This window comes from Hetaerina americana, unplaced genomic scaffold, assembly GCF_022747635.1.
Source record: "Hetaerina americana unplaced genomic scaffold, ioHetAmer1.1.p SCAF_12, whole genome shotgun sequence".
In the NCBI taxonomy this organism is placed as follows: Eukaryota; Metazoa; Arthropoda; class Insecta; order Odonata; family Calopterygidae; genus Hetaerina; species Hetaerina americana.
The window spans coordinates 8,671,809-8,743,897 of record NW_027286292.1 but is presented as its reverse complement, the minus strand read 5'-3'; the positions used below and the strand labels follow the sequence as shown (position 1 = coordinate 8,743,897).

At 38.2% G+C, this 72,089-nt stretch overlaps 1 protein-coding gene across 1 annotated transcript; it reads right to left on the bottom strand.

Annotated features, from left to right (window-relative positions):
• Positions 1–12,649: 12,649 nt before the first annotated feature.
• On the bottom strand, positions 12,650–71,533 carry LOC139685798 (uncharacterized). Its single transcript, XM_071582916.1, has 32 exons — positions 71,525–71,533; positions 67,432–67,485; positions 67,226–67,369; positions 64,517–64,664; positions 61,075–61,233; positions 56,607–56,717; positions 55,641–55,797; positions 55,433–55,560; positions 54,646–54,752; positions 49,989–50,133; positions 47,814–48,083; positions 46,244–46,519; positions 45,708–45,893; positions 44,857–45,072; positions 43,060–43,335; positions 42,280–42,418; positions 39,953–40,074; positions 39,658–39,809; positions 37,250–37,854; positions 31,946–32,157; positions 28,966–29,107; positions 26,690–26,814; positions 25,489–25,746; positions 24,191–24,363; positions 22,952–23,118; positions 21,819–22,049; positions 19,807–19,957; positions 19,504–19,690; positions 16,267–16,400; positions 15,518–15,641; positions 12,785–13,056; positions 12,650–12,685 (listed from the first exon to the last, which is right to left on the bottom strand). Exons 1-32 carry the CDS (start codon positions 71,531–71,533, stop codon positions 12,650–12,652), a joined length of 5,616 nt encoding a protein of 1,871 aa, XP_071439017.1.
• Between the last annotated feature and the right edge of the window lie 556 nt (positions 71,534–72,089).

Below are 72,089 nucleotides of genomic sequence, written 5' to 3'. Positions count from 1 at the left end.
GGACACCTTGGTGTCGAGAAAACGCTGGAATTCGTACAGCGACACTTCAACTGGAAGGGCTGCTACTCCGACACTGTTCAGTACGTTCAAAGCTGTTTAGATTGCAAAAAGCGGAAATTTGGCGGCATTAAAATTCCCCTTCAGCCTGTCGTCGAAGCAACTTACCCAATTGAAAAGTTAGCTTTAGATATTGTCGGCCCGTTACCCTTATCTTCCCGAGGGAACAGGTATATCCTCACCTGCCAAGATTATTTCACAAGGTATCCTGAAGCCTTCGCAATACCTGATCAGTCGGCCAAAACAATAGCAGAAATATTCGTAGAAAATATTATTTGTCGCCACGGCGTTCCTAAATTTTTACTTACGGATAGAGGTGCGAATTTCACATCAGAGTTGATGAAAAGGGTCTGTCAGAAACTAAAAATACAAAGCATTTTTACTTCTCCGTATAATCCTGCGTCAAACGGTCGCTTGGAGCGGGCACATCACTCCTTTGCGTCTGTGATTTCCCACTATGTGTCCCAAGATCACTCCGATTGGGATCAACAGCTAGGATTCGCATTGTTCGTGTATAGGAATAGTCGGCATCGAATGACTGGGTTCACTCCGGCATACCTGATGCATGGGCGAGAGTTGAACATGCCATGGGATACTGTTTTGTCTCCGGTCCCGAATTCCTACGCGGAGGAGCCCCCGTATGAGTATGAAATACAACGTAGATTACAGTTTGCTCACGAACATGCTATTGAGTCCAATAAGCAGAATACAGAGGCAGAGCACCGAAAATATAATTCAGGACTAACGCTTCCTACCTTGTCCGAAGTACAACTTGTCCTCTTGCGCAATAACGCCCTGTCCCGAGGACAAGCGAGGAAATTAGCCTCCCGTTGGATTGGTCCCTATAAAGTCATTAAAGTAAGAAGTCCCGTTACAGTCGATATACAAAATCTGCGTGACGGAAGGCGCATCCTGGCTCACCTGCGTAACCTCTTGCCCTTACCACCAGACCCCGAACCTAATGCTTTCCCCTCATTTGTTGGCAACGAAATCTTCCCGCCGGTCGCCCCACTACCCTCGTCAAGCCCCAAATCCCAACCCCTTGTAGAAGCCGAACCCATTGAAAATCCTTCGGCACAACAAGACCCCCCTCCTCCCCTCCTCCCAAACCACTATAACCTAAGACCTCGCCCTGTAAGGTCATCTTCACCTTGACTCCACCTCTCTCTCGAGCCAGTCCCGGAAGTCGAGCAGCCGGCAGCGATGGCGCAAAGGCGTAAATTAATGGCCCTCTTCGGAAGTGACCTCTCGGATCTGGAAGATGATGACATTATTATGAGGCCACATGCCGAGTTGGATTGGAGCCCTCCAGCGACTCCCGAGCGTCCACCCACCCCCGGGCGCGATCTTATCATAATAAAATGTCGCAGCCATCTCAGGATGACAGCGGCGGCCGCTGAATCGGAAGACAACGCCCGATACGGGACGAGCGAAATAGAGTGTGAAGAAACTCCATCAGCAGGGATGGACTCCTCAACCCCAGGGAAGGTCATCGATCCGAAACTCGTGAATCACCTTGCCCGGGAAACACAAATGGGGGTTATAACCTATCACCCCTCCCAGGCTCTTCTACCCCTTACTACTCTTCCGGCTCCCTCAAAACGTACCCTTGGAGCAGTAAACCCACGGCGATGTGGCCGTCGGGAGCACAATCGGAGGCGAAGAACTGCGAACGCCGTCCGCAAGGCAAATCTCCAGCTGCAGCTTTCCCTAACCCCGTTACCGCGACGTACCCTTTTCCCCCTAACTACTCCGGCCATGGTTTGTTCAACAACCGCCTTGTACTAACCAAATATGTTATTTCAGTCACCATGCCCCTCTCCGGACGTAGCAGCCTGGCCTGCATCCTCTTTGTAGTCACCCTGACTCCGCCGGCCGACGGGATCCTGTTTGTGCCCAGACACCGCCTGGTTTTCACCCAAGGGGAATGGCTGGTGAACATTGACTTACACGCCGAGAGTTTGGGAGAAGCACTGAAGGATGTGAGAAGCCAAGTACTACAGTTCCATGCACTAAGTTCCAAATTACTAGATTCCTCGCCGAAAGTTTACTTGTCCACTACACATATTTTACAGCAATACCTTACCAATTTAAATTCTAGTTTGTCACAGGCACTGCTGAAGCGCGAAAATCTTATTTTTCAACATATAGGGCGGTCGAATAGAGGACTTTTTGACGCCCTGGGATACGGTTTGCATTATCTGGCAGGGACGGCTACTAATGATTAAATTAAAAAACTCCATGCAGAAATAACCAATGTCGCGCAAGATTCAATAAACCGTTCGAACACTAAAGTCACTCTCCTAAATCAGATGTCTGGCACCTTACAAAGGCACGATAAGATGCTCTCCGAAACCGTCAAATCCTTAGAATTGTTGCAGAATAGGATAAATCAAAGTAATTTTATCACAACTAATTTACTTAATGAAAATCGCCATAATATGGACCTTTTTAATTCCATTTATCTTGTTTACCTTGCTGTGTTTCGTCACCTCACAGAACTATTGAACGAAATGTCAAGGGTTCACGAAATCGTGACGTTGGCCGAGCTAAATCGCCTATCTCCTTCCATCCTCTCCCCCAACCTATTATACCAAATTGTGGCCAAGGCCCGTTCAAATCTACCCCGTGGCCTGGACTTCGTCCAGTACAAAGGAAGCGACATCCGCTCTCTCTACTCGTTCGCTGATGTGAGCGTGATTCGGCGGGGAGAAAGTATCACTCTCCTGGTGATCCTACCGCTGTACCGCCCAGGATCGATTTATCGCCTTTACGAAGCGCACCCCTTTCCTTCAATGAGTAAAGATGGAAAGCACGCAGTGATTCTGCGGCCTGATTCGCCCTACTTGGCGGTGGCCGACGAGGAGAAAAAATTTGTTCCCCTCAAACGCGAGTACTGGCGTGCGTGTAAAAAGGCGGATATTGAGGCCTGTTCCCCCACCTTTCCCATCCACAATAACCTCTCTAGCTCGTGCAACGTCGCAGCATATCTCAATGATAGTGCCTTGGTGAAATCAAACTGTGACATTCACCTGACCAACGCTAATTACGAAGTCTTTATCAAAGGCGAAAAACCCGGCCAGTGGTATTACGCCTTAAGCCATAATACCATTCTCACCATTTGGTGTTCGCACGCACACTCTCGTCTTACACTACGGGGCCGTGGGAGCCTTAACGTGCCGGTAGGATGTTCGGCGGAGAGCGACTACATTTCCCTCAAAGCGTCTCTAGATGACTTCATGAGTCCTTTCTCGATCGACATAAAAGTGTCTATGGCACCTCTGCCAGAGCTCGATTTTCCCTCCCTTATTAACGACACTCAAACAATTCATTTTTCTGATGAACTAGTGCAGACCATCTTGTCAATCAAGAAGGTAAACACGCATGAAGTCCCGGCCGTTTCCCTGTCAGAAATAGCAAAAAGTATCAAAACGTTTTCTCCAATAAATGAGAAAATTCGCGTCATACAGTATTCAGCAGTGCCTCTCCTAGTTGTTCTTGCAAGTGTTTCTGCTTTAGCTGGTTGCCTACTGTGTAAAAAGTGCAGAAGAAACTGTGCGTCTGTGGCAGAAGATTCGGCACCTGAGATTCCCCCTCCCAGCATGGTGTACCCTATTCAAATAGTCAACGCCCCCCAGGCAGTGAATACCAGCAGTGAAGAGATCGAAATCATCATGGTGAACAACAGTGACACCCCCTTGTTCCCCACCCTGGTGTGATGCAAACTTCCAAAAGTGCATTGGTCCCTTATGTTACTAAAGCGCACCGACTGTAGTGACTCCGAAGTGTTTTTTAGTTAAAAAAGAGAAAAAAAAACTTGTTCTATTGACAATCGTACGGCAGACGTTGTGTACAATTGATGGGCTACGCTCAGAACTATATTTTCGAGTGCCTTATTTTCCTTGCCTTGCATAGTTTTTATAGTGCTTTCAATTTCTTCACCAATTCAATCTCCATGTTATTTTTAAAGTGTGTTGTATTCATTGTTATAGGTTAAGTGTAATTTTTATTGGGGAAGGCACCGCAACCCACCGGTTTTTTAATTTGTGTAACTGCAGTGGGCGACCACTCGAGAGAATAGCTCGCATACAACCACCCCCGGGTCTAATTTGCCGCGAGGGTGATGTAGTGGGGTTTCTCGGAAACCCACTACCGGGATCTGCATGGACACAGTCATCCTTGAGGGTGACTGCATCCCTGCAGATAAGATGAGGCCCACCGCCAAATCCTCCCCTTTGGTCACTAGTCATCCCTTAGAAGGAGCAATGACCGCGCTGTCGCCTGCGCGCGTCAGCAGCGACCTTCGACCCTCCACGACCCCTTATAAGGCAAGGTGATCGCGGAACAGTGGCATTCCCCCCCTGACCGCCTCTGAGCTGCGGGTCGTCATCCGACCTCCTCCGAGCGACCTCCTGTCCTTCCCAGCTCTCAGCGCGGGTCGCCATCCGAACTCCTCCGAGCGTCCTCCTGTCCTTCCCAGCTCTCAGCGCGGGTCGTCATCCGACCTCCTCCGAGCGTCCTCCTGTCCTTCCCAGCTCTCTGCGCGGGTCGTCTTCCGACCTCCTCCGAGCGTTTCCTCTGAACAGCGGGTCGCATTCCCGACCATCCTTACACTCCCTTGCCTACCCTGGAGACGCCTCCCGGATACTCCCTCGCATACCCCGCCTTATCCTGCTCTCCTTCCGCCATCCCCTTGCCTGTCCCCGGAGCCTGCCGTCGGCCCGAGCGCCCTCGAGTATCCGCCGCCGCACGCAGACTCCTACGACACATCGCCATTCCCGTTGACGGGGTTTCGAACCAAGGATCAAAGGCTGTCCCGACCCTCTTGGAGCCGCCGTAAGTGACTTTTCGCCCCTACTCCCCGGTGCCTGACCTCCCTTGCGTAAGTTAAGAAGGGCTCAATAAAGATGTATACCAAACCATCTCTCTATTATTTAACTCGGTCCTAGATACGCTCCCACCAATGATGCCGCGTCTAGCAACCACGCGACATGAGTGTTTGCATGTGTATGGGGTGTAAGTGTTCATGCATGAATTTATGCCAAGTTTTTTTTTTGGATATATGATTTTATGGTTATTGCATGCGGGTTTTTTTCTCTTTCTTTTCTAAATTACGGGTGGTGTCCTAACACCCCCCGCCACACGCCCTTGCGGCGGCTTGCGGGGTATTAAGTAGATGTAGATATACCAAACGAGATCCTCAAACGTCTTCCCAGCGCTGCAGGCAGCTATATAGCTGAGATAGCCAACTCATCAGTAAGGCTAAGGCATTTCCCGAGACCATGGAAAAAATCAGTGATAGTATGCATACCAAAGCCAGGTAAAGGTCCATTATCCGCAGAAAAATATAGACCTATCTCACTCCTTTGTGGTTTCGGGAAAATATTGGAAAGGCTAATTCTGCCAATATTTCTAAAAACCACAAAAAACAAGGGAATCCTCCCGCCAGAACAGTTCGGCTTCAGGGAGGGAAGAGGAACGGAACAAAAACTGCATCGGGTAGTGGAATTCATTGCTGCCAGTTTTAATAGGAAAGCACACACTGCCGCAGTGTTCCTCGATATCTCCAAGGCGTTCGACAGGGTATGGCATAACGGACTCCTTAGATAAATGACCAAAATGGGTTTCTCCTGTTGGCAGATAAAACTAATTAAATCATACCTTAACAACTGCCCCTTTCGTGTCAGGTGGGACAATGTACTTAGTAGGGAAGGTATGATTTCTGCGGGAGTCCCACAGGGATCAGTCCTCGGTCCGCTCTTTTTCAACCTGTTTACGGCAGATATCCCTAAAATAGGTAACAATGGAAATGCAATACTCGCCCTTTACGCTGATGATGCGGCTATCATTTGCCGTAGCGTCAAGGTAAAATTTGCGCTAAAATATCTACAGTACGCATTAAAAATACTAGCGGAATGGTACAGGCAATGGAGGATCGATTTAAATCCCATAAAGACACAGGCAATACTTTTCTTCCGAAGAAACAAACATTGACAATCCGAATCCTTTACAAGTAGAAGGAGAATGATTGGAGAGACACGGCGCTCTACCTGGGTATTACATTGGACGCGACATTACACTTCGCCCCACACATTAGAAAAACTTCTAAAAGCAGCTGGTAGAAGAGCAGGCCTCTCGTACCGGCTCAGGTCAGCCGAAATTGACAAAAAACTTAAATTAAAAATTTATACGTAATGCATCTGACCAATAGTGACACACGCCAGCACATCATGGGCTGGAATGGCAAATGGGACAGATAGATCAAAAATCTTCATTTGAAAAGAAGATCCTTAGGATGATCTTGCGTCTTCCAGATAGTTGTCCCGTGGAAGAATTAAATCTGATAGCTGGAATAGCACCAAATAATGAATACATCAAAAACCATGCCATCAAGTTCTATAAAAAACACGAAGGACTTGGAGAAGAAATGCTACAAAATATTGGGAAAAATAGTTAACAGGAAATGAGATGTACACAAAAGACCCAGAGCTGTTACCGAAGAAGAAAATGACAAACCCGTAACAAAAAAGGACGAATGGAAAATTAAAAAATAGCTGAAAGGTAAATAAGAAAAATAAGTAGATTCGCTCCAATCCACCACTTTATTTCAGGTACGACTAGTTTCGACGCTACGGCGTCATCCTCAGGTACAAAGTTTAAAGTCACAATCATTGTATATATACCCTCTTCTGGAAAGGGTGGGGGAGTTGTGTGAAGAGGGGGCGGGGAGGGGAGTACGGGGGTAGGTACGAAGGAATGTGGGAGAGGGTAGGAAAAACCAGGAAAAGCGTTAGTGAGCGGGGGGGATTGGAAGGTGGGTTAAGAAAGGGGAAAATTTCGTTGGTCGGTATAATTTGAGTCAATGGGGATAAAGGTACGGGTTAGGAGTCAATGGGAGTTAGGGGAAAGGGATTAGAGGTTCTGTTTTTCTGTTATTGCTAGGGAGGCTTCCAGGAGAGGTGATACGTTCTCAAACAGAATGTCATTGAGTAAAGGATGTTTCTTCATTGTTCTCCGGATCTCCAACTCTTCCTTCTTGTCCATCCTCCTCCCTTTTTCTTCACGATGTAGAATTCAGGGGATGAAATCACTGGTGTGATTTTCCTCCCACAGGTGTTTGGCAAAGTGGGATTGGGCGAGGTTACACTCTTGTAGCACCTCTTGTGTTCCTCCGCTCTTGTCCGCACCGCTCGACCACTCTGCCCGATGTACCTCGCACTGCAATCCCCGCAAACCATTTCATATATCCCACTATTTTCCAGTGGCTCAACTTTATCTTTAGTTTTATTTATGAACATTTTTAAATTTTGTTTGTTGTAGAAAGCAATTCTGAATTTGTCTTTCGGGAACAATTTGCTAATTTTTTCGGACGGGACACCATAATAGGGCAATTTTACCCACTTAAGTTTTTCCTTAATAGTTTTCCCTGAATTGTAAAGTAGCCGTTGGGCTCTTATGGAGCGTTTCTTGCCGAGCGTTTTGTCCACCATTTTTTCACTGTAGCCATTTTTAGTTGCTATAGATTTGATTGTCACCAATTCCTCGTTAAATTTTCCTATCGAGAGGGGAATATTAAGTAGTCTATTCAGTAGGAAGTGGAATGTGGATAATTTTTGGGATACATGATGGCGGGAGTCAGCAGGAATTACATGGTCTGTAGTGGTGGTTTTGCAATATAATTGAAACTCGAATCCTTTTTCCCTTTTAGTCACAGTAACGTCCAGAAAACTTAGTTTTCCTTCATTTTCTTTTTCACACGTAAACTTGATATTATTGCACTGAGAATTTAAAACCGACAAAAAACTGTGCAGTTGTCTTTCAGTGCCAGTCCATATTGCAAAGATGTCATCCACGTAGCGGATCCAGAAGTAAATGTTTTTTGTGTTAACTGAACTCTTCATAAACAATTTTTGTTCGAACTCGTCCATGAGGTACATCGGGCAGAGTGGTCGAAGGGTGCGGACAAGAGCGGAGGAACACAAGAGGTGCTACAAGAGTGTAACCTCGCCCAATCCCACTTTGCCAAACACCTGTGGGAGGAAAATCACACCAGTGATTCCATCCCCTAAATTCTACATCGTGAAGAAAAAGGGAGGAGGATGGACAAGAAGGAAGAGTTGGAGATCCGGAGAACAATGAAGAAACATCCTTTACTCAATGACATTCTGTTTGAGAACGTATCACCTCTCCTGGAAGCCTCCCTAGCGAAAACAGAAAAACAGAACCTCTAATCCCTTTCCCCTAACTCCCATTGACTCCTAACCCGTACCTTAATCCCCATTGACTCAAATTATACCGACCAACGAAATTTTCCCCTTTCTTAACCCACCTTCCAATCCCCCCCGCTCACTAACGCTTTTCCTGGTTTTTCCTACCCTCTCCCACATTCCTTCGTACCTACCCCCGTACTCCCCTCCCCGCCCCCTCTTCACACAACTCCCCCACCCTTTCCAGAAGAGGGTATATATACAATGATTGTGACTTTAAACTTTGTACCTGAGGATGACGCCGTAGCGTCGAAACTAGTCGTACCTGAAATAAAGAGGTGGATTGGAACAAAGTTTTTCTTTTTCATTTATTAAAATGAACTTCCACAAAGTTGAGGCTGAAACTATTGAGATAAAGTAGATTCGCTTTGACGAAAACGCCTGCATTGGAATAAGCCACTAGGGAGGCAATCCTAAGAAATATAAAGCCTCTCAGGGAGAGAGATCTTTTCCGCAAACGCTACCCTCTTTCGAAGACTTTCTACTGTTATTTTCCACCCCGAAGAGGAGTCAATCCTAATTCGGGGTTTTTGTATTGTTTTATTAAGTTTACTAATAGATTTTATGTATCTCTTGTATATCTTTAAGGAAATAAAAACCTTCTAAACTGAAACGACGCAGATCACTTTGAATTGAAGATGCCTCCAGGACTGGGGTCGATACACTTGTCCTTCAACACAACTACGCGACGGTAATTCCCGGAAGCAACATGGATCCTTCATCAGATAGACGTCGCGGGAGCCTAAGAATTAAAGTGTAACCAGGCCTGTGTCATCCTCCTAGTTGCTCTAACGCAATTTTACTTGGGCTTGGGGCAAACTAAGGGAAGCTCAATGATTAACCAATGTCACGCTGATGCAACTTGTAGTAGTAGTATATTGTAGCTTGCTTTTACAGCATTTGTCATTTTTATTAATCATTGCAGTTTTGTGCCAATGTTCACTGATTTTCAAATCATTCGATTTTTTAATGATGCTAATGAAAACATTGTTTTTCTTTGCATCATTAAAATGATGAACATGCATTTACCATATATTTTTTTATGTACTTACCTCCTTAATACTACCAATACATATCCATGGTGCATCTTATTCCTGGAATATTTTATCAGATGAACCTTCAAAATGGAATTTGCGGATGCAGTAGTAGGTTTGCAAGCATTATTGAATCGATCCTAAAAGAATGGATGCTAGAGAGATTCAATTGAGCATTTACTTGCATTTTTAGCCAGCTTAATTAAGGCTGTTTTACCTTTCTGTACTTTTCGCATCCGCGTTTGGCATTAATTGAGCTTTACCGAAAACTGCAGGGTTATAGATAGAAAAAATTCCACTTGCCACCCTCAGCGTCTAAAAAATAATTAGTTGTATTTAAATGCATGCTCTTCCACTAACCTTATGTGTTTTGCTATAATAACCCATTCTTTCCGAATGACCACATTCATGTTCTGTTCATCTGTTTTTAAGTTTCCCTTTCAATCCCTCGTCCCTCTCCGCGGGGGCAAATTCCTGCTACCTGCAACGTTGGGTCGCATTCCCTGCCATTTAGAGACTCTTTGGGGGTAGAGTGTTTCGTGGTGCATTTTCATGTGGTAGTGATGTTTCACATTCTTGCTTGTTGTGTCCTGGCTTCCGTGTTGTAGGATGTCTTTCGTGCTGCATCATGGGGTGCAGTTTTTTAGTTGTTTTGCGGTATATGTGTTTGCATGATTATTGGATGAAGGGATTTTTGCATGAGTGTGTGCGCTGCTGTGGGTGTAATTTTCCGTGTTGTTTTTTTGCATGTGGTATTTTTCTTTTTTACGGTTGGTGACCTAACACCCCCCGCCACACGCCCTTGCGGCGGCTCGCGGGGTATTATGTAGATGTAGATGAAAAGAACTAACATATTTATATGAATAACCAATGATATTCTGCAAAGGAACAAGATTAATTTGCTCCATTATTATATATTTAATAAGACAGGCTCCACTTAGCAACTGAAAACTTTTTGAATATTTCATACTACAAATGATGGCCACGTGTTGTAATAGTGAAATGCAAGCACTCAAGTCTACAGGGTACGTTCCGAAAGTAATGCCATCACTTTTTTTAAGTAATTTATGGAACAGATTTGCACAAACACTTAGAATTCTTCAAATTACTGTCCTTGGGCCTCTCCACATTATTTTTAGCGACTCTGCCATGACCGGTACACATCCTGGAAGGCGTCTTTGGTGACCTCTCACAAGGTCTTCATCACGGCTGATAGGATCTCTTTTATGAACGAAAAACGGGTTCCTTTCAGGGCTGCCTTCATCCGAGGGAACAAAAAGAAGTCTGCTGGGGTGACTTCAAGACCATAGGAGGGTGGGGCAACGTTTGCACCTGGTGTTTGGTAAGGAACTCGCGCACTCTTGGTGCGTTGTGGCAAGGCGCATCGTCGTGATGGAGTTTCCAGGTAGCGGATTTGTATTTTCTCGTCCTGATAACCCTTTTCCGAAGGATTTTTAGCACATCCACGTAGTAGACAGCGTTAACTCTCTGTCCTTGAGGAACGAACTCCTTATGGACCACACCTTTACTGTCAAAAAAGACTATGAGCATTACTTTCACTTTTGATTTGCTCATTTTTGCTTTTTGGGCTTGGGGGACTGGTTGGTGTGCCACTCAGAGCTTTGGAGTTTCGTTTCTGGGTTGTATTAAAAAAAACCCAGATTTCATCACCAGTGATCATGTCCAAATAATTAGGTTCATTTTCAATACGTTGCAAAATTTCACTTGAATTTTCAACTCGGTTGGTGTTCTTGATCGTCTGACACGAGCTTGGCGTACACTTTCCTCGTCGCTAAATCTTCAGTAACAATGCGAAACACAACAGTAGACAACAAGTTCAGTTCATTGGCAAACGTCTCCATACTCAATCGACGATCAGAGTCCAAAAATTGTCGAACACAAGCCACATTGTTGTCGGTTTTGCTGGTTGACGGCCGCCCAGAGCGATGTTCGTCGTGAGCCTCATGTAGGCCCTCCTTAAAGGCTTTTCACCACTTAGAAACTTGTGAGTACGACAGAGCAAAGTCCCCGTAAGCCTTACGAATCATTTTGTAAGTCTCCTCATGAGATTTTTCAGTTTAGCACAAAACTTAGTAATCGCGTAACGTTGCTCGATCGTCGATTCCTTTTTTGTGACACGATCAGCGCGCAGAGGTTTACAATAACTGACGTCCTGCTGCCTCCGTTGCTTTGTGAGCACTAAATTTGGTTTCGCGGCAAAGTTTAGCACTTACTCCAAGTGGTTCAATATCACTCCGACCAATAGGAATGTCGCGGGAAATTCAATTGCATTACTTTCGGAACGTATCCTGTGCATGATACATGGCCAATCGAAATAAATATAAATATTAAGACAAAATTAAGTATGTTATAAGTTCTCTATGAATTCCTAAATCCTCAAATACATTTTACTTTACAGTATAATCCCTTATAATGCTCAAATTAGCAAATGATTTTGTTATTCTTTTCACCAACTTGAGTGGGAAACTTTGTCTCTTTCATCATAGCTAATCCAGTAAACATAGGTACGTGAATTTTTTTAAATCTTTTATTAATAATGATGATGAACCACTAGAAATTGTTGCTGAGTTTTTATTCATTCCCATGAAATAAATAGCAAATAACATTTGAGAAAGTCAATCTTTCAGCTTTTATATACAATATAAATTTAGGTAGTTGTTTTGCATGGACGTATAGCTATTACCTTAGATAATCTTTTAAGAGAATTTAAATAAAGGAGGTCAAATTTTTAACTAAATTATCAAACAATAAATTCCAAAGACTGCCAATTCTTTTTCATAGCACTACATTTTAAAGTAAAGCATAAATAAAAGTCTAAGAAATTGCTGCCTATATTAAGACATGAGTTCACAGAAAAGTGCAGCTTGATTTTTAACCTTTTATAGAATTCTTCTATAATATTTCAAATCACAATGGATTAGATTAATTAATATTTTGTGGAGTTATGGCAATTCGTGGAAAATGTAGAATTTTGGCCATGGCTAAATACACTTCTCTAGCACACTCCTGGTGACAAGTCTTGGATACCTATCTGATAAATATTCATACAGTCCACACTCATCCTCAGGAGGTGAAAATGGTATCAGGGAAAGCTGTGTACACTTAGCCATCAAATAATTTCCACCAAGTAAAAATTTTTAGACACCTATGCTACCACAATTGATCAAATCACTGGCCATTGGCTTTACCACAATGTCAAAAAGAACAAATCCACTCCTAGGAATTCCCACCACCAAGTTTAGGTCCAAGCTGCATTCCCTTGCAATGAACTCACACACTCCAAGAACACTCAAGCCTCAATATGGGCTGCCACAAGAGAGGGCAGAGTTAAATCCATTCTGAGTCTCATTTCCTCCTGGTGTGGAGGGTTTGATGGAGGGAGGTTGGGGGGGGTGAGTGACTTACTGGGCTAGTGCTCATTGAGGCTCCAACATTTGTGGAGAATGTGCTAGGCATAGGCCTGAGGCGGTCATAAACACTTCGAAAGAGGACTTCAGGGGTGAAGTACTGAGAGGATGGGTGGTGAATTGGGGTCTCTTTGGTCCACTGTCTTCGTTTGGCTCGGTAGAACATGACGAAGGCCAGGATGAATGCAGCATTTAAAGCTATGGTGATGAGCAGGGCAACAATCAGGTTGGATCGTGTGGAGCATGAATCATCCATTTCATCAACATCTTCTGAAAAATAAAGAGTGAAATCCAGGACTTATTTTAGGAGTACATATATTACTTTAGGGAGAAATAAGTAAAAACTTAAGTTCTTCCCTCTGAGATATCATAGGGTGGAACCTTAAGTGTCCTCCCACAACCCTAAATTTTAGTAAGGCCCAAGACTATGAATCTGGACAAAGTAATATTAACATGGCAGGTCTAACTGCTCATCTATCTGCCATGGTAATCTAAGGTTCTTATTATTCACTTTTTTACCATTTTAATCTAGCGAAAGTGATTTACTAATTACTATTCCCTAACATCATTAATATTCTAGGTTGCTATTATAACTTGCTGTGATCTCTTTTAACTACATTTTCAATAGCTTGGTCAGCACTCATGAATCTGCCCTTACTCAGGTCTGCCCTTCTTCCTCCATTTTGTTCATTATATAGGTTTTCAGCCTCATAAGGCTGAAAAACTATGCTCTATTATTGATGTTGTCACTGCAAGAGTAGCAAAACATTGTATAAAATACTTCACATTGGCTTATAAGTCGTCATCAGACTGCTTTATGGCATTAGGCAGTTTCAGGAAGGTATTGTTCATATTTCCATTTCCATCACTAAAGACTCAATTCGGCAAAATTAGTATCAAATTTTAGTATTGCCATTGATAGTTGCCATCAAAAAATTTCTGAAATATTCAGGAATCAGTCCCTCAAATTGCAACACTAGATTTAGGCCACTATCAAACCTTGCATCAAGGTCTGCAGTTCTGTTGGAAGGAAGCAGCTAAAAAACAGTTTTTCAGAAATATATCTTAAGGTGAATAGCCTCAATCTTATTCATTTGAGTTAGCAGATGAAATACTTTGGGTAACTTCATCAATATTCCTAGGATAATAGCCACCTGTCAATATCTTTCAAAAAAATTGCCTAATTCAGACTGCGATGTCCCCAAAAATATCTTTCATGCTGGATAGGGTGGTGGATAACTTGCTTGGTGCCTTGCAAAAACCAACTTAGCTTCACTGTAAGGTATATTCTTAATAAACTTCTCATTTCAAGGACTGTAAGAAAATCATTACATATTATTGAGGCTTGACAAGGAGAGTTAGTATCTCTATTGCCCTTCAAATTTTCAAAGCTGCTGTGATTGAGCCAATTATTTCCAGGGATATAATAACATTTCATCTAGTTCAACCTAATGGGTTTGACTGAAATTTGTCACCTTTGTCTTCTTCATGATGATAATTGATAGATTCTCCTCAGTGATAACTTTTTCAAGATCACTCTCTAACTTAGGGAGCACAGGAAATGATGTAGAAGGCAACTACTTTTATTGTTTTTAATGGCAAGTATTTCACAACTTTGAAAAATCCATAAATTCAATGAATGACTGAATGATATAGAGCATTTAAGTTTCTTAAGCCAATGTAAGAGCCTAAATAGCTCTCTAATTTTCCAAATCATCGGTGCTTCTAACATGGAATATCTGCGGTATGATCCAGATGATTCGTTTCCTTTTTAGTGACATCTTGATGGATAACCCAGGAGTAGAGAATAGCGCTACCAACTCCAGAGAGTAGCACTTTTACCGAAAATATTTTCAAATCAATTTCAAACATTGGTCAGTGAATACTTCTCTTCCAAAAGTACTGCTGTGCTTTTATGGAAGACTTCCATAGAATGGTGTTGATTAATAAATCTCTATTAAGGACCCATTAGTATATAATACCTTTAAACACAACAATTTTACAGCATTTAGTCAGTTTCTTCAGGTACACTATGTTTCATTAATAATGATGAGGGTTTTAGAACTCAGTATATTCCCTCTGTTTTATCCAAAACACTCAACATTTAAAAGAAATTCTCCTTAGTCATGATACATGGGTTACTTCAGGTTAGTGACTGAATCTGAAGCACTATGTTTCTGGATGTATATACTATGACTGCACATTGAAATGCTCAATGTGATGACATGAAGAAATGTAAGATAAAAACATGCAGTGATTAAGTTTTCAATCAGTTTTACCTGAAGAAGCCAAATGTAATATTTGTGCAAACATTACTGACAAATTTAATCATAAATAGAATTGAATGTATCTCCTTCTCCATATTCTGTACAAGCTATGACAACGTAGATATTATTAATTTGGTTTACTAGTAAAAAATGTGATAAAATACATATAATATCACTTAACCAATTCATATAAATTAATCTGGTATTTTTGAATTTCTCTTTGTCATAAAACTTTTGGGTAGATATTTTTCCTTACCTGGAGACCTTGAAGGTAGCAAACTTTGAAATATGGACCTTGGTATATTGCAGAATGATTGAAAATATTCGCACATTTCTACAGCTACCTTTAGCAAGAGTAAAGTGATGGGGCCTTCCATGCAATAAACCCATAAAATCCAAAACTTTGCATTATGTTGTATTTTGCTTACAGTATTACCATTATGCTTATAATGTAATTTTCTTACTTGTATTCCATGAGGGGTGTACTGTTGAGTCCTTAATTATTGGCCCTCTGGTCTTGATCCAATTCACTCCATCTCCTCTTCCCCCTTTGATGATTTTGGGCAAGGAATCCTCCCCAACAACCAGCTACGGTAATAATGGTTAGTTAAAGAGGTCTAGAAACCATTTATAAAATGGCAGGTTTGTTGATATGCATTGTGCCTTCTGTGCAACACATTGCAAATGCAACTATGAGAGCAATATAATAGTAAGCAATATCAAATATATATGAAGACTCATACATTCATGTATTTATTTCATATAATCATACATTCACACATGTATTTCAATTTCACAAGTATTCTCTAGATATTGTTGCTGTTTTCTACTTTTTGGTTTTTCAGAGTTCACATTTATGTTATTTTCCATTCTAAGATCTATCCTGATTTACATTTGTACAATTTTCCACGTTCATATAGTGTAGATAATGAAGTTTAACGTTTCCCATTTATAAAAAAGCTGGTGGTGATGGCTGGGTGAACAAAAATATCTGCTGTGAAATATTGTATTGAATTTTGTGATAACCTGTACAGCCATGGCCAATAATGCACTTAAATATCTCTGATCTGTTTTTTGCACACTTTGCTTTTTATTTGCTTAATTCTGATACAGTTTTTGAGCAGGAAACAGAACAATTGTAGCAATGTATTAAATATTAGTAGGTAGTTTTCAAATTAAAGCATATACATAATTAAACTATAAATTTGCTCACCTGCAGTTGTAGTGGGAGCTCATTTGGTAAATCCATCTCTGGCGTTTTTTTAGTCGTAGAACTAAGAATTCCGCTCTCTGTAGTAGACATCTCTTGCTCTTCATTATCAGGTTTTGAGCTTGCCAGAATCACACCTATTACATAATCAAATATCATATTAATACTATTAATTGATAAGATAGCTTGAGCACTAAATGCAGGACTGAGTCGCGCTTTAGTATCTCTCTTTCATTGTACAAATTTAATAGGACAGGATCAATGATAACTAGAACTCTTAATCAGACTATTCTAGAAACTAAAATGTAGTGATGCTTTAATGGGGAGCACAAAATAATTGTCATTATTTATAATTTTCTAACCCACCGCCCCTGCCTTATCTTTTTGAAATGGACGCTACATTTCATAACAACTAAATTGTGGTCAGAGTCCGCATCCGCTCCAGGGAAGCTGTGCGAATTAATCACACTGTTCCTAAACCTGTGTCTAAACAGAATATAATCTAGCTGATACCTTTCTGAGTCACCTGGCATTTTCCATGTATACCTGCATCTTTTGTGGTGTCTAAACCAAGTGTTGGTGATGACTAACCCCTGTCTCCTGCAGAACTCAACTGCTTTCTCCCTGCGGTCATTCCTTGTACCTAAACCGTAGTCCCCCACCTCATCACCATCTCTTCCTTCGCCTACCATCGCATTCCAATCCCCCATCACTATCAAATGTTTCCCTGCGGGAACACACGCGATTATGTCCTCTAATTGATCGTATATCATATCAACCTCTTCCTCCATATGGTTGCTCAGTGGCATGTGTACCTGAATAATAACCAAGTTCGTCGATTCTGCTTTTATCTCTACTAGTAATATTCTATCCCTTACCTCTTCTATTTTGACTGCGCTTCTTCCTACCTCTTCATTTAATACTATGGCAACCCCTCGTTGGCTCTCGTCCCCGCCAATGTATATTATTCTATAATTATCACTCCAGTAATCCCCGCTATCCTTCCATCTCACCTTGCATAGACCTAAAATATCTATTTTTCCCCTTTCTATCTCTCGCTTAATGTTCTCCAATTTCCCTGTCCTCATCATTGTCCCAAAATTCCACGTTCCTATTCTAACTAACTCGGTCTTCTTCTCCTGCATCTTCTGTCCTGCTGCCGCCGGTTTTCCCTTGCAAGGGTTTCGTGGGATGACGACCACGGAAGCCTTGCCTCCCCCGCTGCCGGGCATGACACACGGCCGATTGGGCCAAGCCTCATAGTTGCCAGGACCCAAAATCTCTGCAGTGACCATCATATTTATCTTGGGAATGATAATTGAGGTGGTTTCCCGTTGCCTTCCTCAATAGTGTTTTTAACGTAACACCATCACTTACTGGCCGCTTCACTGGGGTCAGACGCCATTGCAGCCGCCTCACTGAGGAACAGACGCTGCGTGGACTACCTTCCGTCTGGCTCCTAACCTTCGACCTATCTGGTATGGGTGACCCTACCAGGAGCAATTATTATTAATCCCACCAGCACAGCTCTAGGGGTAATTGGAACGCACAAGCCCTTCCACCACAGGTAATCTACCAGTTAAGGTAGGTTTTTGGATGGATACAACTGCCAAATAAATATTTTGTGACTCCTAACAAAACATAATCCAGCAACTTAATCTACATAATGTCCCTCTTCATCTCTTTGTACTTCCTTCTTCCCTTCATCCCGTCCAACATCCCTATCCTCTTCCTGCCCTTTCCTCGTTTGCCTAACATTTACCCATCTCATACAGTCTTCAACATCCCACTACTGATCAACACCCCCTTCATCCACTTTTCCTGCCTCCATTGGATTCCTCCCTACAAACCCCTCTCTTTGCCCACCATTCCAAATACTTCCTCATTTCTTGCCTTCTCGGTCCATTTCACCTTCTCCATTCTTCTCCACACCCACATTTCAAAAGCCTCTAATCAACGTCTATCCTCTTGCTTCAATGATCACGTTTCCTCGCCGTACATAGCTACGCTCCATATCAAAGTTTTTACCAGTCTTTTCTTAATATCCTTGCTCAACATCCCTTTCATCAACTCCCTCCTCCTTGTGAAAGCCTCTTTGCCTAGCACAATTCTTCTCCTTACGTCCCTACTACTTTTACCGTGTTGGTCCAAAACACTTCTGAGATATGTTAACTATATTCCCGATTCATACATCAGGGAAGAAGAGGGGTCACTTTCTTTCCATGCTACCAGCCGTTTCCTAGGAAGATCTAGTACCCAAAATATCACACTGCTTTGGAAAAGTTAGGGGTGCCAAGAGGTATCAATGAGTATTTAATCTGGATCCTCAAGTTAGTATCCCAGGACTCTACCCAATGAACTACCACACCAACTTTTGACTTTAATGCACATTTTCCAAGCAAATCATATGATTCTCTAGGATCCACCTCTGCTCACTATAATGCAATTGCAAGAGTTTTTTATGTGAGTGCATCAGAAAATATTAACTATATAGTCAGAAGTTCAATGTACCTAGGGGCCAACACTGGTGTAGGTGGCAGTAGGAGAAGGAACAGGGGTGAATTGTTAGGGAAGAAATGTCACTGCTGATATGATACAGATTCTCTGACCATTGCATAGTGGGCACTCAATACAAAACCTAATTAATTAATAGATTATATGGTTAAAATGGTGTTTTATAAAGGACAATGGAATATGATGCCAATAATGGGTTTTATCGTGGAAAATATATGATTTGATGAACTGTAGGTGCCTTTACCTGCAAACATGTCACTGAACCAACTGATAAGAACTAATACCATTTGAAATATCAAACAAAATTAGGCTATGGGAAATATCAACAGTTATTTTTATCCAATTTTACTTTTAAAAAATTAGCATATAGCCTTCCAGAAGAATCATTATCAAAAAATTAAAGATTTTCATAGAGTGAAAAAAATCTACATCCCTAAGTGTTTAAATCATATCAGATCCCTTTCCATAAGTTCCCCATGCACAGAGATAAAGCATTTAAAATACTATCCATAACTAAAAAAATTTAATGAATGGATGAATTCAAGGAACCTAGTGGCTAACATTCTTTTTCTCTTTTGATTTATTTTTTTCATGCCAAAATGCACTAGTGATATAAAAATGTTGCCATAATTTCATATTTATAACCACACCCCCATTAAACTTTACATTTAAGTGTATCAGTTATAGTGACATGGTCTCAACACTGTCAGTCACACAGCCACAAACCTTTGATAATGCTGTCATTGACCCTCATGAGAATTGGAGTTGTCAAGTTCTCTGTCTCCATGGAATCCATAGCAGCAGTGTCATTCTGCACAGAGTTTGATTCATTTTTCCACTCTTGTTGATTTGTATCTATTTTGACAGATCTACGTCGCCTACCAAATGACTGGACACCTCCATAGCAATTTATCTAATTCAGGTAAATATAAAAGTAAAATGTAATTGTTTATTTCAAATATATATAGGAATAATCAATTGTCAAATTTTCAAGGAGTGGAAGCATAAGAAAGAAAAGAATCCACATACCGGTTCACAAACATCTTGGCAGAACTGAACAGTTGCAACAAAATTCACTGTTGCAGTAGAAGGAAAACGGAAAGCTTTAAAGTCAGTAAACAGGTCTCGTGTCCCCCTCTCAATTTGTAGCGCTGGGAAGATATTGGGATCCCGTGGGCATCTGGAGTGAAAATTTTTATTTAATTGTAGCAATTTGTAATGCAATCTTACATGTAACAAAAATGGGTGCATAAAAATGTATCAGGTTAAATGGAAGTAAAAAATTATTAAAAGATAAATCACAAAAAATTGCAAATTGAATGCTTTATCACAGGAAACAATTTATTCCCTTTAGCTGGATTGTAAGAACTCATCAAAAATGGCACAATTACACTCATAAAACAATAAATGATCCTCTGTACTAACAAAAATTAAGAGCTCTGAGTATGTCTAAAGTAAAATTAAATTTGCAATGATTCTACGTTATGATTTCGTTCTCACTTACTGTGAGTTATTTCAAATTTAGAGATGAATTATACCAAAGCTAAGGAAATAATCATTATATTTTCCTCTCTTGACTGTTCTAGGAAGAGTCAAACATATTTATTTATGTTGAATCCTGCATAAGTTACCAATTATATCAGGAGTAGGATGCAACCATGCGTTATTGAATGCAGGGCACCATCCTCTGGTGGGGCTTAGGCAATAGTCGTTTACCGAGAACATTGACGTGGAGTAAACTAATTTGCCCTGCGGCTGCGTTTGGGTGAAACTACTTCAGGTCTCTCACCAGGTTAGTCAGGTTACAGGAGCTAATACCATTGCTTTCTTATTTCCAAAATTCAGGAATGTCACAACAAAGAGACTTTCAAGGTCCCTATTTTTTTTGTTAAGAAAACTAATCATGCTAACTCCTACCAGTTACTTTAGAACCTTGTACTTCTCTCTATTTCACTTTCATATTACCTATGGATTAGAACTCTAGGGCAATGCCCCAAATGTGTGGAAAACCTTCATTCTCCACAAAAAGACAATTAGAGCTATCACACTCTTCCCAACATTACAACTGTGTTAGCCTCATTTTAAAAGGCTAGATATACTAAGAGTATATAGTATCTTCATGTATAAAATTCTGATGTCTATTATGAAAGACCTCTGCAAATATCCATCAAGATCTGATGCACATTTGTCCAATACCAGGGAGAGCAACCATATTGATGGTGCTTATTGTAGACTAAGCAAATCTATACCCTATCAAGAGAGTGTAGGAGTAAAAATGTTCAACACACTAACATTTATTGCAAGGGTAGTCTCCATTGAGAAATTCAGGAGGGTTTTATAACCGTGGCTTAGAGGTGAGACCTTTCTCTATAGCAGAATTTCAGGAATACATTGTAAATGAAATGCATTTTTATTTAAGTTCTCTGCTCCACACTAAATGAACAGGCTACATCAGGATAAGTTTGTTTTTACAGCTATGCTTGTTATGCTGCTGTAATTTGATAACATCTGTAAATGTCAACACATTATTTGATGAATAAACATATAGTTATAATTATTTTTCAATTTTTCAATATTTAATTATTTTTCAAAAATCCTACCCAAAACTCTTTACTCATAGCCCTGACAATATTCAGCTGTTTGCTTTGCATATTCTTAATTGGAGTTGCAGTGCTATAAACATGCAAAGGAATAAGTATTATTTCTCTGTCTAATATCCTCTATCACTGAATGAATGACTTCCTTCTTCAGAAACTACTCTACTAAATTTGAATACTTTTTATATATCTTAGGCATTTCACATTCTTTTTTCAAAAAGGAAAACTAACAAATTACTCACAGCAAGAGAGTTGACAATGAAGGATTCAAAATTCCATCATTCACTTATTAAGAGAGTCAACAAAAAAAATTTCAGTAAGCAAGGTCATCTAGTTCACTCTTATACCTCATTCAGCCTTTGAAATTCAGTATTAATTTGGAATGATTTAGAGTGAACTTCTATGTAACAATATTGTTGATTTAAAACTTTCTTCGTCTCTTACCCAACATTGTCAATGAGAGTGAGAAGCTCTCCATTATCAGTGCGAGCTTCCAAGTTGCGAGCAAAGATGCCAAATGCACTTCCTGGGTCAATCTCAATACGAAGCTGCAAGTCTTCTCCAAGACCAACAACAGTGGCCTCAGTACCCCCCCTCATTACTATCCTCATGCGGACACTAGGTGTAGGTGCAGTGTTGCTCACAAGGTTGGTCCCAGATGGACGAAATGGAACTCTGAAAAACAATCAGGACAAAATTATTTTATTCTGATAAGTTAGGATAAGTTCATGAAAATATGAGAAGCATGCATGTATGAATGAAAACATGAGAAAAAATGAAAAGCATGCAAGTTGTTAATTATGACTTCATTAAATATCATGATGGATTAATGTAGAATCTTTGTTGAGCCAAGTTTTATGCTTAACATTGGCTTAGTGAATGCAATAAGGGATGCAACTTGGGATCTAAAGAGATATAGTGAGAGTACATGAACTTAATTCAAAATGAAGTATCATTTTAATTATCTAGATGCATGTAGATTTACTAAAAGCTATTGAAAAATCATGTGAAGCAGGGCTTGCTGTAGACTAGAGATAGATTTTTGTTGAGTTCTGCTAGATTGAGCAAATAGGCAGGCATGAATCGTGAAAATTTAAAACAAATGGAAAATGGCCATGATGGTATTTCCTTCTATACTAGTGGCTTTTTGAAACATTATTTTCAAATTATAAAAAATGGATTCTACTAGTGATAGTCAACACTTTTAGTGGGATACTCAGTATTTGCGCATATGAACTAATTTTGCAGGTCTGTAAAGCCATGGAGTTGTTTGCCGGAAATGTTTTCCATTGCTTTAACCAATTGAGCAGAATTAATGTTTTTATTTTCAAAGAGCAAGAACTTTTAAAAAAATCATACTGAAGTTTATTTTTGACATATTTCTCTCTTCCCATGATCTCAATATAACTTTGGGTGGAAGGAGAAAGGTTGAAACTATTTCAACTGGGAAAATTGTATGAAGGGTCTCCTGTGAAATGGACTAATTTTATGTATTCAGTGGTGCATTAAGGAAGGTGCAAGAAAAGCATTACTTGCATTGAAAATAAGACTTGATGAAATGAACTTGGTCAACTCACGTGACACTGATTCCTCCACCCTCTGTTTCACGGTTTCCTTTTGGAGCATATGAAACAGTTTGGTCACTGGCATCAAAGCGACACTCAACTCTTACTGTTTTGTCTGTATTTTGCATGATAACAGGATTCTGTTGAATTACCACATGGTTAACATAACGCCCTCTTCCCTAGAAAGTCATAGATTTTGAAGTATTAACATCTTTAATATGATAACGATGCAAACTTATGTAGTAATACCAAAATGACACAAAATAATGTAATAAAGAATTAATTAATGTTACTCAAAATTTGTCTCATAATAGCCAGGCAACACCCTTATTTTGAATAAATATGATGCATGTATTCATTAAAGTTATTTATTTTTGTGATAATTAACAATTAATTATAGATTTATATCTGAAATCCACCATCTGAAAGGCTCTGCTTGCAAATCATATTGAACAGCAATCCTATCAAGCTATAATTATGAAAGTCAACATGGCATGAGGAAGTTTACTTTTGGGATAATTTCATGACTGATAACCTGAAAAATGCAATTTACACTCAATTATAGCCATATTACCAATGATACAAACAATCATATTTTCCCAAAGGATGACTTTGCTCTTTCTAGTTGGCCAGTACAAATAAATGATCCCATCTTGAAATATTTCATAAAGGAAGGGATAATATCTCAACTGAAGGTGGCTGCTTATTGGTTGACCATAGAGTTTTTGTCCCACCTATGCTAAGAATTGCCAACCTATCATTACTGAATGTTCAGTAAACTCAAGTGTTTTAGATGAACAATCTAGTATGGTCATATAAGTTTGCATATGCTCTTACATAAGGTACTCCAATGAGTGATTAGTTCCCAGTGTGAAATTCATATCAGTGAATCAAGTTTTGTAAAGAGGACTTTGAGAGGATCAATCATGTTCCCTTACAATATTTTGAACCATACTGCCAATTTTAACACCCAATTCAAATTAAAATCCAATCTGGATTAATTGTGGACAAATTTACAATGAGATTTAATTATGATTAATTGATGATTCTGGAAATATTGGTGGTTGCTTTCAGCCCCAAAATCATGTCCCAGTGTGAAGTACTTCAAGGTCCTGTGTGTCTCAACATCCCCTAATATAAGCTTCAAGGGTGCTTTGGCCATAAATGTATAGATGATGATGAAGGTGCAGCAGTATGGGTGGCACACATATTAAACCTCTAAATTAAATAATATTGATCATAGGGACTTACCTGTTGCACGGTGCCACACTGGGTTCCCATTGGAATTCTCAATACCAGTTGTGACTGGCTGTTACCCATCTCAAAACAAGCTTGAGGATTTCCAGTTGCATATACTCGTCCATCAAATGGTGACCCAAAGGAAAATGTTATCAGCATATCTGCCTGAGTACAATCCACCCGAACTGCGAAAAAGATGAAATACCAAAATAGGTGAAACAATAATTTTGTTCTACATATTTTAAATATTTTAATAGCCTTTTACACCTGTTGAAAAGGGCAATATACGTAGTTAGTTTTCCAGTTTTTTCTCCTATTCAACCCCTATCAGTTTTTTGAGAATGAAAAATTCACTGCTCCATTCAACTTCATTAGCCACTCCATAATGTAAAATTAGAGTAGCATCCCAAACCAAAAAAATACAAAGAGTTGAGGTATGAGTACTTTGTCTTGATATTACCAAAGGAATCAAAATCAGTCTAAATGGAAAAAATCCATTCTTGAATAATTGTAATCAATCTATTCATATCTTCTGTGTCCACCTTTTGGCCTTTGAATTTGCCCAAAGATCTTTGACCATGTCTAAAAATTTTCAACACTATGAATAATTACTCCACATCTGTCTTGATTATCCTGTTCTTTTTATAGTACCTTACAATCATAGCCTTCACGTCACTTCTCATTCAATGGAGACATTATATCATGCACTATCATGGCTTCCACAATATGCTAGGGATATTTTTAGAAATCAGTAATCAATCGTTCACTGTATGACTATGGAATGTGGTGGATCATGCAATCTGAACAGGGAAATAATATAAGATTATAAAATATTTTTACCCCTAAATATTTATTTCCATGGATACAGAAATTTTTTCAGCATGATAAGACTTTAAAATGAAGAATGTCTAGAAACAAAAATGATTTCTATTATAAGTGTTGGTTGATTCAAAGGAAAAACACTCACATATGATATTAAATGTTAATTTTAATATCAATTCAAAAATGTTAAACATAATTTTTGGCTAATTCTATTACCTTTGCTAGAGCTTTAAGGTAGAGGAGCAAAAGAATTGACTCTCCGATGGCCAAAAGGGAGAAGAGCTTAAATTTATTAAAATCAGCAGAAATATTTTTCATAAAAAGCATTGTTTTAGGATATCTCATTTGGGGTGCACAACAGGGGTCGATGGAAATGTTTGTTTGATTGAGTTGAAATAAATTACATTCTGTAGGATCAATTAATCATATCTCCTTTTTTTTTACTTGAATATGTAAATGACAGAGAACTTAATTATATTTCAACACACCATTACTGCAGCTTCCTCTTTCACTGTAGAAAAAATCTCTGTCTTTCACCAAAGCTGCCTTATCTGCTGTGAAAGAGTCATCTGAACTTAGCATACATTCTCTTCGACCAGCATGGAAGTTGAAGGAACGGCATGGGAATTCTCTTTCTTGGTCACATAAGCGACGACATTCTGCCACATCAAGGATTCGAGGAACAAACCGATCAGTATATGGTAAAAAGTGGCCAGGTGAATCCGTGTACTCACAATTTGGAGGTTCTGAAAAATGTATGGACGAAATATTATTTAAAGCATGACTATAACACTTGAGTACTAATAATCACTCAATATTAAGCAATCGGTAGACTAAAAATAAGAAGATTTTCTGGACTTGTGGGTAATGTCGCTGCTGCATTCCACAGTAATTAATAAGAAGCCCTCATTCAGATATCCAGGAGCTTTCTTCTCCATTCGTAGCTTTAGAAAACACAAATCATGCTTGAATTTTAAACCAGTTAAAATAGATGAAAATGAACTTGAATTATTAATTTGGGTGGTAGAAAATTTTATGATCTGTTCATTCATTCAGGATTCATGATCCTTACATTAGTGAACTTACAATTTCCTTGAGTCTCTTTTGGTGGTTTATGGGACTTGAAATGGGGTAGTAACCTCTAGGAATCTATGTGAATGTAGTGAGTACATGGGGTGATCAAAGAAATAAACTGTCACAGTATGGTGTCTGTTAGCTGACTCATAAAAGTGTATCTCTTATTTCTTAGTGTTGCATTAATATTGTGGTTTGTCAGGAAGTTGGTAACGTTTTTCATTCAGCATTATGAGTATTTTTGTAATGATGTTGATAAATTCAAGGCACTAACAGAGTTGTTCTTACAGTTACATACATGCAGACTATTAATCCTGAAAATGCTTTATCATGGTATTTTTTGGCTGTCTAACCATTTCAATAGCAGAGTAACATTTAAACCATTGCTATCATTTGCACTCCAATCTAGCCAGAAAAATTATGACAGGAGTGAAATTGTTTTGTGAAAAAAGGCAGTGTCTTTGGCATGTGATCTATAATCACTAATTTATGAACTACTTATATTTATGGCATGCATTGTTGGGTATGCAAATTCTAAATTTCATTTTATCTGATTCAAATTAAATAAAGAACACCTTATTTAATTTTGAATTAAACTGGTTAACCAAATCTTACGTGATGCACATTCATTCTCCATATAATCCACATCATTTCCAGCACGCCGAAACATCTCTGGTACAGTTCTCCTGGTATCTGGGCTGATTTTGCAGATTCTTTCATGGCCATAGTAAGTTGCTGACCTGAAATAAATATTATCACCAAAATTCAGAGTGGTTATCTGATAGATTTGACTAAGCAAATGAAGTAGTATCTGTAAAAACATTTGTTGATACTTTTACTAGAAAAAGTTTGGTGCTTTCAATTTCACTTTCTAGCAATCATGTCAGAGAAAATTTCAAATTGAAACTCTATTACACATTCCTTCCCCCTCATTGTCCCGAGCAAAGTTCTATTCCAATAAACCTATCCTGGTGTAAGTTTATAATACTGACTAATTCCACTTAAAAAGCAGTGGTGTTATATAATGAAAAAAATATTGTTTTTATATGCATCTTACCACAATCTTACTTGTCTCTAATTAACCTTTTATAAAGATTCATAATTGGTTGTGGTAGAAAACTATTATTTAAGTAGATAGAAGACCTAGAATACCTTTCCTTCCCCTGTAATCCATGGAATGGGCACTCAAAAGCACATCTTGATGACTCAAAATTATTTTTAATTTTTTTAGATTTGTTGACAAAATTTAGATATTAATATTCTTGCGAAAATCTAATTACTTGGAAGGGTTTTCAACATCCAATGATAGAGAAAACCCTTGCAAATCTATTTATTTTTTACCTCATAATGTTTACTTACAAAAAGCAGCAAACAGTCTGAAATGAACGGCCATATAGCAAAATGGTGGAATACAAGCCCTAATAATTACAGGAAGAACTACTTGGAGGGAGGTGGGACTTCACCCTTTCTTGGAAAGAAATAGTTCTGGCCATAAAGATAAGACGGGGTTCTTGGGACCTAGGTACTATGGAAAACCAAACATGAAATACGTTTCTTCCACAGTTGCCCATGCACAAAAGCAAATACCTTTCCCCCAGAATAAAGATTAACCCTATCCTATGATGCCAAATAGGTAGGTAGTGGTAACTTGAACACAAATGAAGAGTGTGAATGCTCACCTTTGTGCATGACTTGCACTAATACCTTTTGCTATTTCTAATAAATACATTAATAACCATTATGCACCTCTACACGGGAAACCCATTCTTCTTCATCATTTTCCCTGGGCCTCAATTTGGGTCTGTGTCACTAGACATAAAAATGAGCACTTGATTCCCACCCATGGTGCTTTGCCCCCATCATGCAAACTGAACACATTTTTTGTGCTGCAGAAATTTATCCAAGAAACAATAAAAAGAAACTACTTTGCAATTTGGGGTCCCCTTCCCCTCCTCCCCCCCCCCCAGCTGTCACATAAGGCACTTGCCACACCCCTGTCTCCTTCCCATTTCCCTCACCAGAGTTCACCATTTGCTGCTAGCTCAAGACTAGCTGTAAATCTGCCATCAAAATCCCCTTTGAATGCTCTATTACTCATTTCTTTACCACTCCTTAGGACCAAAATAACTCTAAGGAAAATTCTTGCTCCAATGATTGAATAAAAATATCAAAAAACCCAAAAACTAATGACTTCAATGCAAGTATCAAGGTAGATACACATCTTGGAAGGTCAAATCAAGACAGCATTAATTGTGTGCAATCTCATTAAATAGCAAAGTGAATTCTAATTGCAGTCAGGTTTTTGAATGTGTTCATCCCTCATCATGTTATTAATACCTTATATGGGTTTTCTTCTCATTCTTTATCATTTTATATTTCTCATAGAATGTGAGCACCTAAATGACTGCTATGCTGATAAATGATTGCTAAGGGAACATTTGAAAATGGGAGAACAATGATGTGGCATCTGGTTTGTAATCTTAACTGATTAAAATATCACCACTACCTCATGAAGAAAGAGTTTCAGATATTAGTCACTTGTTTTGACACATTAAATTACAACTAAAATAATATAATTGATGCAACCCCCATCATTTCATTCGGAACTCATTTTTTGCATTTTTGGATGTCAGAATTACAAAATAATCTTTTATTGGATTAACTTTTTTAAAAGTTTCAAGGGCTAATCAAATGCTAATTACTAGATAATTAGCAATAATGATTACCTTATATACTATCAGAATCCATAAGGCAAAGGCATAAATTAAAGGCTAAAGGTGAAGTTAAGACACTTTAGATTAGATTATTGTTATTTTATTAGACATTTGCCCAAATCTTACCAAGGCCATATTTTTATGAAAGAATTAAACAGACCTGAGAAATATTTTTACCTGCATGTTATCCTTGCACTTCTCAGGCATTCATCTTGACATCGACGTCTGTTTGGCACATTTGGTACTTCTACTGCAGATGGAACTACAAGTTCAAAGCTGGGAACACGGGTAAATACCCATGCCTTAGTACAAGGCCGCTCTGGAAGAATTTAAAAAATGAAGTATTCCTCATAAAATATATATATATATATATATATATATATATATATATATATATATATATATATATATATATATATATACACACACACACACACACACACACACACACACACACACACACACACACACACACACACACACACACACACAAGGTCTGTTAAAAAAGATCGGACTGATTTTATTATGCACAAGCCATTCAACGGATGAGACACAGTGCACTAAATCTTACGACACATCTGATGACTAAAACAAGAGGTGTTGCGTTTGTTTACATCTAGTCGTCACGCTGTAGCAGCGGTGCCTGTCTTAACCTGTTCGTTGCCGCGTGCAACGGCAGCAATGAAGGAGCTAGAGGAACAGGGTGTGTGCGTGATATTTTGTTTCAAACTTGGCAAAAGTGCTGCGGAGACATTTGGCATGATTTAGCAAGCCTTTGTTAATGAAGCTATGAGTCAAAGCCAGTGTTTTGAGTGGTACAATCGTTTTGAATCGAGCAAAACCACTACAGATGAAGATTCGCGAACCTCGTGGCCTTCCACTTCGACAGACGGCAACCATGTCGAATTGGTGAACGATTTGTTGTGGGAAAATCCCCGTTCAACTGTTAAGGAGATAGCGGAGGAAGTGAACATCAGTTTTGGATCCTGTCAGACAATTTTGACAGACATTTTGGGCATGACGGGCGTTGCGCTAACGCACCAGCTCACAAGGGGCTGATTGTGACAGATTTTTTCGCCAGAATCGGAACTTCCAGGATCCCGTAGCCACCCTACTCTCCAAACGTGGCTCCATCAGACTTTCTTTTGTTTCCAAAGATAAAATTAACCTTGAATGGGTGCTGATTCGACTCTATTGCAGACATTAAAACTAATTGTACGGCGAACCTGAAGAGGATCCCTTAGGCGGCTTACCACGCAGGGTTTGAGAACTAGAAGAAATGTTGGCAAAGGTGTGTCGCCAGCCAAGGCATGTACTTGGTGAGCGACGAGTTTGATTAAGTTGATATCCGTTGAAATAAACAAGTTATAAAATCAGTCTTGTCTTTTTTTGTTCACACCTTGTACATGCACGTGTGCATGTGTTTGAGTGTGTTTATTAAAATATATATCTACATGTAAGTGTGTATATATATAAAACCATAAAAATATACAAAAATTAAAATATCCAGAATAAACTTTACTGTCAATATCTTTACCCTGGAAATCAAAATCAGATAATGGGAAAGATAAGTCAACATTCCATTATACTAAGCATATTTGGGGACAATGGGTTAAAAGTGTTACCAATTGATACATTGATACCAGAATTGATACATTCACTCAAAAATCTTCAAAGAAGTACTGTTGTGCATCCACATACCGATTCCAGCAGGTTTTTTTATTCCTTGTACACCTTCTAGAAGGCGACACCTGGAGTGCTGCTAAGGAAGGAGGAAGGGGAAGATATCTAGGTGGGGTATTGTCTAAAAAAATGGGATCCTCACTCACATGGTCAAGAAGCTCTTGCCAGATTTGCATGGGAGTTTCCTTTTGTTCGTCTGGGAGCAATCATAGTGCCAACTTCACACACACCTGTCTCATTCCCATGTTTTTGGTCACATGTCAATGTACATCACTTCTAGGGATGCCAAGTTTGTTCTAAACCATGCAAGCACTTAACCTGCAATCCCTGTTTGACAAAACCTTCACTCTTGCCAGATTTTTGTCACCTTTTGAGGTCAGAGGGCATCCTGAACATTCGGTGTCTTCAACTTCTATACTCTACCGAAACAATTTGTGCCTCTCAAAAACACCCCATCTACTCATAGTGTTATCACCATAAGCTGCCTTGAGCATGTCATGAGTCTCTTACCCAGTTTAGCCCAGTTTCATGCAAAAATTTGATGGCATAGCATTGTTCCAATAACCAATTCATGATGGAGCGTAATGAGGTCACCTTATAACAGTCTCTCAAACAAAAGATTCGCACACCGCAAAGGCTGGGACTCAACTGCCACTGGCCTCCAGCCTTTTCTGAGTCTTCCCTACCTCGACTCCAGCCAGAGAAACTGCCACCCATCCATCCATCTGAGAGAGACCTTGTATCTCCTCCATATTTAAGCTTCTGATACCGATGACAAGTATCATATCGAATGTGATTTTGAGATCAATGAAGTAATTGTGTCCATAAAGAAAAGAGGAGGTGGGGTGAGACGTGGTATGAGATGCAAATGAAAGCACCCATGAATATAAGTATGTTTGAGCTTTCCAGCTTTAATTTCAATGCAATTTGAATGCCTTCAATAAAACTTAGGGATTAGGGAAAAGGATTAGAAAAAAATTCACTCGTACTTAAAGTTCACTTCAAGCAATAAAGAGTCTCAAGATACTGAGTAATTACTAAATCTCTTAATGCTCAAAATCAACTAGGAATCAAACAGAAGCTTTGGTTCAGCTGGCTAGCATGTCAACCAATTAATGGAGTTGTCATTGGTTTCACTGTTGCCTTCAATCTGCATTTTTAAGACCAATTTAAATAGATATAAGATTAACCAATATCATTTACAATACCAATTCGCTCAGCGGACATGTTGTGGGAAAAGTTCATGAACATATCACTCAAGAATCCAACAATTCCCACTACTTGCATTTTACACTTTTTTTCTGGGGTCCCTAAAGAAGGACAAATAAAGGATTTTACTACCTGTGTATGTGTGTTTATATTCCTTTTCCTGTTCTGCCTATGGTTTTTCAGGAACATCTGTTACCTGAAAAACTGCATGGCTCTGGCAAAGCTATGAATTAGGGTTCCATATTGGCACTTTCAGGGATCTTACCTCGAAGGCATATTTTTTGGAAGTAGCCCAGGTCTGGAGCAGCTTGCAATGGGGCCTTGTCTGAATCAGCTGACCGATCAAGAGCATAGCAGCGTTGCCTCCCCCCTCGAATACTCTCAAGGGACACAGCTAGGCACCTGTCCCTTTGCTGACCACACTCAACCAGGCACTCTGCAGTTACTCCTGCATCTCCTCGTGTTCTCAGTGGCTCACTTAATAAAAGGGAATTTGTACTCTTTTTAACGAGGTGATTAACAGCTGCACATTATCAATTCAATTACAGATATTGAGCTAATGAAATTTGATAACTAAAAATTATTTAACAGGAGAATCAAAAGAGTTCTATGGCATTCATGGAATGAGCAATAAGGCTATTAGATATAGATGTAAGAGTACAACTGAGAAAATAAATGCTAACAAAGATTTCATATGAATAATGAGCATATACAATGTACATTGAACTAACCCAGAATATTAATGAATGAGTAACCTCATGTTAATTCCTATATTCCCTAGAACTATCTCTAACAGGCCTAATCTGCATTTTCTCTGGTAGCTCTAATTTCTGCAGTCAGTGCAAATGCTTGTGTTATATGAGGCATATTATATGATATGGAAATTTAATATAGAATTGTAGTGGTCTGTGATGAGTTCAGGTTATGATAAACTTGTTTTATAATTTCCCTGAGACAAAGTTATTGCTGACTTAATTTTGAAGGTTCTTAATAATGGCTATAATATTACTAGCCATAGCATTATTATCATTTTTGCATTCAAGAAATTTAACAAACTTGAAAACCGAGAAATTGCACCACAGTTGCTTTTAAGGTATATCATTTTACATTACACAAAAACCAGACACTACTCCCAAAACTGTTACTATCTTTTTGACTTTTATGCTAAGTATTATAACCTTCACGTTCTTATATGAGGATACTACTTCTTACTACCTTAATCTTTACAAATCTGCCCCCCAGTGACTTTTTCTTATTCCCAAAACTGAAGAAGCCCATGAAAGGACGACGCTACGCTACGACTAACGAGATAAAGACTGCATCGAAGGAGCTGAACAAGACCACAAAAATGATTTTTTGAAGTCCTTCGAGGATTGGAAAAAAAGTTGGCACCAGTGTATAATATCCAAGGGGATTACCTTGAAGGGGACAAAATAGATATCTATAAACAACTAAATAATTTTTGAAAAACACAAAATTCACGATAAATTTTGAATAGGCCTCGTATTCTGTATGTTATTATGCCACAGCATACACCCCAGAGTGGGAAAATTGATTGAAGGGCATGAATTGGAAGTGGCCTACTAACCTAAAGTAAAATCTGTAAGTAACAATAAAATCTGATCATCTTATGTTAGTCAGTTATTCTTTGTAACTAAATAAATAACTAGATTACAAAGGTAGGAATAATTAAAACTAAAAAAGTTCAAAGCTCTTCATGCTGATATCGGAGGTTTCATTGCCATGTATTTCAAGAACAAAATTGTTAAGAGTCAGGGAAATGCAGGTAATGCAGGATGTCTGCAGCTGCATAAAGACAGCCTGTCAATCAACAGTGCCTAATTGCTGGTATCAAGTAATATGCAAATTTGAGAAAAGTTTTGTCTTTCTCTATTTTGCAGGCTATTTGCCAGCAATGTAGGAATTGGGTGATAAAATTTATGGTGATAAGTTACAATCAGTGGCAGCTCACCCATAGGAGCTGCCACTGATTTAAAAAAAATAATCCTATCCCTTCACATGCAAATTCCCACAACCTTTCATTGGACCAGTGTTTTGCTCTTAGCATCCTAGAATCCCTATCCGATTGAGCCACCAATATAGAGGTTAGAACTCGAGAATCCGCATATATATTAGCTTTCCGATCTTTCAAAATTCCCACCCTTAACCGCCATCTTTAATTTCCCTTCCAGCATTCCCTGCATCTCACTTGCCCCCCCCCCCACCCAGACCCCTTATATATATATATATATATATATATATATATATATATATATATATATATATATATATATATATATATATATATATATATATATATATATATATATAGTTTCCTTGACTGGGACTTGAACCACGAACCTTAAACTATTCAGGCTGATACCCTGGCCTAAAGAAGGTCTCAGAGAAGGCCTCAGAGAAGGCCAAAAGCACAAACAATCTAAAATGTGAGGGTTCTTTATTTTTCATCTATTTCATTTTGTGTTCTATTGCACCATCCAAATGTTATATATACCATTTACACAGTAATCAACCCAAGGTTGGTTTGGGAGGTGATGGTAGAGTTCACCCAGTGCCAAGCCCGACAGCGTGTGAAATTTATACATCTGAGTAGGGGGCCAGTTCCTTTCCCGGTGCCGGTAATGGTTTCCAAGGAAGATCTGGTGCCCGAAAAATCACATAGCTTGGTTGGAGCTGCAGGTGCCCAGAGACTTTCCTGGGAATCGAACCCGGGACCCTCCGATCAATAGTCCAACAGTCAACCCCCTGGACTACCGCAACCCACAAAATATAGTAGTAGTAGTAGTTTTGAGGGGAGGCGACCGACAGCTGAGGTCATTTGCGCCATAGGGGATGGATAGGAAAGGATGAAGGGTGGAGAGAAACCCGGCGTCGGCATTAGCCTACTCTTTACGAAAGGCGCCAAGGGGTCCGCGGCTTAACGTCCCATCCGACGGACGGCGTACTCACTCAAAGTGCCCTCCACAAAGCACCTCAAGCAGGGATCGAGATACCTCTGAAAAATATTCAACACCGCCGGGATTTGAACCCGGGCCCTCTGGGTGGGAAGCCAGTACGCTAGCCCCCGCACCATCTCGATCCCCCACAAAATATATATATATATATTATATACTACCTTGATCAAAAAGTTCCCGGAATAACCACCGTGTGGCGCTCCCATCGTTCCGATTTGAGTTCTGTTTTTTTTGTTAAATTGGTACATCTGTTGTTGATATTCCCTTTAAATCTTAGTGTCATAACTTGACATTTGCAAAAGTTACGTAGCCAAGAGTACATCTATCTCTGTGTGTGTTGGCGATTTTTTACAATTTCAGAAATGGATTTAAATTTGCAACAACGAACTTGTATTAAATTTTGCGTAAAAAACGGATTTAGTGGCGCACGGACGTTGGAAATGTTGGAAAAGTGTTTCGGCAACGATTCTCTAAAAAAACGGTCGTTTACCAGTGGCACGACCGGTTCAGAAGTGGTCGTGAGTCAATCGAAGATGATGAACGCAGTGGCAGACCATCGACATCGAAAGTCGGTGAAAAAATTGATAAAGTAAAAGAAATGTTGGTCAATAACCGCAAATTAACCATCAGAGAAATAGCGGAGGACTTGAACATTGCCTATGGATCCGCCCAAGACATTGTGGTTAATGATTTGGGTTTCCGTCGTGTAGCATGCCAAAAGACCTCAATTTCATGCAAAAAAGAGACCGTGTTGACGTCGCAAAAGACATGATTTGCGAGGCTGAATCCGATCCCACATTCATCAAAAGGATCATTACTGGAGACGAGACGTGGGTTTATGAGTACGACACGCAATCCAGACATCAGGCAAGTGAATGGCGTTCACCAAATGAGCCGAGACCAAAAAAACCACGTCGTTTTCAGTCAAAAAAGAAGGCAATGCTGACGGTTTTCATGGATTACAACGGTGTAGTGCATCATGAATTTTTGCCAGAAGGCCAGACAGTAAACAAAGAGTATTATTTGGGCGTTATGAGACGTTTGCGTGAAGCAATTCGCCGAAAGAGACCAGAAATGTGGGCAGAAAACTCGTGGATTTTGCACCATGATAACGCACCGTCGCACAGTGCTATCATTATTCGTAATTTTTTGACGAAAAATGCAACAAATACCATCCAACAGCCACCGAATTCACCTGATTTGGCTCCCTGTGACTTCTTTCTGTTCAATCGAGTTAAAAAACCATTACGGGGAACGCGTTTTAGCAGCCGAGAGGAAGTAATGGAAAAATCGCAGGAAGCACTGATGGACATACCGAAAACCGACCGTTACTTTTGCAAATGTCAAGTTATGACACTAAGATTTAAAGGGAATATCAACAACAGATGTACCAATTTAACAAAAAAAACAGAACTCAAATCGGAACGATGGGAGCGCCACACGGTGGTTATTCCGGGAACTTTTTGATCAAGGTAGTATACATACATTCAAACACGAAATCCCGCCAAACGGCGAATAAATACTCATATATACAGAAACATATATAAGGAAAAGGGATAGGAACACGTATAAAGGACGAACACAATAGAGGTGGGGAAGGCGGAATCGAACGGATCACAAGAGTAAAAATATTTCCTCAACCGGGACTCGAACACCGGATCTTTCCACTTGCCGGGCGGATGCTCTTAACCTTTAACTTAAGAATCGGGGCGCTTGGCGACATATAAGACCCACGGATCTCAGGGTAAATTACATATCCTCGATAGCTCAAGTGGTTAAGAGCATCCGCCCGGCAAGTGGAAAGATCCGGTGTTCGAGTCCCGGTTGAGGAAATATTTTTACTCTTGTGATCCGTTCGATTCCGCCTTCCCCACCTCTATTGTGTTCGTCCTTTATACGTGTTCCTATCCCTTTTCCTTATATATGTTTCTGTATATATGAGTATTATATATACATATATATATACATACATACATATATATATATATATATATATATATATATATATATATATATATATCTACCCTGATGTGTGAATATTCACACGCCGTATAGGGCTTAGTACTGGGTGATCTCTACCATCACCTACTAAACCGACCTTCGGGTTGATTACTGCGTTTAGTATATATATATAGAAAAATGTTGTTCTTGATCAGAATAGAATAATAATGATTGGTTCAACTCTTTTTTTGGCTAAATCGACCAGCCATCAAGAGTACATTGTTCTTAGTAACTTTTCCTGCACACCATGGACCAATGATGGACCAAGCAAGCAACATAGAGTGCAGGTACTAAGGAAAATATTAGTCATCAAATTAACACTAAATGAGACAATTACATAAAAATAAGTTTTATTTGCAGAAAATAATTCTATTTTTCATATTCAATAAACTAAAATATTCATTTATATAACTTTTTTCAGGCAGACATGTAAAAGTATTGAAGGTTTAGCCAGACAATTGGTACTTAATCTATGATTACATAAATGAATTTATTACTTGAACTATGATTAAATTTTTTTTGATATAGAAAATAAAAATTGATTCATAGACATATTTCGACCTAAAATGAAAACAGTAATATCTAAAACTTACCGCCTGGAATTTGCATATGTAGCCCCCGCAACTTTTTCATAAGTTAGGCTGTATCGGCATGGGTAAGGATTAAGGTCATTGTCTGTATAGAGACCACCATAGACTTCATTGTGCTCGTAAGCATGTGGAGGCAGGGAAGATCCACTGTTAGGGCCACCATGTCCATGGAATGGTGCAATTGGTGATGGAGGAAACTTCCCATGTCCAGGGCCTCCATAGGGTGGAATTCTTGCTGGCTGTGAACCAAAGAGAGGAGCTCCTGGCCAGGGAACAGAGGGATCTGTTGAGCCATGGGGTCCATTTCCAATGTGAGGGCCACCAATGTGGGGACCACCAATGTGAGGGCCACCAGGGTGGGGGCCACCAATATGAGGGCCTCCAATGTGGGAGCCACCAATGGGGGGACCACCCATGTGGGGACCACCAGTGTTGGGATTGAAACCTTGAGGACCTCCAAAGTGAGATCCACCATGGGCTCCCGAACCACCACCCACAGAGCACTCGCGTTCTGCATACATGGCCCCACTCTGGGTTTGAAACCCTCCACTGCTGACTGATGAGGAGGCATCACTGCTCAACAGACATTGATTTGTATTTATCCCAGTCTGAAAATATATTAGAATGTCAAACACTTTCTTTTATCAAACTTTCTTCTACATCTAACTTTGAACTTAGAGAAATAATATTCAAATCAATACTTATCACATTTTACATATTTTAACACAGAAATGATATATTTGCAATATATTTCATGTGATGAAAATTTATTATTATTATTCAGAATACAGACAACATCCAAGATTTAACCATTCAATTTCTAACCAACCAAAGGAATTGATCCATTGTACGATGACTCTTGGTCACCTTTCTACTATGGAAAATTTGATGATTTTGCTGAGTCCACTGAATCATTTAATAGGTAAGTGCAAAGCCATTTGGCATATCTGGCTTGAAGAGGGTTATATGATTATCTTGTCAGATTCGTGACTGAGAAATATTTTTCTCTCTTAAGTGTTATCTTTCTCCAGATTGACAGTTTCACCATCTAATAAGCATTCTTCTTCAAACAAAGATCACAATTAAAGGTTTTGTTGTGCTTTTATGCATGCATTATTGTGGGGAATGGTCTAAAGAGCCGGTCAAATAAATTTCTCCTAAGCATTCATTATACGATAAACTAACAAAGTAGTGCAGTTTTGTGGTCATCTTTTAAGGAATATAAAGATTCCTATTAAGTGTTGATGAAAGAGTCGAGTCAAGTTTTCAGAGCATTGATTAAAAAGCAATGATCTTCAACAATATAACTTTTAGAAGGCTCAAAAGAGTTTCTCATATTGATCCTTTAGCAATGCATGGTTATGTATATGGGATTGAGCGTGAATTATCATTTGCCATATCACAATGCATATAGTTGACATGGATATCATTTGTGGAAATGCCCGAAATTATTTAAAAGAATATGGATATTATTGAATTGCCATATGGAAAATTAAGCATGAATAAAATGGTGAAAGCAGTGAGCTATTAATAGAAGTAAGTTCTGGGATAATAATATGATGAGACAAAGTTTAACTCAATTACTGAAGCATTTGCAGATATTTTGTTTCAGTTTACTGAGATATTTCTGGCTGAGAGTTAACATGAAAATGTAGGCAATGAGTAAGGGTAATATGAAATTGCAAATGGCACTACATCAGTCATAGAGCAGGATTCACCCCTTAAATTTATAAGTAAATTAACAAAATTGAGTTGACCACCCGTCATTTAAACTAACTGCTTGATTTGAGAAATTAAACTTCCATCCCTATTAAACCTTACGTACACTTCCTTTCCATGCATTATTAGTTTTAGACATCATTTCCTGGTTCCACCTCCTATTTCAAATTATTATAATTATATACTTTTGCATATCTATGCTAGGTAGCCATTTTTATAGGTATCTCAATTAATCTGGAATTTTATAAATTTACAGTGCATGAGATGCTATGAAAGTAGCTTTTAATGGAGTCATCCACTGGTGCACATCACGATGCAACAATTTCAAAGTGTAAAAATAATTCAACTTAACCAGTATCACCATCAAGGTAAATGATTTTTACACTTTGAAATTGTTGCATAATATAAACTTATTAAAACATGATCACAGCAAAATATTGAATTGCAGTATTTAAAGGAACCATTGATATAAATGACTGTCATTTAAACAATATTGTTAATAAATTTCATAGACTGCAAGTATAGTCAATATGATTTTCAAACTGTAAATGAAATTCCACTGCTCACAGACTTGCCAAACATTCTGTTTTCCAGACCTTCAATTTAATTTCACCATTAATATTTACCTAATTTCAGTGTTAAATTTAAAATATAGGCACAGATAAATAATACTCCAGTAACTTAGTTTTTACCTGACTCAAGAAGGAATAAGAGCGGCAATGAAATTCTTGCTCAGAATCACATGCTCTCTGGCAGCTAGAATCACTGAAAAGTGATATTGATTTGTCCACATGGAGCAATAGCCTATCTCGTTGATGGTTTCTGTAGATGCAATTACCCAGTACTATAAAGAGAAAGAAAGCCATGGTGGCATTTATTTTTACAGTTAATGATCTAATGTTTCATATTTGTCAAAATTAATGCAAAAATCATTATTTATATGGCAAATTTAATAGTTCCTATATCAGTAATGTGTTTCTATCTCACCTGGGGCACATTGGTTTTCTATGTAATCCAGGTCAAGAGATGGTGTAAAAGCTTGTGGTTGAGTGAAACGATCCTCTGAACTAAGACGACACTCTCGAAGTCTGGGATGGTAAGTAGCAGACCTGAAAATAAACAGTCCAATTTATTTTGCATGATGTTAAATGAACTGGAGTAGGAACCATTTACCCTTCAGAAGCTCTCTCTTACAGGGTTCGTCCGGAAAATAAGTGTACTGACTCCTGGGCTGGGCGCGCCGCTCCAGGCGCGCCCAGCACCGCTCTGACGGGCTGCGATTGGAGGGGGGTATGTTGGCAAGCGACGCTGAAAAAGGCAGTCGGCTCTGAGCTGTGGTGTAGTGAGGAGCTCTGTTAACGCGAACCTCCACGCTCGACCCACGTCACGGAACGCGATGCCGAAGTTTTTGGAGCAGCGTTATTCCATCAAATTTGCGCTAAAGCTTGGGAAATCGTCTACCGAAACTGTCGGTATGATTAACCAGGCTTACGGGGAGTCAGCCATGTCCAGAAACATGATCTTTCGGTGGCACAAGATGTTCGTGGAGGGCAGAGAAGAGGTCGACGACGAGTCTTCGAGAGGTTCCCGATGATGCCTTCGCGGGAGCGTTCCAGGAATGGGATCGCCGCTGGAACAAGTGTATCGACTCACAAGGGTCCTATTTTGAGGAATATTAGCTTAAGATATGTAAAAGTGTAATAATTTTTTTTCCTGAGTTCAGTACACTTATTTTCCGGACGAACCCTGTATGATATTGCTACAGACAAGAGTTGTAAAATGTACTTGCATAAGCAGGCAGAAGGGATACAATTGAAAATTTCAGAGGATCTAGATGTACCTCTTTAAAGAAGGAAATTATACACTTCAAAACACAGCTTGTAAAATTTTCATTCTGCTACTGATCGGAAGGCCCATGATCAAAGTTAAATGATGCCACTGGACACCCCCAACTTTTCCGAAGCTATGTGATTTTTTAAGTATTCGAGGTTCGTCCAATTTATGCGTGAACTGAGGCCATAAAAACTTTACTTTGCAAAATTTAGCCTACATCGATTTTGTCCCCTTCAAAGTTCTCTCCATTTGTTGCTATGCACTCATTCCATCTTCTTTTCCACTGTTTAAAGCACCCTTGGAGGTCCTCAGCAGTTAGACTTTTTAGTTTTCTTGTTGCTTCTTGCTTTATTGTATCCACATCTTCCCAGTGATGTCCCCTCATCACATTTTAGCATTTTGGGAATAGGAAAATAGTCACAGGGTGTGAGATCTGGCAAATAAAGAGGATAATGAAGGATGATAATAGAATTTTTTGCCAGAAACTGGCGAGCAATCAATGCTGAATGTGCAGGTCCATTTTCATGGTGAAGGATCCATCCATCATCTTCAGTTAAAATAGTGTGCACTGTGGATTTTCCTGAATTCAGTTCATCAGCTATCATTCAGACAGTTTTTCGATGATCGGTAAGGAGAAGGGGCTGCACACGACCAATGTTGTCATTAACACAGGTGGTTGCAGGTCGTTCCGGCCGCCCATCAGCCGTGAAATCTTGTCAGCCATCTTAAAAATGCTTATTCCAATTGAAACTAGATGTCTTCTTCAGAACATTATCACCGTAAACAGCTGTCTACATTCAGTATTTCTTGATAACTTTTCCTGCACTTCACCAAAAACTTGATGTTGATTCGTAGCTCCATCATTTTGTCAATTTCCATTTTCGACAAAAAGTAAAACAAGGACAACAGAAACTAACATAACTGGCACCATACGCACAGCCAGACAATCTACCAAGCGCAGACAGCACATTGGGTCTGGAGCAACAAGCGTTGCTAGTGGACTAGTGTATAGTCAGCGTCATGGCCATCAGTTTGCATATTTATTGGCCGGACTACATATTATCTTCCTTGAAAGCCACAAATGATTCATGGAAAGGAAATTGATCCCTCTGATGTGAGAATTTTATATGATGTAGGGTTTATAGAAGCAAAGCAGGGTTTGTAGAAGGTATTTATAACCTTGCTTACTGCACCAGCCTTCTATTGACTAATGTGATTGGCAATACACAACTATTGTGACCCTGGGCACCATTTTGACTGATAGGTATATTGGAAAGAAATATTAATCTGGGGAAAAATAATTTTTTATTAAATAGTTGCAATATTATTAAGAAAATTAGCCATACTCTACTTGACACATAAGCTGTAATATAGCATTTCATTCAAACATGCTATAATGAATGTTTGGCTTTGGGGCTAAAACAGTAAAAATAGTAGTTCTTGAACCGCATTTTAAAATGGAAAATAATGCTTAATATTACCTGCAAATGAACTGCTTCTCTTCAAGACACCTATCCTCACACTCAGCTTTGCTTACTCCAGGGTATCGTACTTGGTCAAAACCTTTCAGTTCAAAATTGGGATGTCTCTCAAAAGTCCATACCAAACCACAACCAGGAGCTGTGTAAGGAAATAAATGGAACTAAATCTGGGTATGCTAATAAATTACTTTGCATTCATTTAAATACCGTAAGTGATTTGATCATTTGTAAAATCACAAAATTCTTCAAATAGGTAATTAGAAAACTTATAATTGAAAGACATTCTCGAGTTAAGAGAAAAATCAAATTCCACAGATAGGTTAATTAGGTAATCAAAAATTATCTATGAAACACTTTACAAGTAAGGGGGAGAGGTAAAGAATCCAAACTGCATATTCAGGCAGAGGAGAAAGAGGATGTTATTTTAACCAGTGCTTTTTCGCATAGGCAATGATAACGTGATAATGAAATAACAATCCATGACTTTTGTTAGATCCATATATCATTTTGCTCCACAAGTATTCAAATCAGTATGTAGCAACTTTCAAGGTGAGCATTAATCATCATAATGACTAATATATAATGATCACTGGCTAAGCAAAAATATACTTAATATCATATACAGGAAACAAGTAAAGGAAGTAGGTCTGTAAAATTTTGTGAGATACTTTTATAGCTCTATACCATTCATTGCTGTTGTTTGCAAGATATGCACCTGTGATCACACCTCAGTACATAAGAAAAGATATTTCAATGACAAAAATGATGCAAATATCTTACCTTGCAGGCAGACTCTTTCAAAATATGCAACGCCAGGAGTTGCTCTGAGATCAATACCACTGGTTTCACTGTTGACCTCAAGTCCTATGCAGTCATTTCTTTCATAATGGAGGTTAAAAGCTCTGCAGCGTGGGTCATCTAAACATCTGTGAGCACAGTGGGCTGATATACCAGGTATACGATCCCTGTACAGAAGGCCAATGCTCCTTTGGCCCTGCAGCTCAAATCCAGATACCTTCTCCCATTCCGGACGACCAGATAGCACACAACCTCCTCCTGTACCAAAAGAATAAAAACCTTATATCCATTTATTTTGGCATAATTCTCGTAAATAAACAGATAAAGTGCTCTTTCAATCCTTTTCCATAAAAAATCATAATGCCATCAAACTAAAAAAATAAGTGCCTTAAATAGTGCAAATTTTTCATATGCAGACAATGTTTTCATTGCTTTTGAACAAATGTCAATCTGTTTTGATTGTTATTATATACAATAGCAAACACAGCATTAAGATATGTAATAAAATGTTCATGGGATGCACTTTCTAATAATAAAGAACTATAGTTATGGCTGATCAGGTCCAATTTGCTGCATGCACAAAATTAGCTTCTGTTAAACCTAACCTACCTCTAGGAGTCCAAGCAATAATTAATTTTTTTTCTAGCTCATTTTTTATTAGACTTTCAGCTCCTCTCTCCTCTAGTACTGGGAAACAGGACTAAAAAATGGCCAGATTGATGCCATGAGGGTAGTTATTTATTAATTCAGTACATTTGAAAAGTACCAAAGAGCCAATTTAAAAATTGACAGCATTTTATTCTTCCAGAAAAATAGCATTATAAAATATTTTATTAAAAAAGATAGAATTATTTGCTGAAACCCTGCAAATAGTGCAACCCAAACATGCAACATAGGATAAATAATTGATCAAGCAATAGATCAGGCAGATTCAGTCATCTGTTATGGTGTAATTTTAGCAACCTGATCATGCCAGGAACTGATGTTTCCTTTTGGATTAACTAATTGAAAAACAGAATAGTTGGTTTGTTTTCAATAGTTTTGTAACTACTGAATAAATCAGGATAATATTAGTCATCACCCAGTGGTAATGAAACAAATTATCACTGATAAGGGGTATTCATCGTCAATATTGTCCTTTCTCAAAGAAGTAATCACCTAACTCAAAGAAATACAGGAGATGGTGCAACAACAACTTTTAACTGAGTTGTCTGCTAATATGCATTTAAATGCAGAAAATTTAATGTTCAAATCCCAGTCAAGGCGAATGACTTTTACAATTTGAAATTTCTGCATTTTAAGTGCTTCAGAATTACCACTCATTCTCAGTTGTAGAGCATTGGTAGGTAGGCAGTTTTTTTGTAATGCAACACTCATTTGGCCCAAACATCTGCAAAAACATTCCTTCAAAGCACACAGATGGGAGCCACAATTTTTAACCTTATTACATATATTACTGAAATCAACTTTTAAAAAAGATATCACAAGGGTAGTCATCTGTATCAAATTCAAATGAAGAATATATGATGAGCGCTGTTCAATAAACAGTCATTATTGATTTTTATTTGCATAATTATTGTGTACAAATTTCTTGTGCAAAGAAATTTCTTTGTGTGGGCCAACTTGGCCTATGAAAAATAATCTGGTGGTGTGTTTTAACTGCGAGTGGAGCTGTGAGTAATTCTTATACAGCATGAAAACCTTTCTGAGACATACAAGGTATAGTTACAATCTATGATAACTACACAAAGAAGTAGAAAAATGAAATTTGCACAGCACCTTTAGAATCATGTGTCCCATCCGGTCTATCTGGCATTGCTGGTCCTAAGCCAGCACCAGGACCTGAGCCAGGTTCCAAGCTAAGAGGTGGTCCAAATCCATGCCCCAGCCCAAGGCCATGGCCATGGTTATGGGACTGATGTTCACTCACTTGGCAATTTCTTTCATAATAGGTTGTGCCTGGTCGAGTCATTGAAGCTTCATTTCCAGCAGATGCTGAAATTGAAATGATATTATGGTTAACCTAGGCATTTTCTTCCAAAATAAAAGTACAGCAAACTCTCCAATATTCATAAATCAACAATCCTCATAAACTTTGTGAAATATGAAACTATGAAATTACATATGACTCAATAACATTTTGTATATTTGTACCATGGCCTACAGGACTTGTTGTCTCAGACCAATAATTTTAGATTCTTTCTTTCCTTCCAGCTCTCTTCCTTCATCTCTCCCTCCCTTCACCTCCTGATCTATCTCTTGATCCACCCCTTCAGCCCCCTTCTCCATTCACTCCCTCCATATCCCTCCCTCTCCTTCCCACTCTATATTCCAGCCTCAATCCTACCCTCTCTTCTGCCTACCTACCCTTCTCTTCTTCTGCCTTCTCTTATACACTTCGTATTTCTCATTAACCAATACTCACCACCCATCTCTCCCTCCCTTTATCTCTTCAACCCCCTCACATATGCAACATTAATATATTTTTGTTAGCTCTTGAAACACAATCAACAGTGATACTTTTTTGTGGCACTAAAAGAGTTTATGTGAGAATCTTAGTCTGGACAGAAATGAGCTAAATCAACTCTCAATTTCTTAAGTTAGCAACAAAATGAGGGTAATAAATTTACCTCTGTCATCACCACTGATGAAACATTGACTTCCACTAGGGTAATATGAAAATGAACGGCAACTGAAATCACTAAATGTTTTGCATCTTCTTTCACAGTCAGCTTCATCAGTTACAAGTGAAAGAACAGTGTCCAAATATCTAGGATATGAATTAGGTACTGAATCCAGGCTGCATCGTGTTTCTTCTGTAAAAATAAGATTAATCATTTTAAGAAGATGCATTGGTAAACCTTATTCATAGTATCAGTACTAGTCTCATATTTAGGTTTTAAATTTAAATATTTTGCAACAGTATTTGCAACTCACTGAAAATAAATCTAAAGGATATGGCCATTACACTAAAACTCAAGCTTACTAAATGACTCAATGAATGTTGCTCATGAATTAAATCAGTGTTCATTGGTTATGTTAACCATTACATATCTATTCAAATGGTAAAACAAGCATTATGAAATAGCTATAATGATTAATATTTTAATTGTTAAACAAGCATGATGATCTGATTACAATAATTATTCATTCTGGAAAAACATACGTGGAAGACATTGGTTTTCAAGATACTCCACAGTTGATGATGCATCGACATAATCTGTGGGTCTTGTTCGCCTGTCCTCTCGGCTTAGACGGCACTCAGCTGTTGTTGTGTCATACTCAGCAGAGCGACAGTCAAACCTGTGTTCTCTGAGGCAGGCCTCCATACAATCACGGCGACTTTGAGTGAGGATCAGTTTGAGATCATCATTGCCACGTAGTTCTTTCCCAGGTCGCCTCTCAAATGCCCATGCCTTTCCCACACAGCCACGAACATTACCTACCAAAATGGTAAAACAATGGCCGCATGAATGCATTTAAGACTGGAGAAATTAATGACGTCACATGTATTATTGTAAAGAAAAATTTCATTACTTTTGCATGAGTATGTGTATAAAATAGCATAAAACTTTAGAAAATAGTTATTCTAATTGCCCTCTGCTGTAGTAATAATATTCCATCATTTTGGACACATTTAGTGAATGCTAATTCTACATAATTCTGCATGATCTAGGTGACTTGAAGTCTCTCTACCAAAGTAAAACTTTTTTATGTAAGTGACAGAAGAAAGTATGGATTCCACTAAGATTTGCTATGTGTACATCATGACTAATTGGGAACTAAGGTTCAGCAAGTTGCATCCTGAAACAGCTGCTTATGGGAAGCAGATAGCATTTTTGTTGATATTATTTAATGACTTTATGATTCCAAATTTTAGTAGGGCCAAAGTGTATACCTATATCAGTATGCTACCTTGACAAGAGTCTATCTTTTTCAAATTATTCTAGCCATGGCCTAAAATATGGCAGACATAGGTTTAGCTTTTGCATGATTTTGGATTAAAGAATCCTTGCTTCCAATCAATGCTAATTATGTGTTTCCTAGATTTAAATTTTTCCTCTATTTTCTTGAAATGTTCCACTATTTTACATGAAAGTGTAATGAATACTTGTACTATAAAACATTAAGGTACTCATATCCACTTGACCAAGATATCTGTTATACCACTTATGGTTTATTGCACTGCAATATTTGCAGTAAAAAGAATTGTCTGGAAAAAATGCAGTTGGTTATGCCTAATGCATGCATGGAAAAATGGGGCTGAGAAGACCAGCTCTCTATAATCTCTTAGGTTATAGTAGTTGAATTAAATAAGAATATATTAATTTGTTTATGAAGGGATTTTTCATGTTGAATATTGACGAATGTCTGAAAATAAACCAGCAAGAAGAAATAATAAATAGCTATATGGTAACATACTTCCCAGCCGAACAGATAAAACTAAGGTTTATCAGGCTAAATGCAGGCAATATAGGAGATGGTTCCAAAGAAACTGCGGGAGATGCCGCAACAGTGACTTTAATGGAGTCATCCACTAATATTCATTTCAATGCAACAATTTCACAGTGTGAAAATCATTCACCTTGACTGGGATCCCAATCAAGGTGAATGATTTTTACACTCTGAAATTGTTACATTGAAGTAGGAGATGGTGTAGAGAGCCATTTCTTTATTAATGGAATGTGACTTTTACGGGAGGCAAATCAAAACCATTTTAGTTCGTTTTTACTTACCTCTAAGACAAATCTTTTCAAAAAAGCTTTCGCCTTCCCTCGGCAAAAGCTCACTGCCTCTTCCTTGAGTATTCCTATCCAGCTTGAAACATTTCATAGCTCCATAGTCCAAGCTAAATGCAGGACAATCAGAGCCAGCCTCCAGGCATCTCACGCTGCACTCGAGTGTAATACCAGGAGATGAAGCCATTGCGAGGCCTACACTTTGTGCAGACCGAAGGAAATGACCAGTCACCTTTGCAAAGGTAAACGTTCCGTCTTCACATTGACCTGTGGAAATAATTGTAGTTAAGGTTTTCAATTTAATGTTGAGGTCTCTTCCTTTAATATAATGCCCCATTGATTTTTTAAATTGAAATACTCTAAGAAAATCTAATTAAAACCAGAATCAAGACATCTGTATTTGTGACTGTACCTCAAATACTCCCTTAATCTATGCAATATGGAAAATCAACTCAAGCCACTTAGTAAAAATATCAGCATTGATATTTGGAACTTGCTTGATGTAATGATATGATCAATACTTTGAAAGAGGGAATTTAGTTTGGCAGTGTAGAACATTATCTTTTGTACAGTGGAGAAAATGACTGGGCAAGTTGCGGGTGCAGGTGTCGAAAAGATGGAGAAACATAACATAGTTCCATGCGGCCAGAGGAGGGAAAAAGAGGATGGGAAAAAGAATGTAAGGCCTGTATTGATGTTGGAAATGATACAGAACTCATGTACATGCCTACAAATTATCACTTCATCTTCTTCCTCCATTCTGTGATTAACCTCTCCCAAGGAAGGAGACCTCTTCCTTTTTTCCTTCAACAACTAATATTCTTTTTCCTCCCAGAGTGACTGCAAGAAATAATTTATTTCCAGTGGCCCCTCTTTCCCCTATCCTTAACTTATCTGGCATAAATACTTATATATTGTCCTCATTTTAGCTTCAGAGAAATTGCAGCATTTCTCAGCTTGTGAGATGCACTTTTTTTTACAGCAAAATTTGCCCTAAAATCAGCCTGTGGCTTATGGGTCAGGCATAAGCACATAACTTTGACTAATAAGTGCAAACTGATTCACCAAAAAAAAATACTTATTATTCAGTATTATTTCCCCATCAGGTGTAGAAAATGGTTGTTTTGGCTACAAATTTCAATAATATCCCTTTTTTGAGTCAGTAGTAAGCCACAGGGGGTAAATATTTTGTTGCAAGTACTTTCTTAAAAATTTCCCAAATAAATCATAAATTTATACAATGAAGCATTTTTAGTTTCATCTCACATGTGGTGTAGCCATGAAAATTACATGCATTGGGCTAAGGGTGGGGATGTCACCCCTATGCTAATACATATATGCATTGTATCTCCCAATGATTTGGAGTCTACAAGCATTCAAACTTAAACTGTATCAGAGTGTAGAAAAGGCATATAAAATGGTTGGTTTTAAAAATTTCAATAATATCAATTAGTAAATGCAGATACGATAAAAAAAATGTATTCTCAAGTGCTCTTTACTGGTCAAAGTTTCCACTGTAACTGCCACTTGAATATAAAAGAAAGGTTATTATGAACCAACTTATAACATCATACCAACTGTAGAATGAAATGGCCATCGATTTCTAGTGCTTGTGGTTGAAAAAGTCCTGGTGGAAGGTTGAAAGTGGGACTCATAATACCTTTTTTTAAAATGAGAAATTATCAATGCACTACATCAAAGTGAAGAGAAGTGAAAACTAAGGTTGCTAATGCAGAAATGATTTAACAGTTGTGATGACAAATGTCTAGGGTTATATGATGAATAAACATTGATAAATGTGTAGTGGCTATTTTTTTAACTCAGCTATGCAATTTTCTTCATAAAGTGTTAATATCAAAATAAACTAATCCTTTTCTGTCTTACCCAAGGATATTTCCAAAATTCTAACATGAAAAATCAGACTGCATCTTATGCACCTGATAGACCAGGAAATATGGTACCTATGATACACATTATCAACAAAGAGTACTAAGAATGATCATTAAACCTGCTGATTATAAATCTCAAAGACAACTTGCTCATGCATTAGCATTACATACACTCACCCTTCTAAAAAGGGGAATCTTAATATATTTTCTTTGGGCACTGAGCGTTCCAAAATTGATGGTAATGTGAAACTGTGCTAGGTATAGTAATAAATGATCAACTTACTGATGCTACATTGTTTTTCTGCATACACAGCATTTCTTTTAGGGATTAATGCCACATTATTCAGGGATATTGAATCATCACTGCTCAAATAGCACCGTTTTTCTTCAGCTGCATAGGTGAAAGATCGGCAAGTGAAGCCTCGTGACTGTTGAAAAATAAAAGAGTTCTCACTAGAATCCCACTCATTGTAAAGTTTTTTACAAGTCTCTGGCTTCATATTTACATACATGTTCATGATAAATATGCTTAGGGCTAACATGTGAGATTACAACAGGGTATGGGAGCCAGTAATTTAGCATAAACATACATCTCATTTCATTTTGAATAATGGATGACCATAGGGTATTGGCGGCAAACTTGATAAATTTTAAGAAATAATTATTGCAACAAAAGTTTCAGTAGAGACTAAAAAATATCTTAGTGCTTCAAGTGATGGAGTCACAAGTTGGTTAGGATTATCAGTTATATGTGCAAGAAGAAAATCTGTTGTGCATATTAATATGATTTCTAATCAGAGAAGGTAGAAAATGATGAAAGGTATTAGATGGACTCCATATGAATCAGTCAAGTTGCACAAGGTCTTTTGTGGTCAAATATCCAACAATTTGTATTACTTGTCTTTCACTTTACTTTGACTGTGGCATATTGGCACATTGTAAAAAGAAAAATTGGCAAGCTACTGCTCCTCAAGGTGGCAATGTGGTAGTTTTACATTAGCTTTATGAAATCTTGAGTGTAATCGCCCATCAAGTGATTAATCATGAATATGATATCTCTAGTATATCCTTCTTTTTAGCTTTTCACCTCTGATGTCATAAAAACTTGCTAGGTCAGATCTTAGGTTGATCAAACCACGGCATATGAAAATCACACATCAGAGTAGGGGGTCAGCTTATTTCACTGTGCCATTTCTTGTTTTCCAGGAAGATAGTGCCTCAAACACACACAAGGTGGGACTGAGGGTGCCCAGATAGATCACCAGTGATTGCAACCTGAGCCCTCTGGTCAGTAATCCAGTAGTCTACCTACTGAGCTATAATACCCTTAATAAAAAATAATCATATATATATATATATATATATATATATATATATATATATATATATATATATTACTGCCGTGGGACGCAGTAGTCCAGGGGGTAGAGCGTTGGACTACTGACCGGAGGGCCCAGGTTCAATTCCCGTGCAAGCCTCTTTGGGTACCTGCAGTTCCACCCAAGCTATGTGATGTTTCAGGTACCAGATCTTCCTGGGAAACCATAACCGGCACAGGGAAAGGAGCTGGCCCCCTACCCTGATGTGTGAAATACGCATGCCGTCGGGCTTAGTACTGGGTGAATTTTATCATCAACTACCAAACCAACCTTCGGATCGATTACTGTGTTTATGGCTTCACACACACACACACACACACACACACACACACATATATATATATATATTATTATTGGGTAATCTACCGGTTAAGGTAGGTTTTTGGATGGACACAGCTTCTAAATATATATATATATATATATATATATATATATATATATATATATATATATATATATATATATATATATATATATATAATGATTATTTGTTTATTGATTTATTTACATTTAAATATATGTAGTATAGATAAATAGCAATCACCTTTAAAGTGTTCACTTATTCTTGATGCTCACTAGCAATTAATAACAGTACACTAAAATAGGATAAACACAAATGCAGACAGAACTCACTTCGGTGGTGCCAGCCACCTTTATCTGGGTATAAGGCCTCGGAAAGAGCAGCAGCAAGAAAGAAGACAGAAGTAGAAAATCGAATTAGTTAGAATAGGAAGTTGGAATGTTAGGGCAATGTTTTGGAAAGGAAAATTAAAGAATATAAAGTGAGAGATGGGAAGAGGAAATATAGATACATTAGGTCTATGCAAAGTGAGATGGAAGGATAGTGGGGATTACTGGAGTGATAGTAATATAGTTATATACAAAGGAGGGGATGAGAGCCAACAAGGAGTTGCCATAATATTGAATAAAATGGTAGGAAGAAGCATAGCCAACAGAGAGCAAGCAACGGATTGAATATTACAAGTAGATATAAAAGCAAAACCAACAATTTTGGTCATTGTTTAGGTATACTAGTATATGCCACCAAGCAATCATAAGGAGGAAGAAGACGATAGGACATACAATCAGTTAGAGGACATAATGGCATGTGTTCCTGCACGGGACTGATGAGGGATTAGAATGCGATGGTAGGCGTAGGAAGAGATTGATTTTGATGAGGTGGGGGACTACAGTTTTAAGTACTAGAAATGACCGTGGGGAGAAAGCAACTGAATTCTGCAGGAGATAGGGGTTAGTCATCACCAACACTTGGTTTAGATACCACAAAAGGCAAAGGTATACATGGACAATGCTAGGTGACTCAGAAAAGTATCAGTTATTCCATTGCTTCTGGCTCAACTTTGTGGAAGTTCATATTTACTAAATGAAGAACACAATGTATTTTTCCACTGTTCTTTATGTTGGTACTACTAGTTACAACGCTTAGGTGTCATCATCAGGTACAAATTATTCAAGTTTCAGTCCATTGATGTGAGGTAAGGGGTGGGTGAGAGAGGGGGGGAAGGAGAAGGGGGATGGAGGGGAAGGAGGAGAGGGCTGTTAAGGGCCAGGAAAGGGGATTAGTGTGGTTCACAGTGGGGAAGGGAGGGGTAGTTAGGTCTTTCCGTGAAGGAAAAGGATGCTACCAGGATTGGGGAGAGATATGCAAACAATAAATCGTTGACCAAATAACCCTTTTTCAACTTCTTTCTGATTTCCAGCCCTTCTCACTTGTCCATCCTCCTTCCTTTGTCCATTTGGTGTATCAGTTCCAGGTTGAAATCGCTTCCATGATTTTCTTCCCACAGATGCTTGGTGAAGTTAGATTCCCACAAATGAATTGTATATAAATGGACCGCAACTTGACAAATTTGTACCTGTTGATGATGCCTCAGTGTTGAAAATAGTACTACCAAAATAAAGAACAGTGGAAAAATCCATTGTGTTCGTCATTTAATAAGAGTCAGTTAGATTATACTATAGCTAGCCACAGATTTAGGAACAGTGGGATCAATTTGCACAGCTTCCCGGGAGCGGATGCAGACCCTGACCACAATTAAGTTGTTATGAAGTGTAGCGTCCATTTCAAAAAAGGCAGGGGCAGTGGGTTGGGAAATGGAATGTAGAAGCATTATCTGGATTGACAAGGAAGGAGAACTGTATGGAAAAGAACTTAGGCCAACAAGCTTAGACATAGAAAAAGAACATGACGTAGAGGAAGATAGCTTAGGTCCAGGCATACTCAACAATGAGATAGAAAGGGCATTAAGGGAGATGAAATCAAATAAGGCCTGTGGGTAGACAACATTCCTGCAGAACTACTAAAAGGTTTTGGATAATGTGGGAGGAAGAGTCTATATGGACTGATTTGTAGAATCTATCAGGAAGTAATATGGCCGGAGGACTTAGTGAGAGAGGATATATTTGCCTGTTTTGTAGATTTTGAGAAAGGCATTTGATAGAGTGAATTGGGAAAATTTAATGAGTATATTGGAGAAAATAGGAATAGATTGGAGGGACAGGAGGCTAATCCCCAACCTGTACATTTCTCAGACTGATCAGGTGGGAGTGGGGAACAGAGAATCAGGATGGGCAGTGTTAGAAAGAGGTGTAAGGTAAGGTTGCCCATTATCACCGTTGCTGTTCAATGTATATATGGAGGAAATGATTAAAGAGGCATGGGAAGAACTGGAGATAGGCATGAAAGTCAGTGGGGAACTCATAAAATCAGTTAGGTTTGCATTCTATCTCTAGTTTGTCATTCTGCCAAGGGGCTGCAAGCATTGCTGATGGAATTGGAAATTCATTGCAATTGATGTGGGATGAGAATCAATATAAATCAAACAAAGGTAATGTGATTCCCAGAAAGAAAAATGCCAAGGTTAACATTAAAATAGGAGGGCAAAAACAAGAGCAGGTAGAACATTTTACGTATCTCAAGTGTTTTGGACCAAAATGGTGAAAGTACAAGAATTGCACTAGGCAAAGTGGCTTTCACATGGAGGAGGGAGTTGAAGACAGGGACATTGAGTAAGGATGTTAAGAAAAGACACGTAAAAACTTTGATATGGAGCGTAGCTATGCACGGCGCGGAAACGTGGTCATTGAAGCAGGAGGATAGACGTAGACTGGAGGCTTTTGAAATGTGGGTGTGGAGAAGAATGGAGAAGGTAAAATGGACAGAGAAGATAACAAATGAAGAAGTACTTGGTATGGTGGGCGAAGACAGGGGTTTGTTGGGAGAAATCCTAAGCAGGCAGGAAAAATGGAAGAAGGACATATTGATCAGCAGTGGGATGTTAAATACTGTAATAGAGGGGAGAATGCTAGACTAAAGAGGAAAGGGCAGGAATAGGATACGGATGTTGGACGGGATGAAGGCAGGAAGGAAGTAAACAGAGATGAAGAGGGGCTTGTTATAGAGTAGGGTTTTGGGTTGTGTTTTGTAAGGAGATATTTATTGGGAGTTATGTCCATTGAAAACCTACCTCAATCAATAGATTATCTTAAAAAAATATATATTTTTATAATATATAAAAAAATACATTTTAAATCACACACCTGATCACAGAGGACTTCACATTCAGCTTGGCTTGCAGCAAATTGTAGCTCATCCATTGATATTACTGTACTATCAGATCTAATATTATACCGACAATCAGGGAGGGCTGTGGAAATGAGATGCAAATAAAATTTTATCGAGTACTTATTTGTTTTCAAAATTTATTTAAAGCTATAAAGTGCACTAATGAAGGCCTGTTCTCAAGTAATGATAACTGAGTGTTGATTCCACTCAAGGACTACGATTAATATATTTGCAACAAAGAAATGTGTTCAACTTGGCAACACAACAAGAGTGCAGGCACATGCACTATCAGATATTAGTTTTTCTCTGAATATGTTCTGTGATATAGCTAGGATAATAGGTTTGGGGAAACAAATCAAATGATTATTTGCAACCCAAAAATTATGTGAATCCTGTCATTCCCCCCAAAAAAATTCATAAGTCTGTGGTTTGCAGTGATAGATATGGGATCAGGCATTAATGTTGCTAGGTCAACTGCTCCCCTATTCCCCCTCATCCCTACACCACTGCATATGATGATACATAATCCCACTTTCTGTGCTATACATGTATTTCTCTTTTAATTATATTTAGGTTAGATCCATATATTACAGGAATATCCCATCTCCCTGAAAACTGAACCCTGATCCTTGGCCAAGGAGGATATTCAATTAATGCCAACAGTTTCATTGACATTAATCTTGCAGTAAATTGGAATGTTTAAAAAAATAGATACCTCATAACCCTTAAAATTTATAAAATTTCATGGCAAAGACAACTTACATCTTACACACTGGTTTTCTAAATAATCAAGGGGACTTCCAGGAACTCTCCTGAATGAGCTTGGCTGGCTTCTTCTGTCCTCTCTGCTTAGCCGGCATATATTCTGAGATTCATCATATTCTGCAGACCTGCATGCAACAGTTATATTTTGGTTCAAATGGTATTAGTTAATGATTAAGTAATTCATAAGGATCAGAGGAGATCTTACCTGCAAGTGAAGGTGCTCTCAAATAAGCAAAGCTTTTCACACTCAGTCTTAGTCTGCACATTATGCTCCTCACGGTCATCAAAACCCTCTAGAAATGCTCCAACAACCCTCTCAAATGCCCAGAGACGATCTCCACACATAGAATTCATATTGGAAACTAATGAAAGAAAAAGAAATTGATATTCATTGAAAGGAAATATCCTGAAATGCATTTGATTTAATTCATTTGAAAATGTATGAGTATTACTTGTAGAACTAATGAAATTGATGTAAGGCACCAACTGTGAAATTTCATACACATTACCACAAATAATTTGGAATGCTGGTTAGTTTAATTAGCTGGAACATTTGATTATGGAAAAGTATTTGTTTTACAGTGTGTATGATATGAAGTTACTTAGTTGATTTCTTTGCAAATAAAAATTATCTTGAGGAATACCATAAGGCACAAAGAAGATAATTTTCTTATGGCATGTGATCCTTGCCATAGAGTGAGTAAAGGGAAACTTAGCTACCCATTCCCCAAATATTATATTGATAAATGAAATGGATTCTTGTGGCTATAATGCTGGCTCAGTTAAAATTGTCTCCTCAATAATGTGCATGCTTTGTACAAATTATCCATGCAGGAGGTATGTAGTAAACAGACTTTAAAATGATTCAAAAGTCACATACTTAATACAATGACCATTTATAAAGAATGATTAATACTCTAAATTTAACACATTCTAAAACATATTATTTTGTATAGCAATTTATCAATTTTTCTTATTTTGTCCATCTAAATGTGCAATTTAGATGATAGATTTATTTTCCAACAAAGCTACTTTTTCAAACTAGTTTGAGCGTGGTAAATCTAAACTTTGAAATATTAGTCATTTATATTAATTATTTAAGCAATACCTACCAAAGTAATTTATGCTAGTAGCTAAAATTAATTGGGGGAAATTCTAATAGTAAGTCTACCTCCTTTAATGCATATTTTTTCAAAGTAATTACTCCCAGCCTTATCATGTAGATTATTCCTATGGCCCATTGAATCCTGGCCATAGGACTGGCATCGTGAATTTTCATAATCTGTAATAAAAAACAATTAAGGGGATTCATAAACTCAGAAATTTCACTTAGCCAAATAAATAAATTCAATGCAATAATTAATTTTTAATTCAATAAGTATATTATTAATGTGATAATATAAAGTAACATCAAATTTAAAAGTGTAAAGCAAAGAAGATGAACTAGGAAATGGGATGTAGAATTTTTAAAAGGACAAAAATGAAGAGGTACCACGAAGAAGCAGAGCAACACAAGGGTGAGGGCAGGGAGGTATGTCGTATAATGGGAGAAAGATGAGAACATCTCAAAAAATTGATATTAGAAGACACAAATGATGCAATTGAAATACTTAATAGGATTAAGACAAGAAAACGATGGATTACAAATGAGATGATGAGAAGATCAATGACAAAAGGAAATAAAAGGGTGTAGACAGAATTATGTTGAAGGAAGTGCAAACAGGTAATTTGAAAAGGAAAACTCAAGAAGAAGGATTGTTAGTGAATTGGTTTAACCTTATTATGAGGTATGAGATGGATTCACATGTGATCAATATTTAATATCAACATCAGTTGCACAAGATGCAAGAAACTAATAGAGCAAAAGCACTAATGGAGCATGGTGGATGATGCAGAGTAAGAATATAAAAAGTTTACAGGAATAGGTGAGAAAAAGAGTATTATACAGAAAGAGGAAACAACTGCCATGAAGTTAGAAGGAAAAATTCATGTATTCTAAGAAAGATATAGCAGGAAAATTATTAATCTACTATTTGTGAAAAAAATAACCAGTTCAATTGGGAACTTTTCATGAAATAATCATGCAGCCTGCTGGGATACCAAAGTTATGGTACAGAGTCACTCATGGCTTAGGCTGTAGTAGACAGTCTTGTGCAGTATATCAAGTTGGTTATTTTCTTTCAGCAAGGAATTTGATCTGCATTTTCATGAAGAGATTCATAACAGTTTAGCCATATTATTACATAATGTTTCATTGACAGGTTATTACATTTCTGAAAGTGAAGTAACTGTATTGTTAAAACCTAATTTGTGCTCTTTCATGTTTATCACTATATATGAGTGTAAAATTTGAGCTTTGGTAACACTCATGAACACATTCTTAAAAATGTATACATTTTATGCATTTAAACTTAAAACTTCTTCCTGTAAGAACCTAAATATACTCATCCACCTAGTATCTGAGCTCACAATATAGTTTTATCAAGGTAAATTCAATGTATTCTTTTATAATGAAAATAAGATTCCACTTAGAGGAGGAAGTATATAAGATTTGGAGAAATATGATGGAGAATTGGAAGTGATTAAAGATAAATCAGGATGAAGGTGAATCTAAAAAATATTTCAATAAATTAGAAGATATGGATAGTGAACTGCATTGTGGCATGTTTGATGGCATTTCCTCTGGTATCTTGATCAATGTGAATGTATATAGGTCTAAATTAGAGAGTTTAATGTGGAGGCTAAACTTGCAATTTTTGGAAAGCATTCGGTGTAAAAAATCATATCTGTGAGTACTTCAGTGGAGTACAGTTTTGTGCTTCAATTTTTCTGCTATATTTATCTACAAATTTAAAAATTTTGAAGCAATTGATTCATTTTTGGTCACAGTGACCTCCTTTTATTAAGTAAAAATTGGCAATTTTTCGCAAAATAAAATTGAATGCTACCAGTTTCAATGTAACTATATCATCATCAGGTATGTCATCATCATCACCTGATGATGATTTAGTAACAATGAATCCAGTCGCATTAAATTTTATTTGTGGAAAACTGCCAATTTTTAATTGATCATGATATTCAACTATATCATGCCTGAAATGTCTCTTTTTAACAGTGGCCTCCTGTTTAGCAACAGCCTCTGAGTAGTGCCTTCTGTTTTGCATGAAAGGCTAAATGTTGGAAATCTGCCTAGATTTGCTTTCCTAATGGGGTGGATTTCTGTATTCTTGCTTTGTTTTTTTGTTAGTAAAATTATGATTTTATGCATAATTGAGGCTTTTTCTAATGCAAGAATGACATTCTTTGAATTCAAGAAGGACATGACATGGAATTGGTGCATATACAAATTGTGAGGGTGTAAACAGTCAGGCTGCATGTAACACTGAATTAGTTAGGTATAAAAAATTTGTAGCACGCACTGATAGTAGTTAAGTGAACAACATTGACTCCTTAGTCATTAATAAGACACATTTATTTGCCAATGATGCAGTGGTTTACTGTTACATCCATGATCCTGAGGTCACATCAACTTTATCAGATGACCTCAATGCTATACAATGTTGGTGTACCACTTGGCAATTACAATTAAACTTAAAAAAGTGCGTTGTCATAAATTTTTGGAAAAAGAGTAATTCCCTCCTGAATGCCTACTGCATTGGGAACACTGTACTTTAATGCCTAGACTGTTAAATACCTAGAAATTACCCTCACTCATCACCTCTCCTGGGTGAAACACATACGGGGAGTATGTGGACAAGCTAACAAAAAATTAGGATTTATTAGAAGAGTACAAGGTAAATGTGAAGACAGGGTGAAAGAGAAATGTTATCTAGCACTGGTTAGGCCTCATTTAGAATATGCTGCAAGAATATGCTGCAAGAATATGGGATCCTCACACAGTGGGATTGATTGCCGAATTGGATCACATGTAGTGTAAAGGAGCTAGATTTGTGAAATGTTGTTATAATAAAGTTAATAGTGTACCCAAAATATTAGAGTAGCTTGGCTGGGAATCACCCACGGAGCGAAGGTTAAATTACAGATTGAAGCTCTTGCATAAATTGGAAGGGCATCTCTTTAGCAGTGATGCTGAAAAATTATTATTGCCCCCATCATACATATGGTTGGAGAGATCATGTCCATAAAATTAGAGAGATTAAGTGTGGGACAGATTTTTTTTAAGATGCCATTTTTTTCCATGAACAATAAGGGATCATAATGGCTTTGTCCAACTGCGGTATAATCATGTTCAGGTATAAATTAGTCTGATGTGTATTCACCCCCTGCCACATATTCCTAGTGGCGGCTTGCATGATACATAGATAAATAAGTAAAAAATAGTAATTCATCTTGCCCTTGTATCTTGGTAGATGGATGACTTGTTCCATTTAGAGGAAACTTCCCATTAAAAGCCTATTTAAAAATGAAACCTTTGTGTAATGGATAAAATATATTTCAGCTTATTCAAAATCATCTCATACTATCTTTGCAAGTTTGCTCCAGAATGATGAAGGAGCAGAAAGAAAAACTCAAGGAAGAAGGGTTGTTAGTGAATTGGTTTAATCTTACTATGAGACATGAGAAGGATTCACATGTGATCAATATTTCACATCAAAATCACTTTCACAAGAACTGTGTGAGAATAAATTCACAATCACTGGGACCTTTACGGCTTAGGAAACAAAAATTCTGGGCAAATCGGTCCACATCTTTCAAGGAAACCATATTATAGTTTATTCACGCATACAAGTGCATATACTATCACTGTAGACAAACAGGCCCAAAACAAATATTTGAAACTCAAGATAAAATGGCACTGAAACAGCATCAAAGGATGATAATGATGATAAGATGAAAATGAAATGATCATGTCTTTTGCACTAAAATATCACCACTGAGAATATTCATGGAAATTATAGAAGTGGCAGATAAAGGTTACAAAATTAAGGCAAAAATATCCTCAAATCTAATGGGCAAAGTTGAAGGATATTGCCAATGGAACTTGCTGCAAATAGTGCATGGCAAAGAAAAAAAGAAAACTATTTTTTGTCCATCTTACTGGCAAAAAAAGGTACACTTGGACACATGCACACACACACACACCCAGACACACATATATTAAAAAAAAACCATCATATGGTGAACAAAAACTCATTCACATGGATATAGATATAAGGAAAAGGGATAGGGACACAAATAAAAGACAAGCACAGGGGGGTTGGGAAAGGTGAAATTGAGTAGATCACAAGTACAAATATTTCCTTGACCAGCCCCCAACTCCGGTTTTTACCTACTTCAGCCAGTAGGTAGCCTCTTGACAATTGAAACTAATATTTACTGGTCATATCAATCAACAGTAACCACTAATAGACATTTTTAGGTGCAAAAATATTATTTCTGGGATGGTTTTCACTGGCCAATGATTAGTGCAAAAATGATTATGAAATTTTATTTAAAGTGGAATGAAATATTAAACATGCAATGTAATTGATAAGTAAAATGCAAGCAATAAGAATAAAAGACTAAATTTAAAAATATTCAAAAGTTAACTGTGGTACTCCACACAGCTGTTCTCATCACTTTTGAAGGCACTGGTAGGAAAGCCTAAAGGAAACAGTAAAAGTGAAGAATATACATACCAACACTGAATGCATGGCAAGTGATTGTTTGTCGACATATGGCTGTACAGTCTCGTGTTATTCCTGTTCCAGGTTGAGTGAGAAGGCCCTGGGCTGCCCCATACACAAATTCGACTCCTGTTGTCTTCTCATATGTTTCTGTTCCACCAAAGCACTGGGCTGTCAAGGAAAAAAATCATCCATGACGTTATATTCTGGCTATCAGGAGGTTGTGCTTTTTTCAGTTAACAAGGTGCTCATGCGACAGGTTATTAGTATCATAAAGGCAATAGGGTTATTTGGAGTATTTGAGATTTTAGGATTTGAAAAGTGATTGTATTAGCATTAGACGAATCTATTACTACTCAAGAACTCTTTTGTTTTCTACCCACAGTTATTCCCTACTCATAAACCACACTCCTCTAACTTATTATCATCTCTCCCTTTGCCTACAACTGTATTCCAATGCCCCATCATCATCGAAGCACCTCCTTCCAAGGTGCAATTTCCTTTAGATGATCATTCATACTGTCTACTTCTTTCTTATGATTGCTACCTGGCATGCAGACCTGAATAACACCCAAGTTCATTGGTGGAGCCTTTTCTTTTACTAATAAAATTCTACCACTCACCTGCTCTATGTTTAATACACTTCTTTCTGCTTTCTTTGCTTTTTATGAGATTGCTCATGTTACTGCTATCCCACGTGGCTCTCCCCCTCCACTGTATACTAAATACCCACTCTGTGACTGTTGCACTAATAATCCCAGCTACCCTGCCATATCATGGCCATAACATACTTACTACTATGTACTCTTTACTTGTACTGCTTGAAGTTTTCTAACTTCCCTGTCCCTAACACCTTCCCAATGGTCCTTATTCTGACTTGATCGTTACTTTTTGTTGTCTTCTTTTGTACTGTTGACAGTTTGGTCATACAAGAATTTCATATGTTGATGACAGTGGAGACACTACCTTGCTAGCTGGCTAGATCACTACCTCTGTGGTCAGATTCCTTTAATTGCCAGGAATAATTATAACACCTCTGTGCCTCATATTTATTTGTAAATCACATGATTAAATTTAACCATGATAACCTCTTCCCTTAATTGATCAGGGGCATACTTAATGTGGCAACCTATCTCCCTAAAGTGACTCAATTTTTTATGTTTATACCCATTTTAAGCTCAACCCTAAATTAATGTATTAATAGGCCTAAACTTTACAACACCCGCAATATGCTCACACAATGCTCTTTTTCCAATCCCCTCAAAAATGTTCTCCTTGAATCTAATTTTAACTAAACGGGTTTATGTAGTTGGCACTGTGGGCTGGTATAATTGTGGCTGACAGAGTTTCTATTTATTTCAAGGTAACTACTCACCGATATCCTAGTGCATTTAATGAATCATATTAAAATGTATATGAAATAATGATCACATATTAGTTGGCTGTTATTATATAAGCCACCTGGAATTTCCACAAATTTCAGTTTTTATATAGCTTAAAGGTAAACATTGAGCATGTATGCCTTCAAAATGTGCCAAGAAGATTTTCTGGCCACGTGTGTGGAATATTTAGAATTCTATTTGTGTACAAGACTTACTGGTTTACTGGTATGAAAAACAAACAACAGCACATCATAATCAAAAAAAACTTTCCTGTCAAGGAACATGTACAACAGAGGAGAAGAGTCACATCTATTTCTCCTGATCAAAAATTTTGAATTAATTCCAATAAAATATTAATTTTTAAAATGGAGGATTCATACTGAATAGCTTCAGGCTCCCCAAAACTTGACATTATAAAACTAAGTAAACACAATTCACTGTAGAATAAATGGAATACCAATGAAAAATAAATTATATCTAGTTCATGTATAGGGTAATGAGGAATGCTTGCAAAGCATCTTATTTTCCATCGTACTATACAAATCTGTTGTCTTAGATGTGCAGTATGATAGAAGTGGGATTAATTCTCCACAAAACAAATAAGGTTATTAATGTGGATACAAGTTTTGATGAATTATCATTCCAATTATTTTTAAGCTATAGCATACCATGTAAATTTAAAATGAGCATACCTATGGTCATGAAAGAATGGAAATGCCTTAACACACCCTAGTGATCAAGTGGTTATAATTTTGTTTATTTGTTTATTATTTTTGCATTGTTTGTGTGTGATTAAGATACACCCGGGTCACTGTTTCCCAAACACACCTAAATGACCTAGTGTGCTTTTCCCATCTTCCCCTTACTTTTCACATTGTTTTTAGCTCTCCCCCTGAAACAAACCTAGAGCCAATCATGTTTATGGTCTCTGCTATTCCATTTCTATAGCATGCATGCTCACATAATTCATGCTCTTCCTATGTTAATAATGAGGAACATCAGATAAACATTTTCTAAATTACTGTTTACCCACACTCAAAGGACGATCAAATATATTAAGGTAGTTAATAAATGCAGCCATGAATGCAGTTTATACTTACTGCCCATTAGCAGAACAACCAGAAATCACTGCCCATTATAATTTCTTTATTTTTACTCCAATATTCCACGCAAGTATTGTTGCTGATCAAGTTAACTAGAGAATCTGAGTCATGCAATATCTGCACCGCAACCTAAATACTTTAGCTCTGATTTGACCAATGATTGCTCTTTATTGACTGATCCCCACTAATATGTTGTGAGCTCCTTGGCTCGGGTGAAAGCATTACTACTTATCCATCCTAATCCAGCCTTGAGACTAAAAGACATGAATAATTAGACAACGGTAATGAATACACATATTACTGAATTATCAATATCTACATTGTATTTTATTGAGATACACATTCATCCCATTTTTTCAACCGTTTTCCCAGTCTTATCCTCTTGAATTTGATATTACACTTTATTAGTACTAAATTATGACTAGAAACCACATCCACTCCCAGGAAACTGCAAATTAATTAAATGAAGAATACAATGTATCTTTCCACTGTCTTTTATTCACGTACAACCAGTTATCATCATCAGGTACAAATTAATCAAGACGCAGTCCATTTATATACCATTCATAAGGGAGAGGAGGGGTGGGTGAGAGAGGGGTGAGAAGGAGGGCATCTTGATTAATTTGTACCAGATGATGACGCTTGAGCATTGAAACTGGTTGTACGTGAATAAAAGACAGTGGAAAGATACATTGCATTCTTCATTTAATTAAAATGAATTTTCACAAAGTTGAGCCGGAAACAATTAAAAACTGCAAATTATTTATGCTGTCCATAAATCTGTGTCTATCCATCAATATAGTCTAACTGATACCTCTGTGAGTTAACAGAAATTTTCCATGTATACTTATGCCTATTGTGGTTGTGAAACCAAGTGTTCCTTATGATTAAGCCCTATCTCTAGCATAACTCTATTGATTTTTCCTCACGGTCATTCATTAATCCTAAATCATAGTCCCCCAATCTCACTACCATTTCTTCCTTCACCAGATGGCTCATCCCAATCCCACATTACTATCAATTGTTTTTTTCCAGGAAGACCTGCAATTATTTCCTCGGATAGAGCATATGCTCTGTTGACTTCTTTTTCCCTGTGATTCCTTGGTGGCATGTAAACCTGAACAAGACCAAATTTATCTGTTCAGTTTAACATTCTACTAATACCATTCTATCATTCATTTTCTCTATATTTTAAAAGCTTCTTCTTCCTAACTTTTTGTTCAATACTAATGCCATCCCTTGTTGACATTCTTCTTCTTGGTTGCATATTACTATATAATTCTATAGCTATCAGTCCAGTCATCCCCGTAATCCTAATATCTCATTTTACACAGCCCTAGAATAAAATATCTATTAGCTTCTCTCCACTCCCTACTTTACATTTTCTAATTTCCCTGTCATCAACATCATCCTAGAAGCCCAAGTCCCTATTTTAACTGGTTCAGTTGCCTTCTGTGTTCCTGCAGTTGATTTCGCTTTTCTAGAATTTATCAATATGACGACTGTGGAAGTCTTGTCCCACCGAATGCCATGACGTGCTATAGCATGACATGGCAGTCAAAGACACATGGCCCAGTGAGCCTAATTCCTTAGTTACCAAGAATTACATTAAGAAGTCATCATTATTTCATGGATAAATTAATTGAATCACTATTTATATATAAATAAATATAGATATGTTTACAGCTTAGGTCCAGGCATACTAGACAATGAGATAAAAAGGGCATTAAGGGAGATGAAACTAAATAAGGCCGTGGGGGTAGATAACATTCCCGTGGAACTTTTAAAATGCTTAGGAAAATGTGGGAGGAAGAGGCTATATGGGCTGATCCGTAGCATTTATGAGGAGGGAATCTGGCCGGAAGACTTTGTGAGAGCAGTTTTAGTTCCGATTCCGAAAAAGGTAAAGGCCACGTCATGTGAGGACTATAGGACAATTAGTTTGATATCCCACGCAGCTAAAGTTGTTCTCAGGATCATAAACAAACGGATAGAGAGTAGGGCAAATGATTACTTAGGGGATGATCAGTTTGGGTTTAGGAAGGGGAGAGGTACGCGTGATGCCATTGCAGTAATGAGATTATTAATCGAGAGGAATATAGAACACAACCAGGAGGTATTTGCCTGTTTCGTAGATTTCGAAAAAGCGTTTGATAGAGTGAATTGGGAAAAACTAATGAGTATATTGCAGAAAATAGGAATATATTGGAGGGAAAGGAGGCTAATCCGCAACCTGTACATGTCTCAGACTGCTCAGGTGCGGGTGGGAAACGGGGAGTCAGGATGGGCAGTGTTAGGAAGGGGTGTAAGGCAGGGTTGCCCATTATCACCGTTGCTGTTCAACCTGTATGCAGAGGAAATGATCAAAGAGGCATGGGAAGAACTAGAGGTAGGAATGAAAGTGGGCGGGGAATTCGTAAAATCAGTTAGGTTTGCTGATGACCAAGCTTTAGTTTGTCAGTCAGCCAAGGGGCTGCAAGCATTGCTGAGTGAATTGGAAATTCAGTGCGACAGGTATGGGATGAGAATCAACATTAATAAAACAAAGGTTATGCGATTTTCTAGAAAGAAAAAGGGCAAGCTTAACATTAAAATAGGAGGGCAAAAACTAGAGCAGGTAGAACAGTTTACGTATCTCGGTAGTGTTTTGGACCAACACGGTCAAAGTAGTAGGGACGTAAGGAGAAGAATTGCGCTAGGCAAAGAGGCTTTCACGAGGAGGAGGGAGTTGATGACGGGGACTTTGAGTAAGGATGTTAAGAAAAGACTCGTAAAAACTTTGATATGGAGCGTAGCTATGTACGGAGCGGAAACGTGGTCATTGAAGCAGGAGGATAGACGTAGACTGGAGGCTTTTGAAATGTGGGTGTGGAGAAGAATGGAGAAGGTGAAATGGACAGAGAAGAAAACAAATGAGGAAGTACTTGGTATGGTGGGCGAAGAGAGGGGTTTGTTGGGAGCAATCCTATGGAGGCAGGAAAAGTGGATGAAGGGGGTGTTGACAGGCAGTGGGATGTTGAAGACTGTGATAGAGGGTAGAATGTTGGGCAAAAGAGGAAAGGGAAGGAACAGGATAGGGATGTTTGACGGGATGAAGGGAGGAAGAAAAAGTACTCAGAGATGAAGAGGGACCTGGTGTAGAGTAGAATTTAGGATTGTGTTTTGTTAGTAGTCACAAAATATTTGTTTGGTAGTTGTGTCCATCGAAAAACCTACCTTAACCGGTAGATAACCTTAAAAAAAAAAAAATAGATATGTTTATAAGGTAGTCTACTGGTTAAGGTAGGTTTTTGATGGACACAACTACCAAATAAATATCAAGTCTCTTCTGACAAAAACAGCCCCAATTATAACTAATTCAGTATTATTCTTCTGTATCTTCTGTGCTGCTGCTGTTGGTTTTGCTTTGCAAGGGTTTCATGAGATGACAAACCCAGAAGCCTTGCCTTTCCTGCTGCTGGACATGACACCCAGCCAATTGGGCCGAGTCTCTTAGTTACCAGGATTGACTATCTCTATCTTGTCCATCATGGGAACCTTAAGAATGAATCCATCCAGAAACTATACAGCCCTGCAATATTTTGAGAAAAATAGCCTTCCTACAACAAGGAGGCCTTAGTGCCCATGGGATGTCATATGCCTACCCCAGAATCTCTTCCACTTTTCAAAACAATCGGCCAAGTCCTTTTTCAGAATGGTCATGAGCTGACTATTCAAATCCTTTATCTCATCAACCAACTGCTGGGAAGACTGGCCCTTTGTTTCAGAGCCATAGCTATAGATCCTTGACTCATCTCCAGTTAGGCTATTTTTCTCAAAATACTGCAAATATTGATTACATATACCCAGGGTTACAAACCTCTTATAGATGTCACCAAGCTCACAATCGTCACTCCAATTAGGCAAATTAACCTATTCCCTGGGATGTCAACCCACACCTAGAAAAGAAAATCAGAACTCATTTATTCATGTCTTTGATTTACCATTTTTTAGCATAAGTATTCAGTAAAACGCAAAGATATAACTAGCCAAGATGAAATGAGAATCTTTTTGTTCATATTTCCTCTGAGTTCACTCAATTGATTAAATATTTATAAAGTCAGCTCAGTGATCTCTGTGAGCATCTTTTGTACTTATTTTATTTTACCTAAAGTGTAAAATTAACTTTAATTCATGCAGTTGGGAGTGTGTGCACACACACACACATATATATATATATATATATATATATATATATATATATATATATATATATATATATATATATATATATATATATATATATATATATATATATATGTATGTATGCATATGTGTCTGTATGGTGATTGTTGATGCAGTTGTTGAGCGGTGTGGAGCACTGCCCATTGAAGGAGGAAGAGAGTTTGCAGTTAAGTTGATAGATTACAAGATGTGCATGAGGGAGTGCCGTGGGATGTTAGAGAAATGTTAAGTTGAGAGGGGAGGCAAGGAGTGGCGAAGACAGGACATGTTTCACATTTTGGTCTATTGCAGGGTACTGGTTTGGATTTGTAGGTGACAGAGGATGTGGATAAAGGCTTGTCGTGTTTTAATATATCTGATAAATTGGTAGGTGGTTTATAAGTAATCGAGGGACATTTGCGTAGTATGTTTGCTGTTGTTTTTTGGTTAGCCGAAATGGAGAAGAAGTCTTTAACAATATACCCAAATGAATGAATACCTAGAAAGTAGGTTGTGCAGATGGAGAGGGTATGCGAGTTAATGTCTTGGGTCTCTGTAGCGTGGGTGATTAATTCTCAGATGTGTACAAGGTAAACGAACCTATCTTTTTCATTAATGTCTGTATGAATTACTTACCACGAGCAATCAATGGTGTAATTGCAATAATGTAAACTAACGTCTCGCAGCAGTAAATAATCCCCAGTTACCAATATCCAATTTCGTGCCCTCCATTGGTCGTAAGAAAACGTTTTCCTACGCATGTCAATTAACCATCAACAGGTGATGCCATGCATAAGACATTAACTTCACTCATGCTTCTCTGACGCCAGGTGGGTTATTCTGTAACTCGTAAGTCGCCCAATGCTATTCACGGCATTTGAAAATGGCATCAGTAGTTTTTCCGTGGAAGCGACCGGTATCAGCCAACAGCATTGATCACGACCAATGCCATCAATGATGCCATGGAAGAATTAGGGAAGAAGTTAATGCTGAATGCATGATGGTCCAAATTGATGAAGATGACAAAATAAAAGCGTTTTCTTCAATAAATACCGTTGGTTGAAATTAGTTCCGAGCAATTGGAAAACAGTAGGCACAGATTATGGATTTTCATTGTATAAGTGGATAGTTTTCTCTCCATATTTATGGGTTTACATGTTTTATTTTTATTTGGTACCCTGCGAGGGACCACTAGGTTGTGTCAGGGGATGATTACCTACATACCAGACTACCCTTGACCCAAAACACCTTTCCCTTCAAGCGCGGTCGGGCAAACGTTATTTTATGCTGATCCCTTATCATTCGGGGAGAAAATGACATCTTAAATCTATCTGTTCCGCACTTAATCTCTAGAATTTTACTGGCATGATCTCTCCTGCCGTAGTACGATGGGGCTAATAACCCAAATTAAACATCACTGCCAAGAAGAAATTTTTCTAATTTAAATAGCCCTGGATATCTTTCATGCCATATGCTTCTAGCTTTGTAAGTAGTGTTTTATGAGGTACTTTGCTGACAGCCTTTGTAAAATGTAGAAAAACCATGTCCAATGGAAACATTGTTCTCTCCCGAAGTAAGGATATCATGAACAAAGAGCGTAAGTTGTGTCTCGCAAGATTTTCACTTTCGGAAACCGTGCTGGTTATTCATCAACAACTCCTGATAATCGAGGTGTATCACTATCGAACTAGCAACTATATAAATGTTCTATGACCTTGCATAAAATGTATGTAGGAGAAATAAGCCCGTAATTGATCAGTTCCTCTCCGTTTTTAAGTATAATACATGCAGATGTTATGTTATCTGTTTTCTAATCACTGGGAACCTTGTGATCTACTAGCGATTTCTAAAATATGATTTCTAGATACGGCGCAATTTCCCACGCTAGCTCTTTGAATATGCGAGCGGGTATTTGATCGGGCTCGGAGAATTTATTAGGCTTAATATTTTTCAGCAACTGTTCTATACAATTATATGACATTTCAATTCTAGGCATCGGTTAGCGGGAACGAGTTAGTAAGTTATCGGAGATATTCGATGAGACATTGGTGAAGATGCTTTGAAAGGTCTTTAATAAGTTGGCATATTCCAAATTACTGGTTTCTCTTTTGCCTTTATTGCTTTTGAGTGAATTAACTGTAGACTTGTTTTCCTTAACCTCTCTGACTTAGGTCCAAAATGCTTTTAGACTCTCTTTCAAATTTTCTGTTGATACTTTCCTTCACAATTCGCTTAATGCTTTCCCGCATTCCTTCTTGGCAATTGTCCTAATTTCAATCATAAGTGATCTCATTCCTTTTGTCCCTACAGGTACCATTCCTAATATTTTCATCTTGGCATGTCATCTTCGTCGTCTTAATGATTTATTAACATCCGTACTGTATCATCTAAGTTCGTGTTATCTTTTATAAATTTACTTGGAATGAACCTGTTGACTGCTGAGCGCGTGATCTCCAGGAAGTGATTCTGCATATCCTCATTATTTTGGTGATTACTATGTATATTCCTTAAAATTAACAACTTTACTCGGTAACACATATCCATTATAAACCCTTCTTTAAACAAGTACATATTTCTTTTAGGCTTCTTTCTTTTTTTGGACCTCATATAGGGAAAACAGCATTTACTGCTCAGTGGCCACTAATTCCTTCAAAATTTTCTAAAGTTAAAACTTTTTTGGTATGTTCGTTGCTCACAAATAAAGATTTTTTAGCCGTAGTTATTGAAGTGATGAGTGGGTGAATGGAGTTCAACGCAAAGGAATTTCATTGCAACTTGCAGGAATTATTGTCTTTACCTCCCGTTTCAAACTTACAAGGTTTGTCCCAAAACTAAGTAGAATAGATCTGGGGAAAAAATGAATTGCAGATCAAAGTATGAATTGCTAAATCACCCTCATGTATCGACACACCAGTCGTGGTATCCTTTCTGTTAGGCATCAACAGGGCCCTTGTTTAGGCATCTCGTCATGGCCTCTTTGATATAATCCAGCGGTCCAAAATGGAAATGAAAGTGGTTATACTTGGCTCCTACTTAAAGACCCATGTACACCAAGGCACAAATTTCTCACGGATAAATCTTCTGTGAGAATACACTATGATTTTCTGGATATTACACTCTTCTGCTGGCATGCTGACACTTGGGGTCAATCAGAATTGAGCATGTGTCTCACTTTATGCACATTTTCACCACACTGTGTTTTTGATGGATTTCCAGACCATTCCTTGTCGTCAACCGCCTCTCTACCCTCTTGGGAAATCCTGTGCCAGCAGAAAGTAAGTCCTCGGGACATAGCTCCCGAACCCGATTTTCCGAGCTTAACACAACATTTTGTCGCGAATAGTTGCTCCGTAGAATGCGGCATCGTGAATTCGTGACGCGACCCTCGAACAGGGGCCCAGATTTAAGTGATCAGCACACTGTAACGGCCCACAGACAACTGACGCGGGTCGCGTTGCTTTCCCAAGATCTCCTACCACTTATCCCACCACAAATCGCCCCACTCCAGCCGTCCACATTGGCGGAGAAAATCATACTACATTTTTTTGGACAAACCATATGAATGTGCTCCTATGTCTGGGACATTAAAATATCAATCGATTATAATTACGCGATCGTTGTTTTGGGATAAAAGACTTTTGATTTGCTGATCTAGTTCTGGCATTGTATTATTTTTCTCGTCCGGCGACCTGTAAAATACGCATGCAAAAGTTCTTTTGGATTCAGGTTTTTTAATTGAGCACCAAAAGTTTCCAAACCGTTACCTTGAATTACCTCAGCCATGCTGATGCAGGAATTTTTAACTATAATGAAGACCGCTCCCGATTTTATTTACTCGGTCGTTTCCGTAAATGGAGAAGGATTGTGGGAAAATTTCACCGTCGTCGACATCAGTGGATAATCAGCTTTCTGTTCCAATAATTTTGTATGTACCTGTACCTTTAATAAGGTGATGACATTTCGAGACTGTTATTTTAACTTCGGCAATTTTCTTCTATAGCAGATAATGTTCCCTTGACATTGGGGTTACTTGAATATTTAACGGGGATTGTTTTCCCTTTATTGTCGCATTTGTGGTAAAATTTTCCTTCCGGTGATACCTGATTCGTATTAAGTGAACTATTGTATGCATTTATAGCACTAACCCTCACTTCATTTAAAGCTAAATTATTTGGCGAAGAGGACTTTAGAGGCCCAATATTTGACTTTCAGTTCCTAAAAAAGCCCTGCAGTGTTTGAATATCGTACCCGCTACACACCTTGAGACCTCAGACGTGTATACCTGTAAACCCCAAAACGGTTCAGAGGGTTCCTACACGTTAGGACCGCCGGCCGAAGG

Excerpts from the sequence above, each read along its gene's own strand:
- LOC139685798 (XM_071582916.1), bottom strand. Across the intron at positions 25,747-26,689 it reads GGAGAATGAATGTGCATCAC|AACCTCCAAATTGTGAGTAC; the intron begins GTAAGATTTGGT and ends TACATTTTTCAG. Across the intron at positions 16,401-19,503 it reads CAATGACAGCATTATCAAAG|GTGTGATTCTGGCAAGCTCA; the intron begins GTTTGTGGCTGT and ends ATTATGTAATAG.